The sequence below is a fragment of the Chrysemys picta genome, chromosome 17 (genome assembly GCF_011386835.1).
Source record: "Chrysemys picta bellii isolate R12L10 chromosome 17, ASM1138683v2, whole genome shotgun sequence".
NCBI classification, from domain to species: domain Eukaryota; kingdom Metazoa; phylum Chordata; order Testudines; family Emydidae; genus Chrysemys; species Chrysemys picta.
In genome coordinates, this window is record NC_088807.1 from 6,881,751 (window position 1) to 6,950,632 (window position 68,882).

At 61.6% G+C, this 68,882-nt stretch overlaps 2 protein-coding genes across 2 annotated transcripts; one reads left to right on the plus strand and one right to left on the minus strand.

Annotated features, from left to right (window-relative positions):
- The first annotated feature begins 587 nt into the window (after positions 1-587).
- Positions 588-54,254, plus strand: MARK4 (microtubule affinity regulating kinase 4). Its single transcript, XM_065570689.1, is given in 18 exon segments — positions 588-1,088; positions 28,020-28,217; positions 28,678-28,752; positions 29,923-29,971; positions 31,101-31,166; positions 32,247-32,317; positions 33,469-33,525; positions 33,905-34,141; positions 34,723-34,842; positions 36,669-36,768; positions 37,213-37,322; positions 46,183-46,339; positions 47,659-47,822; positions 47,824-47,874; positions 48,350-48,453; positions 49,314-49,580; positions 51,303-51,347; positions 52,278-54,254. Coding segments are annotated over 18 exon segments (2,256 nt in total). The 5' UTR covers positions 588-1,037; the 3' UTR covers positions 52,612-54,254.
- Positions 54,255-56,604: 2,350 nt separating this feature from the next.
- Positions 56,605-64,581, minus strand: CKM (creatine kinase, M-type). Its single transcript, XM_005295679.4, has 8 exons — positions 64,304-64,581; positions 62,176-62,389; positions 61,214-61,368; positions 60,671-60,803; positions 59,168-59,339; positions 58,487-58,610; positions 57,425-57,614; positions 56,605-56,841 (listed from the first exon to the last, which is right to left on the minus strand). The coding sequence occupies exons 2-8, from the start codon at positions 62,366-62,368 to the stop codon at positions 56,663-56,665; spliced, it is 1,146 nt and encodes a 381-aa protein (XP_005295736.1). The 5' UTR covers positions 62,369-62,389; positions 64,304-64,581; the 3' UTR covers positions 56,605-56,662.
- Between the last annotated feature and the right edge of the window lie 4,301 nt (positions 64,582-68,882).

The following is a 68,882-nucleotide window of genomic DNA, read 5'->3' on the forward strand; positions in this document are numbered from 1 at the left end:
TTCCCTCATCCATCCCTCCACCCCATCCATCCACACCTCACTGCTATACAGCCCCATCTACCCACCCCACCCCATCCATCACCATCCACCCCCCTCCACTCTCCATCCCATCCATGCCCCACCACAACACACTCCCATCCATCTACCCACCACCCCCATCCACACCCTCATCCCTATACCTCCCATCCATCCACCCACCCCCATTCATCCCTCCAGCCCGTCCACCCCCTCACCATCCACTCCTATACACCCCCATCCATCCACCCAGCACCCATCCCTACACACACCCTATACACCCCCACGCATCCCTCCACCCCCCTCTCTCTACAGCCACACTATGGACCCACACCCCGACTGTGCCCCCGTAAGCATCCCAGTGCTTTGAACTGCACCCCACTCCGGGTCCCGCGCTGCCCTACGCCCGGGGGCCCAGTGGGACAGGCCGGGGACACGGAGCCCCGCGGGCGCAGGGGGAGGAAAACCAGGGGGGGGCCTCCAGCCCCCCATCATCCCCGCGGGGCGCGCCGCCTGCGCCTTTAAGAGGCGGGGGGAGGGGTGGCCCCAGCCCAGCCCCGCTCGCTCCCTGACGTCGGTTCCTTCCCTTTCTCTCGCTGTTTTGCAGCCGCCCCGGCCAGGCGGGGACCCCGCTCGCTCGCCCGCCCCGATGGTTCCGCGCTGCCCGGCCAGGGCCGTCCCCGGCAGCCGCAGCCTGGCGTGAGCCCGCGGCTGGTGAGCGCCCGGCGGGCCCGGAGCAGGAGCGGGATGGCCGGAGCCCGCGGCTGGCTCTAGGGGCTCGGGTCCTATTGCACCAGCCGCCCCAGCATCCTCCCAGCGGGCGGCGCCCCGGAGCCGCGGCCGCCCCTGCCCTTTGTGCGCGGGCGAGGGGCGCACGGAGCCGGGCTCCCCGGGGTGGGACCCACCGGCGCCCGCCGCCGCTGCTGCAGCCCATCCCCCCTCCTGGGCCATGAGCGCCCCCTTCTAGCCGCGGAGCCGCGCGGGCCCCCCCGGCCAGCCCCCGCGCCCGGCGCCCGGGGAAGATGTCTTCGCGCACCGCCCTGGCGTCTGGCAACGAGCGGAACTCGGACGCGGTGAGTGCCGGGTCCTTTGTCCCCCGCGCTGCCCCTTCCCCTGGCCGGAGCCAGGCCCCGCGGGTGGGGCGGGCGGCGCACAATGGACGGAGCCGCCGGGCAGCGCCAGGGAGCGATTCGCTTCCCACCGCCTGGCCCGAGCTTGGCTCGCTGGGGAGCCGGGTGGGGCCGGAGCCGGGGCCGCCCCTGCGCTGGGCTGGCCGGGGAGAGGGCAGATCGGGTGTGCGAGGGAGCGGGGCGGGCTGGGAACGTGTCCCCAGCCCCCGGTGCAGAGAGCCGGGGTGGAGCGGGGCCCAGCCCCCGGTGCAGAGAGCCGGGGTGGAGCGGGGCCCCAGCTGCGCCCACCTGCAGCGTGGTGCTTCTGCAAAGGCTTAGCCAGTGGGCCCTTGCAGGCAGGGCGAGTCCAGCATTGGGGCCATTCCCCCAGCCCCGCTGGCTCCCACCCAGCCGGGAGCGAGCAGAGGTGTCGGGTCCCTGAGCCTGCCCCAACTGAGGGGAGTTATGCTGGGCTGGGGGCGCGGGGGAGCTGGCAGCGTCTGCATCCTGGGTGGGCTGCTAAGGTCATCAATGACATTTGCCTCGGTGAGGGGGCACGTGGTGTCTCTGTGGGAAGGGAGGGGGGCTACCACTTGTGGGGGGGGGGCGAGGACTCTGCATTGGCTCAGCTTGGGTTTTAGCCTGCTGCCGCAGGGACACGCCAGGAGGCCTTCGTCGGGTTGGGGGGATGTGGAAGCAGTGAAGGAGGTTGTGGTTTGGGCCTGAACGTCCCCCTGGGGTGTGGAGTTAGAGGAGAAGGGGAATGACCTCCTAGGGCACGGTGAGACCTGCAGACCGTCAACACACACGCGTGCACGCTCACCACCCCTCCCTGACACACACACACAGGCCGAGACGCAGACCGCACAGTGGGAGCTGCAGACCCCCAGCCTCACACGCTCCTCACACCCGCCGACACAACCCCGCACTGGAATCTTCCTAGGAGTCAGGTGGGCCCTGCCCATGGACTCCCATGTCCCCCGCCTTGCACCCTGCCTGGGATGAGGAGAGTCCACGCGCGCCGGTGGTCCTGCTGGCATAGTGACATTGCCCCCGGATCACTTGTGTGTCCTTGCCATGGAATCTCCAGAGCTCTGCCCTGCACTGGATGTACTTTACAGGGAAAAGTAGTTCCTTAGCAACTAAGGTGGCATTTCCTGGCGCCGCAGGGGTGGGGGCCCCCCCTCTCTGCCTGGCTCCCTCTGCGGCCTGATACACCAGTCTCAGACACAGGGTGGCAAATGCGAGGTTTCCCTTGGAATTGCCCGTGTGCTTGGCCTGGGAGGCACCAGGACCTCTGAGCAGGGCTGCTTCGTGGCATGGGAGCCCCAGCGGAAGGCGCCTGGGGTGGCCTCCTCCCGGCTGAGAGGAGCCATGTCCCTCCCCCTGCCAGCCTGGGCCAAGCCATCTGTCTGTGAAGGCTGGTGCTCTGCTCCCACCATGGCCTCTGCTGGATGCTCCCAGCATGCACTTGGCCTGATGTGGGATGCAGATACCCTGGAGCGCGAGTCAATGAGCCTCTCTCCTCTCCTCGCCTGCGTGGCTCCAATGCTCCTGCTGCTGCGTGTGACATTGGGCAGCCCTCTCCGAGCCCGGCCTGGCCTCCTGGGAGCCCCATCTCCTGCCGGCCCCTTCTCCTGGCCCTTGTGCGGTGGGACAGTTCAGTCCTGGCAACAGCCCAGCGGGCATTGAGACCCAGACATGCCGGGGCACCCGCTCCCTCCCCCTGTGACTGCCGGAGATGGGGGTGGACAGCAAAGCCAGCGTGGGCCCCGTGCTGCTGTCAGCCCTCAGGAGGGAACCTTCTCTGGGGAGATGGCCCTGCTAGTCAAAGAGCTGGGTAACTCGCTTGGTCCCGTTGCACCCAGCAAACAGCAGTGAAGTGGCTCTCTTGCATGGGGGAAACGGAGGCACAGAGGGGCAGTGACTCAGGGTCACCCAGTGAGTCAGACAGAGCTGGGGATAGGAGTCCTGATACTCTGTCTCCCCCCCCCGCTGTACCCCACTAGCCCCCACTCTCCTCCTAGAGCCAGGGATCGAACCCAGGAGTCTTGACTCCTCTGAGTCCCAGCCACCAGACTCCACTCCCTTCAGGACTCCTGGGTTCTGTTCCCAGCTCTGTGACCCCCCCAGCTCCACCCCACTAGACCCCACTCCCCTTGCAGAGCTGGGGCTAGAACCCAGGAGTCCTGGCTTCCCCCTCCCCCCCCCCAAAAAAAGAAGCTTTGATTACATCCTTCACTCCTGGGCCATCTTGCATCACCAGCAAACTCTAGCATTGAGTGAGCAGGAGTCCCTAAATCCCTTCCCCCACCAGTGACCCCGCCTGCCTCCCTGCCCCTGGGAGATGGAGCAGCTCGTCCTGCTTTGGGGAAGTAGCTTTTTGAGATTGCAACAACCTCCGTCATTTCCTAACCCCTCCCGCCCCGGTCCACTGTCCAGCCAGGGCACGGGTGGCAGGGCAGTGAGGGGGTTCCCTCCAGGGAATACCCTCACCCTGCCACCTCTGAGTACACAGCCCTGCTGGGAATCCAGCTCCGTGGCCTGAGGACTCCAAACCCGCTGCCTCGGTGACCCAAGGCCCTATGCTCCCCTCCTGGGGCGGAGAGGGGGGCTGGTGCTGCAGGGGCCTCCCCAGGGAGCCAGGCTGCTGCTGCTGGCCAGACATCAACCCAGATCGCTGGGCTCCCTCCACCCCATTGAAGGCTTGGGGGTCAGCACCATGCAGCATCCAGCCCCTCCCTGGGGGCTAAGCAAGCCCCACCTCAGACTTTTGGAGTGCCCTGTCCTGAAGAGTTCTCAGAAGAGGGATTTCCCAGCCCCCGGTGCAGGCCTTGCCCCCATTGGCACCTGGGTCTCTCCCCCCCGCCCCCATCTCCTTTTGGTCCCATCCTCCCAGTCGTAGAAATGTCAGGCTGGAAGGGACCTCGAGAAGTCATCAACTCCAGCCCCTGCAATGAGGCTGGACCAAGTAACCCCAGACCACCCTGCCAGGGCTTTGTCCCTCCCATGGTGGGGATTTCCACCACCTCCCAACACAACCTAGCCCAGAGCTTAACTCCCCGTCCACAGTAGGAAGGTTTGGCCTAATCTCGAACCTAGAGCCCCCTTGCTGCAGCGTAAACCTGTTACTTGTCCTACCTTCAGTGGAGGCCTCCCCAGGGCCGAGCAGAGCGGGACAATTACTTCTTGTGCCTTACCTACGTCACTCCTGGTAATGCACCCACAATGAGATTGGCCTTTTTGCAACTGCATCCCATTGTTGACTCATAGTCAGTTTGTGATCCTCTAGAACCCGGATCCTGTCCAACAGCTCTGCCACCCAGCCAGCCCCCACTTTGTCCCTGGGCGTTTGATTTTTCCGTCCTAAGGGAAGTATTTTGCAGTTGTTTTTAATAAACGTCAGAATTCAGACCAATTCTCCAATTGGTCAAGGTTGCTTTGAGTTCTGATCCTGGCCTTCCAAGTGCTTCCTGCCCTCCCAGCTGGGGGGGGCCTCTGCAGAGTTTATAGCCGTTTGCTCCGCATTATCCAAGTCATCCCTGAAAATATTGACTGACCCTGTGGGACCCACTAGAGACACCCTCGCAGCTGGGCAGTGAGCCTGCTATCTGTGCTTGGTCTTTCAGCCAGTTGTGCACCCACCAGACAGTAATTTCATCTAGACCACTGTGCCCAGGACAGGGTTCTCAACCTGTGGTCCACGGAGCGCCTAAGATCAGCACTTCCATTTGAAATCTTTTAGTGGTGTGCAAATGCAAAGAGGTTAAAACCCATATGAGACTGGGTCAAACGCTTCACTCAAATGTCACTTCTACGGTCCCCGTCTACTAGGCCAGCAAGCCTGTCAGAGAAGGCAATTAGAGTGGCCTTGAGGTCTCCCTTCCAAGCTGTGAGCCTATTGCAGCCTGCTTAGCTTGAGCACAGGAGTGACGCTTTGCTTGAGGTGCCAGGCTCACGTGACTGTGGTAGGAATGGGCATGGTGATGGAATGGCCTGCGGTGATGCAGGAGGTGCCTAGCTGGAGGGCGGCCCAGCAAGGCCATGGCATCTCTAGCACCCTTGCAGGGGGTGATCTGGGCCCCAAAGGCCTTCCCAAGCTGTCTCTGTCCAGGTCAAAGGGAGAGGAAGCTGCTGTGGGACGCCATGGGCTTGGTGCCGAGGGCATGGGGCACCTCACTCCCCTTGCTGACATCTTGCCACCATGGGGGGCAGTGGGGTGGGCAAGGCGCAAACCCATTTCATCCCTGCCTGGGAGCCATGCCATCTCTGGGACGTGCTGCCACTCCACACTCGGCCCCTACATCGTTGACATGATGCCTGGCACAGCCCCATGGCCTCGGCTGCCCTTGTGGTGGGACGCAGGTCACTGCACAGCAATTCCAGTGCATTATGTATGGACTCAGGCCACCTGGGGTGCTGGGATCCCCCGCCTGAGAGGGTGTGCTTGGCATCCCAGAATGCACTGCTGCCTGCCTCCCATGCGTCACTGCCCCCCTGTGCCCCCGCTAAGGGTTGGGGACTGGGCTTGCTCCCATCGCCCTCCTGCTGGGCTCCAGGTCCCACAAGTGGGTGCAGCCGGTGCACCCTAGGGACTGGCTGGATGATGCTGCCGGCCAGGACTGTTTCCGCAGCTCACGCCACCAGTGAAATGGAGTGGGGCGTCTGTCTAGTTCCCAGTGTGGTTTTCTGACCATGTCACTAATGGGTTTGGTACTGCTGGGCATCTCTGCCTTAACTGGCCTGGCAGACTGAAGGCCTCCGGAGAGCTGTGTGGCTGGGGGGAGCCAGAGCAGGGATAGCAGGGAGCTATGGGAAGGGGTTAAGGGGTACTGGCAGTGCTGGGGGTGGGGTGCATTCCAAGGCTGGGATAGCAGGGGGCTGCAAGTCAGGATTGAGGGGCACTGGCAAAGCTGTGTGTGTGTGTGGGGGTGGATTCCTGGCCTGAGATAGCAGGGGGCTGCGGGTCAGAGTTGAGGGGCATAAGGGGAGCTGTGGGGCTCAGGGGTCCAGGTCTGGGGTCCCAGGGGCTACAGGAGGTTGTTCAGGCCAGCCAGGAGGTTCCTGAGTGGCTGCTGTGGGTTGTGGGGCTGGGATGCTGTCAGGTCAGAGCAGGGCCCGAGGCCAAACTCTTCAGGAAGTAGCCAGTGAGTGAGGGGCTGTTTGTGGGGTGGGCATGAGGGGCCTGAGGCCCTGCCTTCAGAAGGGCTGTGGGGCTCCCAGAAACAGAGCCACCGAAGTCCGTTAACACTTCTACAAATCTTGGCCTGAGGCTCTGTGGCTGGACCCTGTCCCGTGAGCACCCCCTGCTGGAGGCCTGGGATGGGACCAGCGGAGGTAGTCGGAGTGCGGGGGCCACGTTGCTGCGACCGAGGGGAAGTGCTGCCTGTGAGAACAGCACAGCCTGTGGGGCACAGCACAGTGTGCCCTCTGAGCCCCACCTGCCCTGGCTCCCTGGGGCGGTGGGAGCAGACTATGCCCTGCTGTGGGCCCTGCCCCCGCTCGTCTGCTGCCCAGACTCTGGGCTCCTCCCGCCATTGGCATGGCGCTGCTCTTTCCTGTTTAAAGGGCTGGCACCCCATTGCAATGTCTGGGCCTGGCACCCCCCCCTCCCAGCTGTGCACTGCCCCCCGCCCCCAGTTGCTTTTGGACCATGTCAGCCAGCAGGCCCCAACTAGCAGGCCTGGAGCCCCGGGCAGGGGAGGGCGTTGTGTTTACATGTGTTCGCTGCTCGCTCCCGCCTGGTTAAATACCATCTGGGCCGTGCTAGTCAGGGCACCGCTGCCCCAGCCCTGGCAGCTGGGAAAGCCCCGCGTGTGGCTGGGAAACACGTGCTGCCGTTGAAAGCCAGGTGACCCCCCCAGCCCCAGGGCAGTGGCGTTTCAGAAGGGGTGCCCAAAGGGAATGGGCTGAATGGGACTGCGGGGACCGGCGTAGCTACACCTGAGTCTGGGGGCCCACGCAATGCTCAGGGCTGGTCCAGCCAGACACGCCTGCCTCTGCCCACCTGGCACAGTGGGCGGGTGGCAGGCCAGGGTGGGGTGATCTGCTGCCGGCGCGTGTTTGTCGGCGCTAGCGCTTTCAGCTCCTGCTGCTTCGGTGCCGCCTGGGATGGGTGCTCCCTGTCCTAGAGCATGGGTGGAGGGGATGGGTTAGATTGGCATCAGCTTGGCTCGCGGCTCGGCTCGCTGGGCCCCGGCCAGGTGCTCTGCACGTGGGCCGTGTTGGCATCGGAGTTGCCGGATCCAAGGCCAAGGGTCCTGCAGCCTCCCGTCTCCTTATCCCATCCCGAGCCAGCCGGTGTGTTGGGAATGAGCCTCGAAAGCACAGCCTAGCTGGGGCCTGGCTCGCCGGCACTCAGTGACCCCCTTGCCTGGGCCCAAAGTCGGCACCCCCTCCCCCCCATGGCTTCTGCGGCAGGGCAGGGCACGTTACAGCTGCGCTGCACGTGGGGCCGTCCTCGGGGCGAGTCGAGCTCGGTGCTCAAAGCCGGCACTCGACCCACCGGTTCCGCACAGCGCGCACAGCGTGACCTCCCTGCACATTGGGTGAACTCGGAGAAGTGCCGCTAAATCCGTTAATTAGCTTGTGAGTTTAAATTAATTTTGAAAGGGGCCTTTTCGGAAGCGTCTCCCCTGGGATCCGGTAGAGCGTGCAGACATGGAGCAACAGCTCAGGCGCCGGAGAGCTCGTGGGAGCCTGGGCTGGGGGGAAGTGGGGTCTTTTATGGTCATTTCCCCTGATGCTGTTCACCCTGGGGGGGGGGTTCTCCTTCCGCAGGGCTTGGTGTGTGTGTGTGGGGGGTTTCCTCTGGGGAGAGCTGCCCTCTCTCATGGTCCTCGCTTGTCCCCAGCCGTGTGGCTGGTTTGGGGAGGGCTGCTCTCACCTGCTGGTCTGAGGGGAGTGAGAAAGGGGGAGCGGAGGTGGCACCAGCAATCAGTGGAGTTTACATGGGATGCCAGGCTCCTGTCGGGCATCCCTGAAGAGAAGCAGTTGAGGGCTCACCCCAGCCCCTAACCCGAGGGGGGTTAGGTCTGACCTGAACCCCGAATGTCCTCGATGCCTTGGCTAGGGACAGCTGCAGCATCCTGTGATGCAGGCGACCCCCAGGACTGGTCCGGCTCTAGGCCCGAACGCCCGCCGAGCAGGGCTCTGTCTGGGGCTGATGGGGAGGGGAGGCCTTCCTCAGAGGCGCCGTGGGCATTGGAGGCCGAAATCCAGGCTAGCAGGCCCCAGCTCTGGCTGGCAAGATGGCGGGGTGCTTGCCGAGCTAGCCAGGAGGCTGGCGTAGAGCGAGGCAGCCGGTGTGGGCAGAGGGGGTTGGGTTACCCTCCCTGGGCAGGGCAGTGGTGCTGCCTTCTTGGGGAGGAGCCGGGGCGCTGCATCCTCAGGGGAGCCGAGCAGCTGATCTCTGAGCTGCTGCAGAGTCATTTGGGGAGGCTTGGCCCCCCGGCTTTGTCATGGGGGGTTTCCATGGCACCAATGCTGGGATGGGGACCCTGAGATACTGCCTCTGCTTTGGGGATTTGGCCTCCGCGGTGCTGGGATGGGGGGTTGCTGGCTCTGGGATGGGGGGGGTGTGCCAAGATTGGAGGGGTTCCTGCAGCGCTGACTCTGGGATGGGGGTGGGGGGGTTCCTGCAGCGCTGGCTCTGTGATGGGGGGTGCCGGGATGGGGGGGCCCTGCGGCTCCGGGATGGGGCATACCAGCTCTCAGTATCACCACCCCCGCATGCGAGAGCCGAGCCGGGCGGCCGTGTCTTTCCCTTGCTGCGCCAGGCTGGTAGCAGCAGGGGCTGGAGGGTGGCAGTGTATGCAAACTCCCCTCCCTAGCTGCCTGTTGGCCCTGGGGTCCAGCTCCATGCTAGCCTCGGGGCGTGGGGCTGCGGGGGGGGGGAGGCAGTGCTGGCGGTGAAGCCAGAGTTCCTGGGGATGGAGGGCAGGCCAGAGCCCCGCCCCGCTGCTCTGCCCCCCCTCCGGTGGCAGGTAGCCGGCTGCATGCCGCGTGGCAGCCCCGGGCTTTGCTGGGCCGACGCTCGCTCTTGTCTCAGCGTGTCCAGGCCCAGCCAGCTGCTAAGTGCAAAGCACCCAGGCTGCTGCCAATGCCGTCAGCTCTCTTGGGGGTGGGGGGGACACGCTGGCTGCTCCTGGCCCTGGCTGTAGGCTTCATCTGGGTTCCTGGCAAACTTGGGCCCGGTGAGGCCCAGCTCCCAGGGCTGGTTGGGGCGTCAGCCCAGAGGCCAGCCCACTCCATGGCAGCGAGGCAGCAGACAGCAGTAACTCGTTCTGCAGCCATGTCGCCGGCCACCGCAGTGACTCACAACAAGCCCTGGCTGGCCCTGGGGCTGGCTCAGCACAGCTCTGTCGGGCGGGGCACTGGGCACAGCCATGCTCTTTGCACATGGTCCCAGGTCGGGCAGACACCCTGACACCACTCTCCTGGCTGAATCACAGGCTGGGACTGGAGGTGGCTGGCCCCTGCTCGCTTGGGGTTGGCTGGTTGGCATCAGTGCCCCCTGCTAACATGGGCTATCCTGGCTCCACGGGCCTGGCCTCAGACCCACACCCGCATGAGCTGCGCTTCAGGGCTGGGGCTAGGTCTTAACTCAGTAGCTCCTCCTGCTTCTAGGCGGGAATGGTCTCTCCTGGAGATGGATGGACGGACAGAGCGTGATCTCTCTGCCCAGCCTCTGAACTGCTCCATAGACCCATAGACTTTAATGCCAGAAGGGATTATCATGCTCTTCTTGGAGTGCTGGTCCCTATCTGTATTCCCGGGAGGGTTATACGCAAGCGCCATGTACCTGGAGCCAGAGAATTTGGAAGTAGTAGCATCCTTTGATCTGCGCATGCTGCCTTGCTCCGCCTCATGGTTTCATCCGAGGTGATAAAGCGTGGGGCGGACCCACTGCGCCCTCAGTTCCATCTCACCGCTGTGTGGTCCAGGTCGGAGCCTCTCGTCTCGGCTCTCACTTAACTAAAAAGTCTTTTTCTTTTTCTTTTTTCGTGCATAGTTAATTTGTTGTTTTGACTGTAGTTTTAGTATCGATAGTCGTTTTAGGATTTTAAGGACTTTGGAATGCCATTTATACCAGGCCTGGGTACGGGGTTATGCAGAAGGCACAGGGATTCAAGGTCTGCACCTCCTGCCTGGCTCATTCTCGGTCAGTGACGAGACAGCGCTGCCCTTACTGCTTGTCAGAAGCCCACATTGCTTGCAGGTGCCATGTCCGCCTCTCCTTCCCAACCCGTCCCCGGGCAGTTCGGACTCTCTGCCTCAAGAACCACCTTATGGAGGTTGCCATGAGACTGCAGTCGGGCCCAGGCCTGGGATTTCCCCCCATCCAGTTCATCAGCCTGAGAAACCAGGAGTGCACCTCCTGCCACAGAGACCCAGTCCGGTTTGGCCGGTACCAGTGCTATGGACCCCTGCTGGGGCCTAGTCGTGAGGCTGGGAAGCATGCGTGTAAGCATGGCAGGGAATGTTCCTCCAGGCCCAAGAGAGAACGCGCCTTCCACGAGTTCCAGCCACGGAGAAGCGGCTTGTTCCAAGGCTCACGAGCCCGACAAGAAGTCACAGAGAGTGTCGGATCCGCCAGTTCTATCCACCGAGCCACATACGCCTTCCAGGTCGGCACCCCGCGAGTCAAGGGAACCTTTGGTTCCAAGGCAATGCTCCGTTCTGGCTCTGGTTCCGACTGGGCCACGTACTGCTGATGCCGGGGAGGCTAGAGTCGGAGCCCGGGCCTCGTGAACTCTTTGCTTTGGAGGAGGCGAGATCTCCACATCTTCCATTTCAGCCGGTGCCTGGGGAGGTACGCTCTCCTACCCTGGACGTACCTCCTTCTGGTTGTGTTTCCCCTATGGCTCATACAGTTCCGCCGGTACCGCCATCCGACTTCTCAGCGTTGGAGGATTCGGATAGAGGGCAGGGATCATCCCTCCCCTACCGTAGATACGAATATTCGACGGCTCCACCAACTCAGTGGCAATACCCTCTGTTTCCCCAGCAAAGGAGCTGCTGGTACCCAGTTCCTTGGGGCCCTCCGCACCATCCGACGGATCCGTCTCCTTGGCCATACTGGGGGTCCTGTCCTCAGTATCCACCTCTGGAACCTTCCCGTTCAGCAAGGGAAGAGTCCCTTGTCTCTCCTCTCCAGCCAGGGGCGCTGGAACAATTTTTACAGTGCGGGTGCTGAGAGCCATTGAACCAAACTGTAACCCCTGTATATGATGATAACCCTCCGCACCCCTTGTTCCAGCACCTATGGCTCCAGATATTATTGAGTAAGCGTTCGGAACTGGTGTTGGAGGATGAACCACTCAGCCCAGCTCCAACAGTACTGCTGGAACAGGGGTGGTTCCCTTCGTCATCTCCAGACGCCGCTGTGTCTTCGGTTTCCTCCTCGCTCCCGGCTGACATCCAGTTCCAGGACCTGTTACGCAGAGTGTCTGAGGCCCTCCCCATTCCACCGGAGGAGGTACAGGACAAACAGCACCAGCTTTTGACACCTTGCATGCCTTGGTACCAACCAGAGTGGCTCTACTGATCCATGATGCCATTCTTACAACTTTCCCACGCAACCGCTCCTGACTCAGGTCCTCCACAAGATCGGGTGGGAAAGGGCCACAGTTATTCTAATCACCCCATTTTGGCCTCGCCAGTTCTGGTTTCCCCTGCTCCGTGTGTCAGCGTGTCCCCTGCTTCCACTGCCAATGTTCCCGGAGCTGTTCATGCAACATAGAGGCAGGATCAGGCATCCCAATCCACGGATGTGCCCCCAAAAGCTTGGTTTTCAGGTGGGCATCTTCGCTAGAATGGGACTGTTTGTCGGCAGGGCAAGACATCCTCTCTAGTAGCAGGAAAGAGTCCACGAGGCTCCTATTGGGCCAAGTGGAAGCGTTTCCCCTCCAGGGCCCGGCAGAGGGGTCTTGCCCCTGAGGACATGGACGTTCCCCTTCTTCTGGACTGCCCTCTGTCCCCGAAGGCGTCAGGACTCGCGCTCAACTCCATCAAGGTGCATGTAGCTGCTATCCATGCCATGCCTTCCATCCCCTGTGGAGGGGCACTCTGTCTTTATGTGCCCCTTGACTAGCAGGTCTTGGAAATGCTTCCTTCGGACCTGTCCAACCAATCGTCCCCCCACTGGGATCTCATCCTCGTCCTCTCACTCTCAGTGAAATCACCCTTTGAACCTCTGGCCTCCTGCTCCCTGTCTATCCTTTCCATGAAAGCCGCCTTCCTGGTAGTTATTATTTCCATGAGACGAGTAGCCAAACTGGGGGCCATGACAGCGGATCCCACGTTCCACAAGGACAGGGTTTCTCTGCGTCTGCACCCCAAGTTTCTGCCAAAGGTTGTATCCTGTTTTCATGTCAACCAACCCATACACGTACCTGCCTTCTTTCCGAAGACTCGCACCTTGGCAGAGGAGCGACGCCTTCACTCCCTCAACCGTTCAGCAAGTCCCCGAGACTGTTTATGGCGATAGCTGACTGGATTAAGGAGCAAGCGATCTCCACACAGAGGATCTTTAAGTGGGTTTCGGTGCACATTACGCTCTGCTATCAGTTGTCAGGACTGTCTCCGCCCTGTACCAGCCCATTCCACAAGAGCCCAAGCATCCGCTACGGTCACGTTTCATGACGTGCCGCTTACAGACGTGTGGGGCGGCCCTGTGGAGCTCGGTACGAACCTTCTCAGTACGCCTTGATAGCGGATGCCTCGTTCGGTGCGGCTGTTCTCCGTTCCACAGTTCTGTCCTCTTCCTCGCACCCTCCTCCTGACTGGGTGACGCTTGTTGATCACCCTCAGGGGAACGCACTAGAGACCATCACTTGAAGAAGGAGGAGGTTACTTACCTGTAACTGGAGGTTGTGACGGAGCAGGGAGCAGGGCAGATTTGACCTGGGAATGTTGCAGGGGGGTTGCAGTGGGGATGTGGGACTTCCCTTGAAGGGAGCTACCTGAGCTGTAACCTGAGCCAGGAACGGGGGTGGGGAGAATTAACACCTTCTGCCCGGGAGACTGAACAAAGGAGAGGAGCAGCGGGAGGGGCTGGGAGGTTAGTTTCGGTTGGGGCTGGGTGGTGCAACGCAGGGAACCCCAAGCTGGGGTCTAAGCTCCCTGAACCTCCCAGAGGGACCTAATTGAGGGGGGTCTGGTCGTACCTACACGCTCTGCTTGAGACTGTGTTCCTGTCCTTGAATAAACCTTCTGCTTTACTGGCTGGCTGAGAGTCGCAGTGAATCTCGGGAAGAGGGGTGCAGGGCCCTAACTCCCCCACAATCCGCAACAACTGGTGGCAGCGGCGGGATCTACTGCACCCCGTGGACGGCGCTTCCTGCAGTAAGTGACTGGGGAGCAGTAAAACGAAGGGGGATTGACGGGGACCAGGCCTGCTGAAGAGTGGGAGAGAGACGGTTATTACCCCTGGGAGTGTGTGACCAGCGAGAAGGACTTTTGCAGTAACAGGGTCCCCCGGGGGGATCGCAGCGAGTGGTCCCAGGGGCGGAGGAGTCTGCAGCTCGACCCTGGCAGAGAGGCGGTGACCTCGAGAAGGGCTGGCACACTAGGGGTCCCCCTGGGAACTGTGGGGAGCTGTGAGCACACAGGCCGGTGAGTGGCCAGCAGGAAGATGTATGCCAAGCGGCTTAAGAGCGACCTGGTGGAGCTGTGCAAGCAGAGGCAGCTGCGCATTGGGAGGCTCACCAAAGAACAGCTCATTGCCCAGCTGGAGGCGGAAGATCGCGCGAATGAACTGATCCCTGTGTCTCAGGGAAGCAGCCTGGCAAATGCAGCGCAGGCACCAGTGTCTGTCCCAGCTGGGAGTGGTCAGCCGGCTGCTGAGGGCTTCCCGAGACCCCTCCTTCCTATGCCTAGGGGAAGGGTGGGGAGGAGCCCAGCAAATACCGAAGGCGCCGTGACCCCCCCGGCCAGCAGGGGGTCCCCCCGGCGAAGCTCGCCGGCCAGCAGAGGAGCCTCCCGGCGACGTTCGGCATCCGGGGAGCGGAATTGGCTGGAATGGGAGAAAGAGCTAAAACTGAGGGAGCTGGAGGATCGTGAACAACAGAGACAGCATGAAGAGAGACAGCGTCAGCGTGAACGGGAGGAGAATGAGAGACAGAGACAGGAGAATGAGAGACAGCGTCAGCATGACCTGGAACTGGCGAGACTGAGGGGCAGCGAACCCCCGGCTGCGGTGAGTGAGGGGGGACCCAGGACTGCACGGAGCTTTGATAAGTGCATCATGGCCCCATACAAGGAGGGGGAGGACATGGATGACTTCCTGGAGGCCTTTGAGACGGCCTGCGAGCTGCACCGGGTGGATCCCGCGGACAGACTCCGGGTCCTTACCCCCTTACTGGACCCCAAATCCGTGGCATTGTACCGCCAACTGGGAGAGGCAGAGAAAGGGGACTACGAACTATTCAAAAGGGCCCTGCTACGAGAGTTTGGGCTGACTCCTGAGATGTACCGGGAAAGGTTCCGGGGTCAAGATAAAACCCCTGAGATCTCATATTTGCAACTAGCCGTCCGCATGGAAAGATACGCCAGCAAGTGGGCTGGTGGGGCCCAGACGAAGGAGGACCTGATTAAACTGCTGGTACTGGAGCAACTGTATGAGCGGTGCCCATCCGACCTGAGGCTGTGGTTGGTGGACAGAAAGCCAGAGAACCCGAGACACGCCGGGCAGCTGGCTGATGAGTTTGTAAAGAGCCGGTCAGGGGGTGGCAGGGAGGAGCCCCAAAGGAACAGGCCCGCCGCGATGCAGAGAGAGAGTCACCCTGGGACCTCCCAAAGGGGGAATATGGGGAATCCCCTCCCACGGGGAAGGCCCAGCATCAGGGACAACCGACCGGCTCGAGGGGACCCACGGGACCTGAGCTGCTATTACTGCGGCCGAAGAGGCCACGTTCGGGCCCAGTGCCCCAAGCTCAAGGACAGACTGAGCAGACCGAACCCGCACCGGGTTAACTTGGTAGAGGCCCAGACGGACGAGGGGCAGGCTTCCCACGCAAGAGGGGCTGGCAGCTTATCAACTGCTCAAGAGAGAGAAGGGCCCCCGGCCAGCTTCTCTGGGGGGCCAGATGCTCCGGATTCAAAGTTCTCCGTTTACAGGGTTGGCGCGGGGCTGTCCCTGCGGAGCGAGTGCCTTGTTCCCCTGGAGGTGGATGGGAAGAAAGTTTATGGATACTGGGACACGGGCGCAGAGGTGACACTGGCCCGGCCCGAGGTGGTGGCCCCAGATCGGGTGGTGCCCAACACCTTCCTGACCCTGACCGGGGTGGGCGGGACCCCATTCAAGGTTCCCGTAGCGAGGGTACACCTGAAATGGGGGGCCAAGGAGGGCCCCAAGGACGTGGGAGTGCACCACCATTTGCCCACTGAGGTGTTGATGGGGGGGGACCTAGAGGACTGGCCAAGCAGCCCCCAGACCGCCTTAGTCGTGACCCGTAGCCAGAGCCGGCGAGGGGCACTACGCCCTGACCTTGGGAAGGATGTCCCACCGGAGGCACCGAACCCTTCCCGGGTGGGGAGGGAACACCCAAGGACAGGCCGCGGGGTGGCTGGGGCTTCCGACCCAGCCGACGAGAGGGAGCAGGTCCCCATCCCTTCCTCAGCCGCCGAGTTCCAGGCCGAGTTGCAGAAGGACCCCTCCCTGCGGAAGCTAAGGGGCCTGGCTGACCTCAGTGTGGGACAGACCATGAGGAGAGGATGCAAGGAGAGGTTCCTGTGGGAGAAGGGGTTCCTCTACCGAGAGTGGGCTCCCCCGGGGGAAGTGGAGTCGTGGGGGATCAGGAGGCAGCTGGTGGTTCCCCAGAAGTTTCGCCACAAGCTACTGTACCTGGCCCATGACATCCCTCTCGCAGGGCACCAGGGGATCCGGCGCACCAGGCAGAGGCTGCTACAGAACTTTTACTGGCCCGGGGTCTTCACCAACGTCCGGCAGTACTGCCGATCCTGTGACCCCTGCCAGAGGGTGGGGAAGGCCCGGGACAAGGGGAAGGCAGCATTGAGACCTTTGCCCATCATAGAGGAGCCTTTCCAGAAGGTGGCCATGGACATAGTGGGACCTCTCAGCAAGACGACCCGGTCTGGGAAGAAATACATCCTGGTGGTGGTAGATTTCGCCACCCGCTACCCCGAGGCAGTGCCCTTATCGTCCATTGAAGCAGACACTGTGGCGGATGCGCTGCTGACCATTTTCAGCCGAGTGGGGTTCCCCAAGGAAGTCTTGACGGACCAAGGGTCCAACTTCATGTCGGCCCTACTCCGGTGCTTGTGGGAGAGATGTGGGGTCCGGCACAACTGGGCCTCAGCATATCACCCCCAATCCAACGGGCTGGTGGAGAGGTTCAATGGGACGCTAAAAATGATGCTGAAAACATTTATGAATCAGCACCCGCAGGACTGGGACAAGTACTTACCTCACCTGCTGTTTGCGTACAGGGAGGTACCCCAGGAGTCTACCGGGTTTTCGCCTTTCGAACTGCTATATGGAAGGCGGGTAAGGGGGCCCCTCGACCTGATGAGAGACGAATGGGAGGGGAAGGCCACTCCTGACGGAGAGTCGGTGGTGGAGTATGTCCTGACCTTCCGGGAACGACTTGCCGAGCTCATGGGCCTGGCCAGGGAGAATCTGGCCAGAGCCCAGAGGAAGCAGAAGGTCTGGTATGACCGCACAGCACGGGCCCGCGCCTTCGCCACTGGGGATCAGGTGATGGTCCTCATCCCCGTGAGGAAAAACAAACTCCAGGCCGCCTGGGAAGGGCCCTTCAAGGTTGTCAAGCAACTAAACGAGGTAAACTATGTGGTGGAGCTGTCGAACCGGGCACACCACCACCGGGTGTACCATGTGAATATGATGAAGCCATATTATGACAGGGGGAATATGGTGTTGGCCGTGTGTGGACAGTGGGAGGGGCAGGGAGATGACCCTTTAGTAGATCTATTCCCTGGGACAAGAGTTGGCTTCCCCCTGGAAGCAATTCCCCTCTCTGATCGGCTAACCCCTGCCCAGCGAGCTGAGATCGGAGGGGTGCTGCATCTGTACCAGCAGCTGTTTTCCAACCAGCCTGGACGCACTAATCTGACTGTCCACCGGGTGCAGACAGGATCGCACCCACCTATAAAATGCTCCCCCTTCCGAGCCACAGGGAAAACTGCTCAGGACCTGGAAAGAGAGGTCAATGACATGCTGGCTTTGGGGGTGATCCAGCCGTCTTCCAGCCCTTGGGCCTCGCCGGTGGTGCTGGTCCCCAAAAAGGACGGGTCGATCCGGTTCTGTGTGGACTATCGGAAGCTCAATGCCATCACTGTAGCCGATGCCTACCCCATGCCCAGGCCGGACGAGCTCCTAGACAAGCTGGGAGGTGCTCGGTACCTTACCACCATGGATCTTACAAAGGGCTATTGGCAAGTGCCGCTGGATGCAGATGCCAGGCTGAAATCGGCCTTTGTCACCCCTCTGGGGCTCTATGAGTTCCTGACCCTGCCCTTCGGCCTCAAGGGAGCGCCGGCCACCTTCCAGCGCCTGGTGGATCAGCTACTGAGGGGGATGGAGAGTTTTGCCGTGACGTATATCGATGACATCTGTGTCTTTAGCCAGACCTGGGAGGACCACATATCCCAGGTTAGACAAGTGCTGGACCGACTCCAGAAGGCTGGGCTGACCGTAAAACCGGAGAAGTGCAAGGTGGGGATGGCTGAGGTATCCTACCTAGGCCACCGGGTGGGAAGCGGCTGCCTAAAGCCGGAACCAGCCAAAGTGGAGGTGATCAGAGACTGGCCCGCTCCTCAAACCAAAAAGCAGGTCCAAGCCTTTATTGGGATGGCAGGGTACTATCGGAGGTTCGTGCCCCACTTTAGCGCCATAGCCGCCCCCATCACTGAGCTGTGCAAGAAGGGGAAGCCAGACAAAGTGGTCTGGACCGAGGAGTGCCAGGAGGCTCTCCGGGCGCTGAAGGAGGCTCTGGTCAGTGGCCCAGTTCTGGCAAACCCAGACTTTGACAAGCCCTTTATGGTGTTCACCGACGCCTCAGACACAGGACTGGGGGCGGTGTTAATGCAGGAGGATGAAAAGGGGGAGAGACACCCCATCGTGTACCTGAGCAAGAAGTTACTACCCCGGGAGCAGAACTACGCGGCCATCGAGAAGGAATGCCTGGCCATGGTGTGGGCCCTCAAGAAACTAGAGCCATATCTCTTTGGGCGTCACTTCACCGTGCACACCGACCACTCTCCCCTGACCTGGCTGCACCAGATGAAAGGAGCCAACGCCAAGCTCCTGAGATGGAGCCTGCTCCTGCAGGATTATGACATGGACGTGGTCCATGTGAAGGGACGTGACAACCTGATAGCGGACGCGTTGTCCCGGAGAGGGAGCCCTGAACTTCCCCAGGTCACTGGTCAGAGTGACCCCGCTCAGTTCAGTCTCGAAGGGGGGAGAGATGTGACGGAGCAGGGAGCAGGGCAGATTTGACCTGGGAATGTTGCAGGGGGGTTGCAGTGGGGATGTGGGACTTCCCTTGAAGGGAGCTACCTGAGCTGTAACCTGAGCCAGGAACGGGGGTGGGGAGAATTAACACCTTCTGCCCGGGAGACTGAACAAAGGAGAGGAGCAGCGGGAGGGGCTGGGAGGTTAGTTTCGGTTGGGGCTGGGTGGTGCAACGCAGGGAACCCCAAGCTGGGGTCTAAGCTCCCTGAACCTCCCAGAGGGACCTAATTGAGGGGGGTCTGGTCGTACCTACACGCTCTGCTTGAGACTGTGTTCCTGTCCTTGAATAAACCTTCTGCTTTACTGGCTGGCTGAGAGTCGCAGTGAATCTCGGGAAGAGGGGTGCAGGGCCCTAACTCCCCCACAATCCGCAACAGAGGTTCTTTAAGGTATGCGGTCCCTATCTGAATTCCAGTCCCACCCTCCTTCCCCTCTGCTGCGGATCTGTGCCACTTGCAGTGGAGAGAAGGAACTAACTGTCTGTGGTTAAACACTGGAATAAATTGCCTAGGGAGGTTGTGGAATCTCCATCTTTGGAGATATTTAAGAGTAGGTTAGATAAATGTCTGTCAGGGATGGTCTAGACAGTATTTGGTCCTGCCATGAGGGCAGAGGACTGGACTCGATGACCTCCCGAGGTCCTTCCAGTCCTAGAATCTATGAATCTATGAAAACTGAGGGTGGAGTCAGTCCACCCTCAGACTAAACCATGAGGCTGAGCAAGGGCGCATGTGCGGACTGACGGACACGACTACTCCCAAAATCTCCGGCCAGGACACATGGTGCATGCGTATAACCTTCACTGGAATACAGATAGGGACCACACATCTCGAAGAACCTCCAGTTACAGGTATGTAACCTCCTCTTCATCTATCTGACCTCCTGCACATCACAGGCCACAAAACCTCCCCAACCCACCCTGTAATAGACCCAGAATCTCTGGCTGAGTTACCGAAGTCCTCAAATCTTGATTTAAAGACTTCAAGTTACAGAGAAGCCACCATTTACATTAGTTTAAACTTGCATATGACCCATGCCCTATGCTGCAGAGGAAGATGGAAAAACCCCCAGGGTCTCTGCCAGTCTGACCTGGGGGGAAATTCCTTCCCGACCCCAAATACAGCGATCAATGGACCCTGACATGTTGGCAAGACCCATGAGCCAGACACCTGGGAAAGAATTCTCTGTAGTAACTCAGAGCCCTCCCCAGCACGTGCCCCATCTCCGACCGTTGGGGATATTTGCTACCAGCAGTCACCAATGGGCCACATGGCATTGTAGGCAGTCTCATCATACCATCCCCTCCATAATCTTACCAAGCTCAGTCTTGAAGCCAGGTAGGATTTTTGCCCCGCACTGCTCCCCTAGGAAGGCTGCTCGGGAACTTCACCCCTCTGATGGTTAGAAACCTTGGTCTAATTTCAAGCCTAAACTTGTTGATGGCCAGTTTGTATCCATTTGTTCTAGTGTCCACATTGGCCCTTAACTTAAATAACTTTTCTCCCGCCCTGTATTTATTGCTCAGATGTGTTTATAGAGAGGAATCCTATCTCCCCTCAGCCTTTGTTTGGTCAGGCTAAACAAGCAAAGCTCCTTCAGCCTTCTCTCATAAGGTAGGTTTTCCATCCCTCGGATCATCCTAGTAGCCCTTCTCTGCATCTGTTCACGTATGAATTCATCTTTCTTGGACATGGGAGACCAGAACTGCACAGAGTATTCCAGATAAGGTCTCACCAGTGCCTTGTATAATGGTACTAACGCTTCCCTGTCTCTACTGGAAATACCTCGCCTGATGCCTCCTAGGATTGCGTTAGCCTTTTTCACAGCCACATCATACATAATCCTCCTGTGATTATCCAATACACCGAGGTCTTTCTCCTCCTCTGTCACTTCCAACTGATAAGTCCCCAGCTTATAGCAAAAATTCTTGTTGTTAGTCCCTAAGTACATGACCTTGCACTCTGCACTATTAAATGTTATCCCATTTCTATTACTCCAGTTCTCAATGTCATCAAGATCTTCTTGTGTGATATTCCGCTCTTCCGCTGTACTGGCAATACCTCCCCTCGGCCCCGAGCCCATGGCCCCGGGCACTGCCTCGGTTCCTGCCCCCGCGTCATAGAATCCTAGGACTGGCAGAGACCTTGAGAGGTCATCTAGTCCAGTCCCCTGCACTTGTGGCAGGACTAAGTATTCTCTAGACTGAGCCCTGACAGGCGTTTGTCCAACCTGCTCCTAAAAACCTCCAGTGACAGAGATTCCACAACCTCCCTAGGTAATTTATTCCAGTGCTTAACCACCCTGACAGGAAGCTTTCCTAAAGTCCGAACTAAACCACCCGTGCTGCAATTTAAGACCATTGCTTGTCCTGTCCTCAGACATTAAAGAGAACAATTTTTCTCCCTCCTCCTTGTAACCGTCTTTTATGTGCTTGAAAACTGTTATCATGTCCCCTCTTAGCCTCCTCTTCTCCAGACGGAAAGAATTGGGTTTGTTCGATCTTCCCTCATAGGTCATATTCTCTAGACCTTTCATCATTTTTGTTTCTCTGCCCTGTCCTGCCAGGGCAGGTGGGAAGGAGGCGAGGGCCAATGTTGTGTCATTTAGTGGCCTGAAGCAGGGCTTTGGAGCGGAGCTGGAGCACGGAGCAGCTCCGGAGCAGTGGAGCTGCAGGTTTTTGCCTGGAGCCGGAGCACAGCTCCAAAGCCCTAGGGCCCTGAAGGGTGCTGCTGCAGGATAAGTGCCAGCCGTAGCACTGTGAGGCCATGCTAGTGAGGTTCCAGATGCCAGGCTGAGGCTGGAAGGGAGAAGTCTGAGGCAGAGCTGGGGCCATGATGCCCCCTGTGCCAGTAGGTTTGGGCCTGTGGAGTTCAGACTGGGAGCCCCTGGGAAGCAGGATCCTATCACTGTCCAGGCCTGTGTGTCAGGGGAGGGCCTCCCGGCCTGCCCTGCAGCGGGCCCAGCCATTGTGAGGCTCAGAGCCCATGGATGGTAGCTACGAGGCGCTGGGCCTCTCGCCTTGCCAGGCCTACATGCTCTGTGGCTGGGGCAGGGCCAGGGCTGGTATTGCCCCGGGAGCCTCCTGCGGTGCGAAGGGCCCTGTAGGAGCCAGGCCCTGCGGGCGAACACCTGAGCTCGCTGTGCGCCGCCCTTCCTGCTGACCCCGAACCCAGCCCGCAGGGGGGGACGCTCGCTCAGCTGGGGTAGAACCAGATGCCGGGGCTGCCTGGCTCCCCCGAGTCCAGCAGGGGAGCGGGGCCCGGGGGTCGCATGCCGGGGAGCCCCGGTGTACTGAGCCCGTGGCCGATGTGAGGCTGGGGTGGGGACGGACGGACACACACACACACACACGTTTCCAAGGAGATCGCAGCGATTGGCACAGAGCTGCAGCTGCCAGTCTCTCCCCCCTCGGGAATGCGGCCCTCACCCAGGGAAACGGCTGGTGTGGATTCAGCGTTATCGTTGTGCCGTGCCAAGGGCCGCCCTCCTCCTTGCCTGCTGGCACCTTACCATAGCCCCCACTAATCAGCGCCCTCCTCTGCCCCCCAACATCCCCAGCCAACTGGCTCATCAGCCGACGCCCCTGCTAACCAATGCACTTTCTCTGCCCCCCACTCATCTGGCCCCCCATGCCAAGGGCTGCCCCAGACCGAGAGGCCGGAGACCATCTCTCCTGCGTTGTCAGTGCCCCCCTGCTGGGCCTAGGTTGGGGGGAGAAGGGTGAGGACAGCCTGCGGGGATAGCAGCAGGAGAGACTGACAGTGGGGAACAAAGCCAGGAGCCCAAGAGGAAGGGTGGAAGCAGAGGGGGTAGGGACAGACTGGGGGCACAGGGGCAGAAGGGTTTATAACTACTATAGCCCCCTCCTCACCCCTCCCTCCCCTCCCCTCCCAAGCCTGAAATGGAACCCAGGAGTCCTGAGTCTCACCAGTCCTTTGCTGTCAGCAAATAGTAGTGACACCCACTGGCGAGCGTGAATCTCATCCCCCTCTGGTGGCTGGTCCACATGGAGGATAACAGTCTCCTACCAGTGACCCCATTAGCTCAAAAGGTAGAGTGTCTTGTGGTGGATGTAAAAGTTTCAGCCTGGCCTGTGACCCAGGAGGGGTTCAGTTCAGTTCCATAGGATGGGACTCAAGTTTTCAGTTTGCACTTAGGAGATGCCCCACAGTAGGGAGACCAGATGTCCCGATTTTTGGGTCTTTTTCTTATATAGGCTCCTATTACCCCCAGTCCCGATTTTTCACACTTGCTGTCTGGTCACCCTACCCCACACACATTCAATACAAGAAGATTGCTGTTGCAAAGTCAAACGCTAGGAAACTCTGGATTTCCAGTTAGCCACGTGTGACAGAAATGGGAATTTTCTGTAATATTTGTATGAATGGTGTGCATGGCAGTGACATGGTATTTGACTTGGTATTGCTGCCCAGTTGGTGCCGAAGGGTTAAACTGCTCGTGGGGCAGAGCAGGAGATCTGAGGGGTTGGTGGTTAAGGACTGGCTGAAACCCGTGGAGGATCCGCAGAGACCGAGCATGTGAACTCAGCAAGGCTCTGCTGGAGGGCGACAATGGACTGAGGTCTCAGGTGACTGTGTTAAGAGCTGAGCTCACAGAGCCAGAGATACATTACCACTTACTTTGGTATAACTGATGTCGCTCAGGGATGTGAATAAGCCACCCCCCTGAGTGATGTAAGTTACACCAACCTAAGCTCTCTCCCGTCAGCAGAGAGCCTCTTCACCAGATGCGCCGATGTAGCGCTTCTAGCCTTAAATCTTACCTGGCACTTTAGAGAGCCAAGGTGGATCATAAAATATCAGGGTTGGAAGGGACCTCAGGAGGTCATCTAGTCCAACCCCCTCCTCAAAGCAGGACCAATCCCCAACTAAATCATCCCAGGCAGGGCTTCGGTCAAGCCTGACCTTAAAAACCCTAAGAAGGAGATTCCACCACCTCCCTAGGTAACCCATTCCAGTGCTTTACCACCCTCCTAGTGAAATAGTTTTTCATATGTTTTATTGGACCAACTTCTGGTGGTGAGAGAGACAAGCTTTTGAGCAACACAGAGCTCTTCTTCAGGGCTGGGAAAGGTTCTGAGGATCACAACTCAATAAAAGGTGGACCAGATTGTTTGGCATAAGTAGTTAACACACATTCTATTGTAGCTGTGTGGTTCCCAGGATATTGTGTCTCTTCATGTTCTAAGAGACCATTCAAGGTGAAGTGGCCCGTGTAGCCCTGTAGCCAGAGGATAAAAAAGGCGGGTTAGTGGGTTACAGATTGTTGAAATAAGCCATAAATCCTTGGTCTTTATTAAGACCGTGATTTTTAGTGTCTAGTAAAGTTATGAATTTAAGCTCCCAGGCTCATCTTTTGAAAGGGTTGTGCAGGTTTCCTGTGAGCACAAGGCCTGGGAGGTCAGATACAGAGTGATCATTCTGGGAAAAGTGTTCACCCACGGGTGATGTGCTGTTTGTCTTTTATCATTTTTCTGTGTGAGTTCATTCGCGAGCGCAGGGATTGTCTGGTTTCACCCGCATTATTATTATTGGGGCGTTTAGTGCACTGGATGAGGTTACACCATGTATTGTGCTAGGCATGTCCAGGACCCATGGACCTTGAAAGGTGTGTTGTGTGGAGCAGTGACCATCATAACAGTGGAGCTATGGGTGCAGGTTTTGCATCTGTTGTTGTGACAGCGTCTGGTGCCACTTTGAGTTGGTGTGTCCTGCTCTGTGGGGAGCCTGACTGGACGCCCCACAGTGGACAAAACCACACATTTAATCATTACATTGCTTGCTTCAGGAAAAAAAAGACTCTGCAATCAACAAACATCACATCCACCCCAGCCTCTCCAATGCTGAGAGGACAATATCAGATAGTGATCAGATCAGCAGATAGAGAGAGGCCAACCGACAGCTCTCTGACACCAACTGCTATAAAGTATTCAAAGATGACCCCACACTACAATTCACCCAGGAATTTAAGAATATCATCAAATCCTTCCCCAAACAACTCCAAGGGAAACTCTATAACTTCATCCCCCACAAACCCACCCCAGGGACCTTCTGTGTGTTTCCCAAGATGCACAAATGAGGGAACTCAGGCAGACCTGTCAGCCCTGGCACGCTTACTGAAGGAATATCCGAACTCCTAGAAACCATCCTCAAACCACTCGGTACACAAAGGTCCGGCTTCCCCCAGGGCACAATAGACTTCCTCCAGAAATTCTGCAACAATACAGCCTCCCTCTGAACACCACCCTTGTCACTATGTATGTCACCTTCCTACACACCAATATCCCTCACAGTGATGGCCTAGGTGCTTGCCTCAAATATCTACAAGACAATGGACAACCCTCAGCTGTCCATCCCAAACACATCACCAACTTCATCCCTTTCCTCCTCACCCAGAACAGTTCTCATTCAACAACACTTTGTCAAAAACCAGGGGAACATCCATGGGCACTAGGATGGTTCCCCAATATGCCAACCTCTTGGTGGGGCCCCATGGAGAAGAATTTCTGGACAAATGCACCACAAAAGCCAATGATATACCTGAGATACATCCATGATATTTTCATCCTCTGGACAGACAAACTCCCTCATAGGTTTCCACCACAACTTCAGCAGCCACCACCCCATCCCCTTCAACTAAACTCTCTCGAGAATGCTCCTACACCAGCATCAACTTCCTGAACACCACAATCCGCTTCAGCAATGGAGCCCTACAGCCAACTATACACAGGAAACCCGCGGATCCCCACACCTACCTCCACAGATCCTGTAACCACCCCAAACACCAAGAAATCTGTTAGCTACAGCCAGGCTCTCAGATACCACAGAATATGCTGTGAAGAGAGTCCAGGATACAGACCTTAACACACTCAAAACCACCTTCATCAAACAAGGACACTCCACCAGGGAAGTAGATCACACACCATGGAACAGGCAGAAATAAATCCCGCTCTGACTGCACACCTCTAGTTGTCACCTACCCCACACAGGCACCCATATGGTAACTACAATCCTTACTCGATGGGGCCCCCACTCTGAAAGAAATCTTTCCCGAACCCCCTCTTCTGGCCTTCAAACAACCCCCCAGCCTCTCCAAGATCCTCATCAGAGGCAAGCTCCCCACAGAGCAGGACCCACCAACTCAAAGCAGCACCAGATCCTGCCAGAACAACAGATGCAAAACCTGCAGCCGTATCTCCACCATAACACACCTTTCCAGATCCATGGATCCTACACGTCTATCACAACATGTGCACTAAACGCCCCAACAACTACTGTGCGGGTGAAGCCAGACAGTCACTGCGCTCTCGAATGAACTCACAGAGGAAAATGATAAAAGACAAAAACACCCTTGGCTGTGGGTGAACACTTTTTTCACGGCATGGTGACTCTTTATGTGAACTCTTTCCTCATCCTCAAAGGAAACTTCCTCAACACTTTTGAAAGACAAGCCTGGGACCTTAATTCATAACTTTACTAGACACTAAAAGTCATGGTCTCAATAAGGACACTGAGTTTATGGTTTATTACAATAATCTGTAACCCACTAACCTCCTTTTTGTCCTACGGCTACGTGAGTGTTAACAGGAGGGGCCGATTTGTGGGGTGCTGGGGGATGGTGCCCAGCCTGTGGTGCTGGCCCCCCTGTGGTGCTGGGAAGGAGATGTTGATTTGCAGGGCTGAGGGGTGCTGGAAGGAGGTGCCCAGCCTGTGGGGTGCTGGGAGGTGGTGCCTGGCCTGTGGGACCATGGGGTGCTGAGCGCTGGGCTCCCCGTGGCGGTGGGCTCCCCGTGGCGCTGGGGGGGTACCCGGCCTGTGGGGCCGTGGGGTGCTGAGCAGTGCTGGGAAGGGGGTGCCCAATATGTGGGGCCTTGGGATGCTGGGAAGGAGGTGTCTGGCCTGTGGGGCCGTGGGGTGCTGAGTGCCTGGCCCCCCCGTGGTTCTGGGGGGGGGCACCCCTGATCTGCAGGGTTTGCTGCCGGTGTCCATCTGTGAGCTCCTGGTGCCAAGTTGCTCTGAGCTGTCTGAGCTCATTAATGTGATTGGCTCCTTGGGCCTGGCCCGCTCGGGACAGCAGCTCTGAGAGCACAGGGGCATTCAGGGCACATTGGTGGGGGGGCCGTGAGGGGCTCAGGCTGGGATTTGGGGGCACCTTTACTGCACCAATATAGCGAGCTTGTAGTACTGAGGGACAAGGGCTGTGAGGGTTGGGGGGGACAGCAGCGCTGTGTGGGGAGGGGCTTTGTGTTGTGTGGGGGCAAGTGGCAGGTCTTGAGAGGAGGTGGGGGGGCTGTGGCAGGTATGAGGGGGCGTGGGGGAAGGCAGGAGACGCTCCTGCTCTCTGGACTCTCCTGTTATTGCTCGCTGACGGGAGAATCGATGGAGTCTCCTTGAAGCTGGTGCGGGCTGCAGGACACGGCAAGGGCAGCAACTCTGAGCAGGCTGGGCTCAGTGTCACCCCTGCAGGCAGCCTCCCCTGCAGGGCCTGCTGCACCTCCCACAACCGCCTGCCCAGCACTACCCACCCCTGCTCCTCCAGCTGGGCCTGGCCCCAGTGTTCAACGGGGGGGTTCCGGCTGCTGGGCCGGGCCTGGTGCCCCGGGCGGTGCCCGACCCCAGGGCTCGGTGGGGGAGGGCGGTTCTTGCTGCTGGGCCGGGCCTGGTGCCCCGGGCGGTGCCCGACCCCAGGGCTCGGTGCGGGAGGGCGGTTCCGGCTGCTGGGCCGGGCCTGGTGCCCCGAGCGGTTGCCCGACCCCAGGGCTTGGTGGGGGAGGGTGGTTCTGGCTGCTGGGCCGGGCCTGGTGCCCCGAGCGGTGCCTGACTCCAGGGTTCAGCGGGGGGGCTCTGACCGCCGGACCACCCGCTCAGCAGCTTCCCTGGGGTACTCCTGATCCTGTTCCCAATTGGCCAGTGCCCAGGAAGGGGGGCTGGGGCGGGGGGGCATGGAGGGCATCTTCCTGCCCTCCCTGTTGCCATGTGTGATGCCATCATCCTAAGGCAGGATCCGGTTGGTTCTGGTAGCACAGTGACTCCTCCGCCCCATTGGGCTTTCCTGCTCAGCCGGGCACATGGCACTCGGGGCTGGGGAAATCATGGGGCTGGGCCCTGCCCCCCAGGCCCCTGTGCTGACTTATCCCAGCTGTTGGGTGGCAGCAGCGTGCCTTCAGCCCAAACTCTGCACTAGCCCCGGGAGGGGAGTGAGGTCTGGTGGTTAGAGCGGGGAACTGGGAGCCAGGACTCCTGGGTTCTCGCCCCAGCTCTGGCAGGGGAGTGGGGCCTGGTAGTTATAGCAGGAGGCTGGGAACCAGGACTCTTTCCCCGCAGCGCCCGGTGTCCCCCTGCCCCCAGGTGACGCTGTCTCTCCCCCCCCCGCAGCACTCCACCCTGGCCAGCAGCCGCTCGGAGAAGGGCTCATCGTGGTCCAGCCGGTCGCTGGGTGCGCGCTGCCGGAACTCCATCGCCTCCTGCACCGACGAGCAGCCCCACATCGGCAACTACCGACTCCTCAAAACCATTGGCAAGGGCAACTTCGCCAAGGTCAAGCTGGCCCGGCACATCCTGACAGGCAGAGAGGTGAGGGTGCGGGGGCCATAGGTCAGCACTTTGTGGGGGTGGAGGCTATGGGGTGGCCATGGAGCAGCACTCCAGTGAGGGCGGGGGCCATGGGGCAGCACTCCAGAGGGGTGAGCAGAGGGCCATAGGGCAGCGCTCCAGGGAGGGCAGGCAGGGGATATGGGAGGGGGAGAGCGGGGGACGTGGGGAGCCATGTGGCAGCACTCCAGGGAGGGTGGGGGATGTGGGCGGGCTCTCTGGAGTAGTGTAAACTTGGGGGGGGGGGTGCACAGTAGCTCTGGAGTCCACTGGAGATCTCCAAGGGGGGGCACTGGGAAGAGTGGGGAAGGCTGAGGTGTCAGGTGCTGCTGGAGGATAGCACAAGTGCAGATGGGGCAGGGGAGCGGAGGGGCGTATGGGGCACACAGAGGGAAGTGGGGGGGCGCAGGCACTGAGTGCCCTAACCCCCCCCCACCCCCAGCCAGAATCTGGTTTGTTTGTAGGTTGCAATAAAATCATTGACAAGACGCAGCTGAACCCCACAAGCCTCCAGAAGGTGAGTGTGAGCGGTGGGGGGAGTGGCCCCCACTCCTTGCAGGGGCTGGCAGCCCCATGCCCTGGGGAGGGGGCAATGTCCAGGCTGGGGCCTTGTTGCTGGGGGCTGGGCCTGGAGGGACAGAGGAAGCCAGGTCTGGGACTGGCAGGAGGGGCAGCCGCTCCAGGCCACCCTGGATGGGGGTCGCCCCCCACCTCCCGCTGGCCGCCCGCAGCGCAGCTCCGACGCCAGCGGCTGGGTTCCCAGGCTCCACAAAGAGCCCATTGTGCTCCGGACGTGGGGGGGCGGGGGGGGGGGGCGCTCTGGCCCTGGCCTTCGCGTTCCCCATGCCCGCGACTTCCTCACTGTGCTTCCACCGTGAGCTCGGGTCCCATCCCCAGCGCCACCCCCAGCTACCCTGGGGACACATCCCCCCCCCGCCCAGTGGCCCCCTGGGGCACCTGCCCTGCCTTGCACCTCTCCACCCAGCTAACCTGGGACACCCACCCTGCCAGGCACCTGCCCCCTTTTCCCATCCTCCCCAGGGCACCTGCCCTGTTCCTGTCCCCCCCACCCCAGGACACTCCCAGCCCCAGTTCCCACTGGCTGCCCCAGCCCCTGGCATTGACACAGGCTCCCCTCCCTCAAATCACTGCTCTAATTAGCACCCAGAGGCCAGGCTGGTCGCTGTGGTAACAGACACTCCAGAGGCATCTCCAGGGGCTGCTAATTAGTAGCGTTGAATTCCGAGGTCAAAGGAGCTGCGGGTGGGGAGCAGATTAGAACAAACCCCTGAGCCAGCCCATCCCCTGCCATAGGGTCAGATCAGAGCCAGCGCTCCCCTGAGGGGAAAGAGTGCATGTCCCATTCCCTGTCCCCCTCAGCCACTCGCCAGCTGTGGGTCAGATCAGAACCGGCGCCCTCCAGAGGGGAAAAGGCCCTGTGTCCCATTCCCTGTCCCCCTCAGCCACTCGCCAGCCGTGGGTCAGATCAGAGCCGGCGCCCTCCAGAGGGGAAAAGGCCCTGTGTCCCATTCCCTGTCCCCCTGAACCAGTTGCTTCCCTGTCGTGGGGCCGGATTGGAGCTGGTGCCCCCTAGAAGGAAAGGCCCGGGGGGCTAGAGGTTGTGAGGAGGGAGCTGTGAGGCTGCCTGTTAACATCCCCCCTCCCCGCGTCTCTCTGCCCCCTGCAGCTCTTCCGGGAAGTGCGGATCATGAAGGGACTGAACCACCCCAACATCGGTGAGCTGGGGTCCGGGGGTCTGGCTCTGGGGCTCAGCGGCACGGTGGCGATGGGGCCTGAGCAAATGGCAGTCCCGAATGCCCCTTCCTCCACCCTCAACTGCCCCTGCTAGTTAAGGGGATCCAGACCCTGGCACCTCTGCAGGTCCCTCAACTACAGGGGTCAGAACCCTGCCATGAGGGTGTGGGGGGAGGGTAAGGCCCCTCTCATGAGGGTGTGTGGGGGGGACATCAGGGGAGGGGCAGGCCCATCCCATGAGGGGGGCAGGCCTGTCCAGTAATGGGTCTGGGGGAAGGGAGGGGCAGGCCCATCCTATGAGAACGTTTGATGCAGGCGTTGGGTGGGAGTCAGGCTGTCCTGTGGGGACATTGGGGGGGGGGGGGGTCAGGCCCTGCCTGTGAGGGTGTTTGGGAGGGGAGATCAGGCCCATCCTGGGAGGGTGTTTGGGGGACTGTGACCCATATATTTCAGAGGAGGGTCTAGCACACTCCGTGTGAGTGCAGAGGTTCTGGTCTGTGGCAGTGCGGCCGTGGGCGCGTCTGCCATCTCCCGGCCGGCGTGTGGGGCTGTCTGCAGGCTCCAGGGCGTCTGGGAGCGAAGCGGGCGCTGGACAGGGCAGAGCTGTGGAGGGAGCAGACAGGGGCAGCAGCAAGGGGTAGAGTGAAGGCTGGCGACAGTGCAAACCTTCCCCGAGTATTTCCAGACGTTGGGACTGGGTCACCCCACCCCCCTTTGCCCCAGCTGCCCAAGGGCGGGAGCTCTGGAGTGCAGGGAATCGCTTCAGGGCCCGGGCAGCACCTGGCAACAGAGCTGAGGGGTTTGCCTGGGAATTTCCTTCTTTTTGCCATGACAGATCAGAGCTGTCTCTGCAGTGTCATGGCCCCCAGCCCTCTGGAAGGGGTCCATGCTATGCTGCGAAGGGCGTTTTCAGAGACACCACTCCCCAGCCCACCCTGTCCACACTGCCAGGAGCTAGGGGCACTGGGACTTGCACAGGGAGCGAAGATGCTTCCAGCCTCACCACGGGAGAGACCCGGACCAGGGCCCCAGCGGCAGGCACCACCTGGGCTGTGGGGCTCACTGGGTGAGGTCGGGAGCTGAGCCATGACCCGTGTCTCTGTGTTACAGTGAAGTTGTTTGAGGTGATAGAGACGGAGAAAACACTCTACCTGGTGATGGAGTATGCCAGCGCTGGTGAGAATGCCCCCCTGCCGCACCGGCACCCCCCTGCCCCTGCACTGCCATCTGCTCCCCCAGGCCTGTGCCCCCTGCAACCCTTGGGTGTGTCTGTGCCGCACCTGGAGCTCTGGACCCCTCTGCGTTCCCACACCCCTTCCCTGCATGGCCCCCAGATCCCTCTGCCCCGCTCACTGCCAATGTTCTACAGGCCCCCCAGCCTGCCCTGGGGTGCAGTCTGGCCCTGTGACCCACTGAGCCTGTGGGTAGCTACGGGAGCCAGCCTGGCCCAGCACCCCAAAGGCCTCCCCAGCAATCACAGCCTGGGGAGATAGGCAGGTGGCCTGCCTGGCATGTCCCCACCCTACCCCTCCCAACCACAGGTCCTGCCTGGCATATCCCCTCCCCATCCCCGACCAGGGCCCCTGCCCAGTGTGACCCCCCCCCCCCCCACACACACACAGTTCCTTTTGACCAGGGGCCTGTCTGGCATGACATGCCCCCACTCCCTCCTGACCAGGGTCTCTGCCTGGTGTGAGTCCCCCCACATCCCTGCCTGACCAGGGATTCTGCCTGGCGTGATGGGCCCCCTTCCCCCCACAGCCCCTCCTGATCACAGGCCCTGCTTGGCTCCCCCCATGCTGCTAAAATTATCCTCGCTCGGTTTAAAATAAACCAAGCCACCAGGCCCCTGCAGGTGCCACCCACCTGGCAGCTGCCTCCCTGGCACAGGCTGGCACTGGGAGCCAGGCGGGGGGCGTACACATTCCCACCCGTTCCAGTGGCTCCTCGGGCGACTCCCATCTGTGCCTGCGGGCTGGTGCCACCTGGGCTCAGGCTCATCCCGCAGTGGACGCTGCAGGGGGCGGCTGGGCGAGCCAGAGGCCGCTCTTGGGGAATGTGTGGGGTCTCCATGCCCCCCATGTCCTGCTGTAATGGACCCCCCGGCAGGAAAGCTGCATTCATGAGACTGCGGCTGTCCAGCAGGGGCACATCTGTCCAAAGCCCCTTCACCCCAGCCTTCCTCCTGGCATCGGGTTCCCTGGCACTACCCCCTGCCACTACCGACTGCTCCTGACAGCACCCCCTCCCCCCCAGGCGAAGTCTTCGACTACCTCGTGTCACACGGACGGATGAAGGAGAAGGAAGCCCGGGCAAAATTCAGACAGGTCAGGACAGAATCGGGAAAGGGGAATGGACCAGAGCCCTGACCACCATCAGCAGGGGGTGCTGTGGGGAGCAGGGTGGGAGTTCTGCACCCCAGCCCCTGCCCTGTTGGGCACGTCACTGTAGCTCAGGGCGGGGTCTCTGGTCAGCTCTAGTCTGAGGGATGGGGGTCTGTGTGCTCTGTGCGTGTGTGTGTGGGGGCTGTGTGTTTTGTGGGGAGGGGCTGCTGGCTCTGCACGTGGGGGCTGCGTGCTCTCTGGGGGGGCTGTGCTGATGGCTCGGGGGGGCTGCGTGCTCTGTGTGGGGGGGGGCTGCGTGTTCTCTGGGGGGGCTGTGCTGATGGCTCGGGGAGCTGCGTGCTCTGTGTGGGGGGGGCTGCGTGCTCTGTGGGGGGGGCTGTGCTGATGGCTCAGGGGGGCTGCATGCTCTGTGTGGGGGGGGGGCTGTGTTGATGGCTCGGGGGCTGTGTGCTCTGTGTGTGGGGGGGGCTGTGTGCTCTGTGTTTGGGGGGGGCTGTGATGATGGCTCTGGGGGGCTGCATGCTCTGCATGTGAGGGGGGGCTGTGCTTCTGACTCGGGGGGGGGCTGCATGTTCTGTGCCTGTGGGGGGGGACCGCGTGCTCTGTGGGTGAGGTGGTGGCAGCACTGCGTTGCTGGCCGTGGTCTATGGGGTGAAGGCTGAGTGGTGTGTGTGGAGTGGGGGGTGGGCAATGGAGGGTGGAAGGGCTGTGCTGCTGACCGTCTTGTGCAGGGAATCTCAAACTGGGGGTCATGAGTTATTACATGGGGGGTCATGAGCTGTCAGCCTCAATCCCCAAACCCCACTTCACCTCCAGCATTTATAATAGTGTTAAATATAAAAAAGTGTTTTTACTTTGTAGGGGGGGGGGGGTTGCACTCAGAGCCTTGCTGTGTGAAAGGGGTGAGATGTGTGTGTGGTGGTGCGGGGGGGGCGGGGTTAAGGGCTCCCTGCTGGGAGCTGGCCTGGAAACCCAGGTGGGCGCTTCCTTCCCAGCCATCGATCCCTGGCAGCAGGGCACTCACCTTACAGGGGCCGTTCCCCTCCTGGGGGGGAGCGGGGGTGGGGGGAGCGATGGGGGGCAGAGGATGGCGTCAGTCGCTTCGCTGCCCTCACTGCCAGCTCTGCCCCCAGATCGTCTCGGCCGTGCACTATTGTCACCAGAAGAACATCGTGCACCGAGACCTGAAGGTGAGTCACCCCATCCGGGTTCTGCCCCTCCCCCTGCCCAGGGCACTGCCCGAGCATCCCCCCGGCCCCCGATGTACTTCCCCTCCCCCAGCCCTGGGCACTGCCCGAGCATCCCCCCGGCCCCCCGTGTACTTCCCCTCCCCCCAGACAAACACCAGACCTGAAGGTGAGAGCCCCAGCACCCCTCCCCCTTGTTCCCTCCCTCCCAGGCACTGCCCCTATCCTCCCACCCCCTCCCCCCGGCTGTGGGGGTGGGGGCCTGACCCTGACGTACCCCAACTCCCGCTCAGCTGTGGGTGGGGCTGGACCCTGACGTACCCCAGCCCCCGGGCTGTGGGGGCGTGGCCGGACCCTGCTGTGCCCCCCGTCCCCCCCCCAGGCGGAGAACCTGCTGCTGGACGCCGACGCCAACATCAAGATCGCCGACTTCGGGTTCAGCAATGAGTTCACGCTGGGCTCCAAGCTGGACACGTTCTGCGGGAGCCCCCCATACGCCGCCCCCGAGCTCTTCCAGGGCAAGAAATACGACGGGCCCGAGGTCGACATCTGGAGCCTGGGCGTCATCCTCTACACCCTGGTCAGCGGCTCGCTGCCCTTTGATGGGCAGAACCTCAAGGTGGGTGGGTGGGGGGATGGGGGGCATGGGGCACACAGGGATGGAGGGGTCCTGGGGGGACATGGGAATGGAGGTATCTGGGGTCCTGGGGGAGATATGTGGATGGGAGGTGTCTGGGGGTCCTGGGGGAGACATGGGGATGGGGGTGTCTGGGGGTCCTGGGGGAGACATGGGGATGAGGGGGTGTCTGGGGGGGACATGGGAATGGGGGGGTGTCTCAGGGGGGTGGGGGTCCTGGGAGTGTCGGGGGGCATGGTGGCAGGGCCAGCACTTAGCCCAGCAGAAAGGCAATCTCTAGGTCGGGCGGTGTTTTCTGCAGGGCCTTGTACCCCGCATCACAGAAGGGGCTCTGGGCCCCTGTAGCCAGAGCCTGCCCTTTCCCAATTGCCTGGGCACAGAGCTGGGACCTGCGAGCAGAGCCCGGTCCCTGACTCACAGCGGAGTTGACCCTCCATTGTATGGAGAGGGGGAGTGGGGCCAGCTCCTAGCCAAGTCCCTGGGGATGGCTCGGCAGGTCCCGGGCAGGCAGGGAGGCTGGCTGGGGGAACCCTGCCTGACTTGCCCCTCCCTCGTCCCCCCAGGAGCTGCGGGAGCGCGTGCTGCGAGGCAAGTACCGCGTCCCCTTCTACATGTCCACAGACTGCGAGACCATCCTGCGCCGCTTCTTGGTGCTCAACCCTGCCAAGCGCTGCACCCTGGAGGTGAGAGCCCCGGGGAGAACTGGGACCTCGTGGCATTCCCCTGTCATGGACCCACAAGGGCCGGTCTGTGCTCAGTCCCTTGGGTGGGCCGGACCCCAAGGATCCCCAGTTTTGCAGGGCCAGGCCCATGGCCTCCAGGACTGCGAGATTGGGCCTTGGGCTCCCGCGACCCCGGCTCCCTGAAGCAAGTCCGTCCCGGCCACTGGCTTTCTGGACCCTCCCATCAATCTGGGTCGGTTACGGCCAGTCCTGAACAACCGATTGGCAGCCCCCAGACAGTGCGGTGACCCAGCCCCGCCTCTGCCCCCGGAGTAACTGTTTAACCCTTTACACCCTGTGCAGAGCAGTGCAAAGCCCAGAGGGAAACTGAGGCACACAGGGGCATCATAAAAGTATTACCAACATTCCCACTTCCTCACCCTGCCGCTCCTGTGCTCCGTGGCCCCATTTACCCGCCCCCCGACTCTGTCCGTGGAGCTGGGACTCCATCCTTGCCCTCTGCCCTGTGCCCCCCGAGTGGCAGCAATCCCCACGGGGGCGAGCTCTCATTAAGCTGATGCTGCCTGCGCGGGGCCCTGCCTGACGCTGTCTCCCCAATGACTGTAATTAGTGTAATTGACTCAGGGGATAATTACAGGGTGTCTGGGACCCAGGCAGGCTCCGTGCAGCCCCCACAGAGCTCAGCTCCCTGGGCGGGGTGGGGTCTGCGGAGCCTGCAGGGAGGGGAGGTGCAGCTCCCACAGGCCCATGGGGGCTCCTTGGGGGCCAGAATTTGGGCTCCCGGGCTCCCTGCCCCACAGCAGTGGGGATGGGGCCCAGGTGCACTGGAAGGAGTGCGCTGAGCCCTTTGTCTCTATTCCTGGTCTGCAGCTCTGTCAGGGGTGGGGGGCTGCCCAGTGGGAGCACCTGGTGGGAAGACACAGCCTGTTCCTCAGTGGGGAGATGCAGGCTGTGTCCTGAGGGGTGCTGGGCGGGGAGACTCGGCTCCTGTCCCAGTGGGGGGTGGGGGTATGATGGGTGCCTGGCAGGGAAAGACAGGCCTTGTCCTGGGGCAGGGGCAGAGTGATGGGTGCGGGGCAGGGAGACTTGGCCCCTTCCCATGGGGGGGTGATGGGTGCATGGCGGGGGGAAGGCACAGCCCCTGTCCCGGTGTGTGGGGGGGTGATGGGTAAGTGGCAAGGGACAGATGTGTCCCCTGTTCCGGTTGTGGAGGGGGAGGAGTGCGTGGTGGGGAGACATGGCCCCTGTCCTGGTGCGGGGCTGTGTGTGTGTGTGATGGGTGCATGGTGGGAGGCAGACATGGTCCTGTCCCGGTGTGGGGGCGGGGTGGGTGCGTGGCAGGGGGGAGACACGGCCCTTGTCCGGGTTGTGTGTGTGGGGGTGATAGGTGCGTGGTGGGAGGCAGACGTGGTCCTGTCCTGGTGTGTGGGGGGGAATGGGTGCGTGGCAGGGGGGAGATACGGCCCTTGTCCGGGTTGTGTGTGTGGGGGTGATAGGTGCGTGGTGGGAGGCAGACGTGGTCCTGTCCTGGTGTGGGGGGGGGAATGGGTGCGTGGCAGGGGGGAGATACGGCCCTTGTCCGGGTTGTGTGTGTGGGGGTGATGGGTGCGTGGTGGGAGGCAGACGTGGTCCTGTCCTGGTGTGTGTGGGGGATGGGTGCGTGGCATGGGGGAGACACGGCCCTTGTCCGGGTTGTGTGTGGGGGGGGGGGTGTTGGGTGCGTGGCCGGAGGCAGACGCGTCCCTTATCCCCATGGGAGGGGGAGGGGTGCTTGGTCTCAAGATCAGGGAGGCCCGAACCCCTCTGATCTGTCCTGTCTCTCTCAGCAAATCATGAAGGACAAATGGATCAACATCGGCTACGAGGGCGACGAGCTGAAGCCCTACAAGGAGCCTGAGGAGGATTTTGGGGACACCAAGCGCATCGGTGAGGGCCCAGGGCCCTGCTGTGCTGAGTGGGCACCATTGCTTGGACCCCGATAGCCAAGGGGGGGACGCCCGTCAGGGGATCATTTGCCCGCAGTCCCTCTGGGGTTCAGGGAGGGGCTCTGCTTGGCGCCGGCTTGGGGAGGGCTCACTGAAGTGGCCCAAGCTGACTGGCTGTGGGACAGAGTGAGGCCACAGCCTCGACCCTTGTCCGACTCCCCCCAGGGCAGCTGCACAGGGTCCCAGGGCCGGGACGTGGCCCCTTCATTCCAGCCCCCACAGGGCTCAGTAGTACCTGGGCAAATGGGTGCTGCCCATGGGCCCAGCATCTAGCCCAGGGGACACGGGGCTTGTGCCATCCGGCGGGGGCTGGGCACCGCATGGCACCTGCCCCGGGGGAGGGGGGGTGTTTGTGCCAGAAGTGAATCCATCCCCTCTCTCCCAGAGGTGATGGTGGGAATGGGATACACCCGCGAGGAGATCAAGGAAGCCCTGAACAGCCAAAAATACAACGAGGTCACGGCCACCTACCTCCTGCTGGGCAGGAAGAACGAGGTGAGTGCGGGCCCAGGGGAGCCTGGGGTCTGATCTGGGGGTGGGGAGGATCCGTGGGGAACCTGTGACGCTTTTGCCCCCCGGGATGCAACCTGGAACTGGGGTATCGCTGAACCCTCTGTCTCACCAGCCTGGGCTCCCTTTTAAGTGATTATAAGTAACAGCATACAGATCAAAGTACGTTACCATAAGAAATCAAACAAAACCGCAATCCAAGTTCTCTGAACTGGCTAGGATTAGATAGTTAGATAGTACAAACTGTCCGCCCAGCTTCCCTGCACAGGCAGGCTTCCTTCTTTCCTGCCTGGGACCCCCCTTCCCCTGTTCAGTCTTTGTTCCTAAGGAGTTTTGTTGTAGCGGGAGTGAGGCACCGCGTGTTGAAGTCACTTCCCCCTTTTACAGTTTATTCCATGTGGAAGGAACTTCTTTGTTTCAAGCCAAGCTCCCAACCCAGTTTGTGGAAAAATACAGGCACTAAAATGGAGTCCAGTGTCACCTTATCTAGTCACATGCTTCGATGAGTCATGGCAGCCATTACTCATTCGCTGACTGAAGCGTCCACAGGTGAGGATAAGCTTTTCCCATGGCCCGTTGTCTTTGTTGATGGGCCATTCCACTTGGACAGGCCAATCCCAACGTGCTGGCTAGACTGGATGTAAAGCTCTGTGGGTGTTATCCCACAAAGGAGCAAACACATTTGAAAGACAGGTGCATAGTTATTTATAACTCCAAATACAAACACGATGCATACAAATAGGATAATCATATCCAGCAAACCATAACTTTTCCATTGACACCTCGCATGATATATTTTGTACAAGATGCATCGTAATTATATTCTAACCATACCATAATCATAGCACTATGGGGTGCGGAGTGTCACAGAGCCGTGCACGTAAGAGTGGCCAGACCAATGGTCCACCTAGCCCAGTAGCCGGTGCCAGGTGCTTCAGAGAAAATGAACAGAACAGGGTAATTGAGTGATTCATCCAGTCCCACCTTCTGATAGTCAGGGATTTAGGAACACCCAGAGCATGGGGTTGCGTCCCTGGTCAGCTTGGCTAATAGCCATCCATGGGTCTATCCTCCATGATTTTATCTTGTTATTTTTGAACCCAGTTATGCTTTTGGCCTTCACAACATCCCCTGGCAGAGAGTTCCACAGGTTGACTAGGCATTGACTTCCTTATGTTTGTTTTTAACCTGCTGCTTATTAATTTCATTAGGTGACCCCTGGTTCTTGTGTTATGTGAAGGGGTAAATAACACTTCCCTATTCGCTTTCTCCACACCAGTCACAATTATAGACCTCTGTCACAACTCCATAGTTCAAATATGAACAGTCCCTGTCTTTCTAATCCAGGGGTAGGCAATCTATGGCACGCATGCCGAAGGCGGCATGCGAGGTGATTTTCAGTGGCACTCACACTGCCCAGGTCCTGGCCACCAGTCTGGGGAGCTCTGCATTTTAATTTAATTTTAAATAAAGCTTCTTAAACATTTTAAAAACCTTTTTTACTTTACATACAACAATAGTTTAGTTATATATATTATAGACTTATAGAAAGAGACCTTCTAAAAACGTTAACATGTATGACTGGCACGCGAAACCTTAATGAGAGTGAATAAATGAAGACTCGGCACACCACTTCTGAAAGGTTGCCGACCCCTGTTCTAATCTCTCCCCATGCAGAAGCTGTTCCATTCCCCCTCGTCATTATTGTTGCCTTTCTCTGTACCTTTTCCAACTCTAATATATCTTTTTTTGAGATGGGGTGACCAGAGCTGCACACATTAGTCAAGGTGTGGGCGTACCATTGATTTATATAGTGCCATTGTGATAGTTTCTGTCTTATTATCTATCCCTTTTCCTAATGGTTCCTAACATTCTGTTAGCGTTTTTGACTGCACGTCGAGTGGATGTTTTCAGAGAACTCTCCAAGATCTCTTTCTTGAGTGCGAACAGCTAATCTCAATGCCATTATTTTGTATGAATAGTTGGGATTATGTTTTCCAATGTGCATTACTTTGCATTTATCAAAATTTGAATTTCATCTGCTATTTTGTTGTCCCAGTTTAGTGAGGTGCCTTTGTAACTCTTCGCAGTCAGCTTTGGACTTAACTATCTTGAGTAATTTTGTATCATCTGCAAACTTTGCCACCTCACTGTTCGCCCCTTTTTCCAGATCATACGTTGAACAGCACTGGTCCCTGTACGGATCCCTAGGGGACCCCGCTATTTACCTCTTTCCACTGTGAGAACTGACCATTTATTCCTACCCTTTGTTTCCTGTCTTTTAACCAGTTACTGATCCATGAGAGGACCTTTCCTGTCATCCCAGGACTGCTCACTTTGCTTAAGAGCCTTTAGTGAGGGAAGCTTTCTGAAAATCCAGGAACACTATATCCACGGGATCACCCTTGTCCTCAGGCTTGTTGACTCCCTCAAAGAATTCTAATAGATTGGTGAAGCATGATTTCCCTTTTACAAAACCCATATTGACTCTTCCCCAGCATATCACGTTTATTTATGTGTACTTTACTATAGTTTCAACCAGTTTACCCGGTACTGAAGTTAGGCTCACTGGCCTGTAATAGCCAGGATCACCTCTGGAGCCTTTTTAAAAATTGGCATCACATTAGTTATCCTCCAGTCATCTGGGACAGAGGGCTGATGTAAGCAATAGGTTACATACCACAGTTCTTCGAGTGATGGTCCCTATTCTCTTCCGCTGAGGGTTATGCACACATGCCATGCATCCAGAGCCGGTAGTAGTGTCCCTTGGTCCACACATGCGCACTTGCTACACCTCATGTTTTGTCTGAGACGATAAAGGGCAGGGTGGGCTGACCATGCCCTCAGTTCCTTCTTATCGCCGCATGGTCCAAATCAGAGTTTCTGCTGTTCTCTTGTCTCTTGTGATGCCCTTTCTAAAACGCAGGGGGGAAAAGATGGTTTTCTACCCGTATGTGGTTAGTATTTTTGTTGGTTTTACAGTAATTGAGTTTTTAGGATTGTTAGGGACTTCGGGATGCCATTCTACCGGTCTCCCTGCTCTCCCCCCTCACCCTCCCCAGCAACCAGGCCTGGGTACTGGGTTATGCTGAAGACATCGGGGTTCAGGATCTGTACTCCTGCCATCACTCATCTTGGTCACTGATGAGCTAAGTGCTGCCTTTACTGCTTGGGAGAAGCCCGTGTTGCTTCCAGGTGCCGTATCTGCCTCTCCTTCCCAAGCCATACCCGGGCAGGCCGGGCTCTCCGCCTCGAGAACCACCTCATGGAAGTCGCCATGAGACCGCAGTCAGACCCCGGCCGGGGACTGCCCCCACAGTACATCAGCCTGAGAAACCCAGGAGTGCACCTCCTGCCTTGGAGACCCAGTCCGGTTCCACTCGTACCAGTGCTATGGACCCATGCCTAGTTGTGAGGCTGAGACGCATGTGCATAACATGGCAGTGAGTCTTCCTCCAGGCCCCAAAAGGACATATTTTCACATAACCATCAGCTTTGTTTTTTCAAAGCCGCAGTGTGGGGTTTTGTGCTGACGAAAGGGGGGGGGGGGGCGGCGGGCAATGCCCCATGCCAGCACATCACGCACTGCCCTGCCAGCCTGGCTCAGCCGACCTGCCCATAGGAGAACCAGGGCTTAGCCCCCAAGGCTGGGGCACCCTGCACGGGGCACAGCGCTGCTTCAGGTCTGGGAGATCTGGGTAGGGGACCCCAGTGCCACCAGGCAGCGTCCCCCTCGTAGGGGTGTCTGACAGTGCAGCGCCCCAATGCACAGGGCAAGCAGAGCCCAGCTCACCCCTATCCCAGAGGCTGTGGTGCGTGGTGCAGACAATGAACGTCACAGGACGCAGACGGAGCGCAGGGTCCACCCCTCCTGTAACGTTGCTATGACAATCCGGTTTCCACCGGCTCAGTGGCAGTACCCTCCCTTTCCCCCGCAATAGAGCCGTTAGTGCCTTGCTCATGACGAGCACGTGACAAAGGGACTTGGATCCCTCGGGAATCGAGAATGCACATCAGCATGCTGGAGCTTTGGGCAGTGCGGAGGGCGTGCCGCGCATTTCTCCATCCATTCACTCCCGTTATGTTCTCATCCCCACCACCATTAATTACATCAACAAGCAAGGGGCACGCAGTCACCAGCGCTCTGCGCGGAAGCGGTTTGTCTGTGGCCTTGGTGCATCGCCCACGAGATCCTGTTGTCGGCAGCCTCTCTCCCCGGGACTCAGACCGTGATTTCAGACTCTCTAAGCAGGCAATTCACGGGCGCTCCACGACACCGTGGTTGCCCACATTTCTACTTGCGGGGAGACTCCAACCACCTCCACAGGGGATGGAAGGCATGGAGTCCTCTTCGCCTCCCATGCCAACAGCAAGGCACCCAGTACCTCCCAAGGCAATGCCCTAGTCATCCACTGGTCAGACCAGATCAATTATACCTTTTCTTCCCTACTGCTCCTGCCACATGTTCTACACAAGATCGGACAGGAGAGGACCACAGTCATTCCGCTCGCTCTGTTCTGGCCTCACCAGTTCTGGTTTCTCTCCTTCTCCACATGTCAGTGTGTCCCCCGCTTCCACTGCCAATGTTCCCAGAGCTGCTCGCACAACATAGAGGCAGGATCAGGCATCCCGTTCCACAGATGTTCCCCCTAAAAGCTTGGGTTTCGGGTGAGCATCTTCGCTAGAATGGGACTGATTGTTGGCAGGGCAAGACATCCTCTCTAGTAGCAGGAAAGAGGCCACAAGGCTCCTATCGGGCCAAGTGGAAGCATTTCCCCTCAAGGGCCCGGCAGAAGAGGTCTTTCCCCTGAGAACATGGACATTCCCCTTCTTCTGGACTGCCCTCTGTCCCTGAAGGCGTCAGGACTCGCACTCAACTCCATCAAGGTGCATGTAGCCGCTATCCATGCCTTCCATCCCCTGTGGAGGGGCACTCTGTCTTTATGCGCCCCTTGACTAGCAGGTCTTGGAAGCGCCTCCTATGGACTTACCTGCCCATTCAACTCGTCGCTCCCAATGGGACCTCAACCTTGTCCTCACGACATTGATAATCACCCTTTGAACCTCTGGACTCCTGCTCTCTGTCTCTCCTTTCCATGAAGGCCGCCTTCCTGGTAGTTATTACTTCCGTGAGACTGGGGGCCATGACAGTGGATCCCACGTTCCATAAGGACAGGGTTTCTCTGCGTCTGCACCCCATGTTTCTGCCAAAGGTTGTATCCTATTTTCATGTCAACCAACCCATACGCGTACCTGCCTTCTTTCCGAAACCTCGCACCTCAGCAGAGGAGCAACACCTTCACTCCTCGACCGTTTGGCAAGTCCCCTAGACTGTTTATGGTGATAGCTGACTGGATTAAGGGGCAGGCGATCTCCACACAGAGGATCTCTAAGTGGGTTTCGGCGCACATTACGCTCTGCTATTGGTTGTCAGGACTGTCTCTGCCCCTTGAGATGCAAGCCTATTCCACAAGAGCACAAGCATCGGCTACGGCCACGTTTCACGACGTGCCGCTTACAGACATGTGGGGTGGCCCCGTGGAGCTCGGTACGAACCTTCTCTTTCCTTCAAGATGTGTGGTCCCTATTTGAATTCCAGTCCCACGCTCCTTCCCCTCTGCTGCGGATCTGTGCGACTTGCAGTGGAGAGAAGGAACTGAGGGCGCAGTCAGTCCACCCTGCCCTTTATCGCCTCAGACCAAACCATGAGGCGGAGCAAGGGCACATGCGCGGACCGACAGATGCTACTACTTCCAAATCTCTGGCTCGGACACATGGCGCATGCGTCTAATCCTCAGTGGAATACAGATAGGGACCCCACATCTCAAAGAACCTCCAGTTACTGGTAAGTAACCTTGTGGCAGTTCTGCGATTTCATATTTGAGTTCCTTCAGAACTCTTGGGTGATACCATCTGGCCCTGGTGACTTATTACTGTTTAGTTGATCAATTTGTCCCCAACCCTCCTCTATCGACATCTCAATCTGGGACAGTTCCTCAGATCTGTCCACCTAAAAAGAATGGCTCAGGGGGTGGGAATCTCCCCTCACATCCTCTGCAGTGAAGACTGATGCAAAGAATTCATTTAGCTTCTGCACAACGGCCTTGTCTTCCCCAAGCACTCCTTTAGTCCCTCCATTGTCCACGCGACCCCCACGGATTGTTTGCCAGGTTTCCTGCTTCTGATGTGTTTGACGTTTATTTTTTGGCTGTTTGTGTTTTTTGCTAGATGCTCTTCAAATTCGTTTTTTGGCCTTCCCAGTTACACTTTTACACTTGCCTCGCCAGAGTTTAGGCTCCTTTCTGTTTCCCCTCAGTAGGATTTTTAAAGATGTCTTTCTTGTCTCTAACCATTCTACTATTATTCTGCTGGGTTAACCATGGGGGCATGTTTTGGTCCACTTCCCGATTGGGGGCGTGGGGCAGAGTATACATACTAGTTTGAGCCTCTGTGATGGTATTTTGAAGGCAGGGTTGAAATGTGCCAGCGATTCCGAAACTGGGAAGGGCGCAGCAACCACACGGGGACAGCTGCCAGCTCCACGCCCTGCAGCCAGATCTTGGCTGCAGGGCCAGAGGGGTGGCTGGGGGCTGGCGTGGGAGGGGTGTCACGGAGTCACAGGGGCTGGTCTGTTCACCAGTCTGTGATCAGTCTCTGGGGAGTGACCCCCTGTCATGCACCGTCCCCTTCCACTGCTGCATGATGCTCCCAGGAGTGTCACAGAGCCTCTGGCAGAGCAAGATAACTGGCTCTGTGGATGAGGGGGAAAGCAGTGGATGTGTTAGTCCTTGACTTTAGCACAAGCTTTTGATACGGTCCTCTCCCACAGTATTCTTTGCCGCCAAGTTAAAGAAGTATGGGGCTGGATGAACTGGGACTGTAAGGTGGATAGAAAAGCTGGCTAGATCGTCGAGGTCTCAACGGGGTAGTGATCAATGGCTCCATGTCTAATTGGCAGCCGGTTTCAAGCGTGAGTGCCCCAAGGGTCAGTCCTGGGGCCGGTTTTGTTTAATATCTTTATTAATGATCTGGAGGATGGTGTGGACTGCACTCTCAGCAAGTTTGCAGATGACACTAAACTGGCGAGGAGTGCGTAGATACACTAGAGGGTAGGGATCGGATACAGAGGGACCTAGACAAATTAGAGGATTGGGCCAAAAAAAACCTGATGAAGGGTTCAACAAGGGACAAGTGCAGATTCCTGCACTTAGGACGGAAGAATCCCATGCACTGCTACAGACTAGGACTCCGAATGGCTAGGTAGCAGTTCTGCAGAAAAAGGACCTAAGGGGTCACAGTGGACGAGAAGCTGGATATGAGTCAACAGTGTGCTCTTTGTTGCCAAGAAGGCTAAAGGCATTTTTGGCTGTATAAGTAGGGGCATTGCCAGCAGATCGAGGAATACTGTGTCCAGTTTTGGGCCCCACACTACAAGAAGGATGTGGAAAAATTGGAAAGAGTCCAGTGGAGGGCAACAAAAATGATTAGGGGTCTGGAGCACATGACTTACGAGGAGAGGCTGAGGGAACTGGGATTGTTTAGTCTCCAGAAGAGAAGAATGAGGGGGGATTTGATAGCAGCCTTCAACTACCTGAAGGGGGGTTCCAAAGAGGATGGAGCTCGGCTGTTCTCAGTGGTGGCAGATGACGGAACAAGGAGCAATGGTCTCAAGTTGCAGTGCGGGAGGTCCAGGTTGGATATTAGGAAACACTATTTCACTAGGAGGGTGGTGAAGCACTGGAATGCGTTACCTAGGGAGGTGGTGGAGTCTCCTTCCTTGGAGGTTTTTAAGGCCCGGCTTGACAAAGCCCTGGCTGGGATGATTTAGTTGGGAATTGGTCCTGCTTTGAGCAGGGGGTTGGACTAGATGACCTCTTGAGGTCCCATCCAACCTTGATATTCTATGATTCTATGATTCTAAGGCAGCCATGTGTTAGCGCCTGGCTCCCGCCTCTGACCGGCCTGGATCAGGGCAGAGGCCGAGGCTAGGCCAGAGACCAGCCTGGCCGAGACTGAGGAGCCAGCCAAGCAGGGACGGCTCCCTCCCCCATCCCACTTAGCACTCCAGGTCTGGGCTCCTGAGCTCCTCCAGAAGGCAGCCGGTATCCCAGCCCCTGAGCCCTTGTTCCCAGGCCTGCCAGCTGGGTGTCTTGCTGCACTTTGGGGATGGTTCATCCTTTGGCGGGATCTCTGTGTTGCTGGACCCACCGTTGAGCCAGTTCTTCAATGGCTGAATTCGTTCCCCCAGGCAGCCAGCTATCCCCTCCACACATGCACACTGTTAACCCTTTTGCAGCCACTGGGCAGCCGTGCAACATACAGAGGGAAACTGAGGCATGCCTCAACTTCATAGAACCATTACAGAAAACTTCCACTTCGTTACCGAGGGCAACTCGGGGGAGTCCATGGCGGGGTCTGGGCTTGGGGAGCAGCGCCCAGGAGTGGGCCCAGGAGACCAGGGGTGACTGACCAGGCAGCAAACAGGACACGGCCCCCAGGTTTCTCTCCTGGAGGGGGCTGTGGCTCAGGCTCCCTTCTCCAAACTGGGCCGGCCCCAGCCCTGGTGCAAAGGCGAGAGGGGAGCAGCCCCCGCTCCTGTTAGGCAGGGGCTCCCCTGGCTGACATGGACCGCTGGCTGGCCTGGGCAGCACGCTCCGTGCTGGGTGTGCGCTGGCTTGGCAGCACGGCATGGCGGGTTGGCCACAGGCGCAAAGGAGCTGGCTCTAGGGGGCGCCCTGGGATCACCTTCCACCTCTGGCCAGCGCCACCCACCTGGACTCCAGCCAGCGCCTAGGTGCAGGGCAGGGTTGCCCAGGCGGGGGTAACTGGTGTCCTCTCTCGGCAGGTGGAGGGGAGTGAGTCACGCACAGGCAGCAGCCTCTCCCTGGCCCGGGTGCGGGCACCCAGCGAGGTTTCCAACGGCACCAGCAAGTCGTCCTCCCATGGCAAGAGCCAGCGCAGCTCTTCCACCTACCACCGGCAGCGGCGGCACAGTGACTTCTGTGAGTGCCAGGCTGCCCCACTCAGCCCCTGCGCACAGCAGCGGGCCCCTGTATCCTTAGGGCTGCTGGGCACCTGCTGCGCAGAACCCCATGGGGCACCAGGGTGAAAGGGTAGCTGGGCGCCAGGTGCTGCCCGGGGGTTCTGGGGAATGGGTACAGAGGGCTGTGGGGAGTTCAGGGGAGAGCTCGGGGCTGTGGGGAGTTCAGGGGGATGGGAGTGGGGAGTTTGGGGGAGTGGTCAGGGCAGTGGGGGCTGGAGGGAGTTCAGGGGGATGGGAGTGGGGAGTTTGGGGGGGGTCAGGGCAGTGGGGGGCTGGAGGGAGTTCAGGGGGAGGGGTCAGAGCAGTGGGGGGGCTGGAGGGAGTTTTGGGGGAGGGGAATGGGGAGTTCGGGGTGGGGTCAGGGCAGTGGGGGCTGGAGGGAGTTCAGGGGGATGGGAGTGGGGAGTTTGGGGGGGGTCAGGGCAGTGGGGGGCTGGAGGGAGTTCAGGGGAGGGGTCAGGGCAGTGGGGGGCTGGAGGGAGTTCAGGGGGAGGGGTCAGGGCAGTGGGGGGCTGGAGGGAGTTTTGGGGGAGGGGAATGGGGAGTTCAGGGGAGGGGTCAGGGCAATGAGGAGCTGTGGGGAGTTCAAGGGAGGGGTCAGGGCAGTGAGGAGTTGTGAGGAGGTCAGGGAAGGGGTTAGGGCAGTGGGTGGGGGAGTTCAGGGGAGGGGTTAGGGCAGTGTGGGGGCTGTGGGGAGATGGGAATGGGGGGGCCAGGGGGGGTCAGGGCAGTGAGGAGCTGTGGGAAGTTCAGGGGAGGGGTTAGGGCAGTGGGTGGGGGAGTTCAGGGGAGGGGTCAGGGCAGTGAGGAGCTGTGGGAAGTTCAGGGGAGGGGTTAGGGCAGTGGGGGGGGGAGTTCAGGGGAGGGGTCAGGGCAGTGTGGGGGCTGTGGGGAGATGGGAATGGGGAGTTCAGGGAAGGGGTCAGGGCAGTGAGGAGCTGTGGGAAGTTCAGGGAAGGGGTTAGGGCAGTGGGTGGGGGAGTTCAGGGGAGGGGTTAGGGCAGTGGGTGGGGGAGTTCAGGGGAGGGGTTAGGGCAGTGTGGGGGCTGTGGGGAGATGGGAATGGGGGGCCAGGGCAGTGAGGAGCTGTGGGAAGTTCAGGGGAGGGGTTAGGGCAGTGGGGGGGGGAGTTCAGGGGGACTGTGACTGAGTAAAACCCTACGGGAGAGCAAGGTGGAGCCCCCAATGCCAGTCAGCCCCGCCTGCTGCCTCCTCTACCCAGTCTGGGCAGCAGCCAAGGCTCCTAGGCAGGATGTCAGAGCTATCCCCTGCCCGCAGGTGGCCCCTCGCCGGTCCCCATGCACCCCAAGAGGAGCCCCACGAGCACCGGGGAGGCAGAGCTGAAGGAGGAGCGGATGCCCTCGCGTAAGGCCAGCTGCAGCGTGGTGAGCAGCGGGCGCGGGATCCCCCCCTCCAGCCCCATGGTGAGCAGCGCCAACAACCCCCAACAAATCAGAGATCCCCGACCGGCGCAAGGACAGCACCATCAACACGGTGAGGGGGTGTGCAGGGGCAGGGGGAAGGCCCCAGGTTGGACAGTGGGGGTGGGAAAAGGGACAGGCAGAGGGGCTGGCAGGAGGGGTAGGCCAGCTGGGCCGGGTGACAGGGTGGTTTGTGCCCCAGGGGATGGGCAGTGGGACGATTTGCCATGGGGAGTGGCAGGTGCCCCCAGGGGATGGGCAGCGGGGCAATTTGCCATGGGGAGTGGTGGGTGCCGCCGGGGGATGGTAGCAGGGCAGGGTGCTGTGGGGAGCGGCGTGTGCCCCCGGGGGACGGTCAGGGTACCTCAGGGAGTGGTGTGTGCCATGGGGTATGGGTGGTAGGGGTGTGTGCCGGGGGAGTGGCATGTGGCCCAGGGGAAGGGCCTGTCTCCCAGCCAGCTGGTGCTCCCGTGTCCCTGCCCCTGTGGGTAGCGGGCACCGGGTAGGCCCCGCAGATCTGGGACTCAGCCCCACGCGGTCCCTTGCAGAACAACATCCCGTCGAGCGTAATGACGCGGAGGAACACGTACGTGTGCACGGAGCGGCCCGGCACCGACCGCCACTCGCTGCTGCACAACGGCAAGGAGAACAGGTAGCCGGGCTGGGACAGGGGCTTGTCGGGAAGGGGCCCAGGGGTCTGGGCGGGGAGGGGACGGATGACAGGCTGGATGAGCCCAGGGGGGGATACCAGGTTCTGAGATGGGGCTGCCACAGCTCCAGGCTCCCGGCGCAGGGCCACAGGTGGTCGCTCTCCCCTCCCCCAAGGCAGGCTGGCCTGGAGGGGAAGGGCTGCTGTGCTGGGGCAGGCACTCCCCCCCCTCCCCCCCTTCCTTCCCGTGGACCCTGGCCGCCCTGGCCACTTTCCACTTGCCCTGTTCCGGAGCCCCGCGGGCAGCGCCATGACAGATCCCGGGTTAACCTCACAGGACCCCCTTCCCCCAGCAACCCCCCGCCCCCAGTGCCCCGCGGGCAGTGCCATGACACATCCCGGGATACCCTCGCAGGGCCCCCTTCCCCGACCTACCCTGTGGGAATTATGGGGCAGGGGGTACATAAGGGGTGCAGACGAGAGGGTCCCTGGGGTTTATGGGGCAGGAGGTGCATGAGGGTGGTTGGGAGGAGAGGGTGCATGGGGGTTGTGGGGCAGGAAGGGTGGTTGGGAGGAGAGGATATGTGGCAGTTATGGTGCAGGGGATAGATAAGGGGTGGGGAGGAGAGGCGTGTGTGGGGGTTATGGGGCAGGGGATAGATGGGTTGTGGGTCAGGAGGTGCATGGGGCGGGGAAGAGAGGGGGCAGGGGGTATATAGAGGGTGGGGCGGGGAGGATGCATGGAGGTTATGGGGTGGGGAGGAGAGGGTGCATGGGGGTTATGGGGCAAGAGGTGCATGGGGGGTGGTTGGGAGAACTACAGTATGTGAGGCTCACAATGGGGCTCTCTCCCCTCCCCCCAGCTCCATCACCAACCGGGTGCCCCCCGCGTCGCCCTCCACCCACAGCATCGCCACGTCCTCCTCGTCCTCAGACCGCACCCGCCTCTCGCGTGGCACCACCATCCGCAGCACCTTCCACGGGGGTCAGGTGCGGGATCGGCGCGGGACCGTGCAGAACGGGCCGCCCACCTCCCCCACGCTGTCCCACGAGGCCACGCCGCTGCCTCAGAGCCGCAGCCGCGCCACCTCCAACCTCTTCAGCAAACTCACCTCCAAGCTGACGCGGAGGTGAGTGCCCCCGGCCCAGCACTCGGCGTGGGGCAAGGGGCGGGGTGCTGGCTGTGGAGGGGGACACTCCCATCTCCTCTAGTCCACGCCTTTCCCAGCAGGGGGGCTCTGGGGAGCGGGGTGGGGGTGGTGGCTGTGGGGAGCTCCCAGCAAATCCAGTGCCAGCCTCTCCCAGCAGGGGGCGCTGTGGTAGAGCTCCCAGCAAATTCAGTGCCGGCCTCTCCTGGCAGGAGGCGCTATGGGGGGCAGGCTGGGGGTGGTGGCTGTGGGGGGCTCCCAGCAAATCCAGTGCCAGCCTCTTCCAGCGGGGGGCGCTGGGGGGGGGGCGAGGCGGGGGCGGTGGCTGTGGTGGCGCTCCCAGCAAATCCAGTGCCAGCCTCTCCCAGCAGGGGGCGCTGTGGGGGGGCGAGGTGGGGGCAGTGGCTGTGGTGGCGCTCCCAGCAAATCCAGTGCCAGCCTCTCCCAGCAGGGGGCGCTGTGGGGACCCCCAGGTTGGGCCCCAGGGTCTGGGTGCCAAGTTTCCTTGCGTGAGCCGTGTGCCTGGCATGGGCACCTCCTGCCTCTGGTCTCTAGCTCTCTGCTCCCCCTTCACTCCGGCCTTCTCTGTTTCAGGGTCACTCTTGACCCGTCTAAGCGGCAGAACTCTAACAGGTGCGTCTCTGGCGCCTCTGTGCCTCAAGGAGCCAAAATCAGTAAGTGCCGCTGCTTCCGCTCCCCCTTCGCTCTGTCCCCCCCCTCACTCTGTCCCCCCACCCTCGCTCTGTCCCCCCCTCGCGTGCTCTCTCTTCGTACCTTTTCTTTCTCATTCCAGGTCTTGTAGCGGACTTCCCCAGCCTGAAAGCCGGGGGATCTCCCAGTGCCCGGGAACTGTATTCGGGGCGTGGGGTGGGATTGGGCTGGACAGCAGGGAGCTGTATGTGCGCTGCAATCCACAGGGCCGGGCCGCGGCTCCTGTGCCCAAGGGCAGTGTGGACCCCTACCCATGCCACCATACAGACATTTAGGGCTCACATTGTGGGGGTCTGAGAATACTTGGGGTCCTCTCCAAAAGCCCCTTGTCCCCACCTGCTCCTGCGGGGTGACCCATGCACCTGGGCACAGAGGTTCCCCCAGGGCAGGGCCTTGCTGCACCCGCAGCCCCAGAATTGAGCCCCCTGGTGGTGCCCATGCCCGGCTGCATGGGGTGAGATGCCCACGCTGGGTCCTTCTGGGCCCTAGTGCTGCGAGCAAGTGGGGGGGAATGGGGGTCTCCTTCCGCAGCTCTCAGAGGGGTTTGTGATGCAGCATCCTGCTCCGGCCCCCCCCCCCCAAAGTGGCAGAGATGCTGCCCCTCCCTGTCTGGTTGCTCCCATCTTGCCCCATCTGCTGGGGGCGGAGCCCGGCTGGGCCCATGGCTTAGCTACCAGCATGCGGATTCATTCGGAGGGCTGAGGGACCCGGGGGGCAGCGTGCCCCATCCGGAGCAGCCTCGGATGCCCTCTGTCATTCCCCCTCTGCCCCACTCTGCCGCCCTATGGAGGAATCAACAGCCTGCCAGGCCAGAGACATCTTCAGTCTTAAAGGAAACCACGTGGCCCCCTGGGGCTGGGGCTGGGGGCATACGCCTGCGGGGAGGGCCGGGAGCAGCCCTGTCTATCCGTGCCCAGCACCCACCGCTGCTCCCTCCGAGTGCAGCACAGCGCCTCGGCTCTGCCACTAACTGCAGCTCTGTCCCCGCCACAGGGTCGCAGACGAACCTGAGAGAATCGGGGGACCTGCGCTCACAAGGTACGTGCTGCTCTGCCCTATCCCGCCCCGACCTGCCTGCTGGGGCAGCCCTGCCCTGCCCCGCCCTGCCCGCTAGGGCAGCCTTGTCCCGCCCCGACCTGCCTGCTGGGATAGCCCTGTCCCGCCCCGCCCCGTCCCTTCCCAGCCCTCTGGGGCAGCCCTATCCCGCCCCGACCTGCCTGCTGGGATAGCCCAGCCCAGCCCAGCCCAGCCCTGTCCTCCCTGCCCCGCCCTGCCCTGCCCCGCCCCTTCCCTGCCCGCTGGGGCAGCCCTATCCCACCATGCCCCGACCTGCCTGCTGGGATAGCCCTGTCCTGCCCTGTCCTATCCCGCTGGGGCAGCTCTGTCCTGCCCCGCCCTGCCCTGCCCCTTCCCAGCCCGCTAGGGCAGCCTTGTCCCGCCCCGACCTGCCTGCTGGGATAGCCCAGCCCAGCCCTGTCCTCCCTGCCCCGCCCTGCCCCGCCCCTTCCCAGCCTGCTGGGTAGCCCTATCCCGCCCTGCCCCGACCTGCCTGCTGGGATAGCTCTGTCCCACTCCAACCTGCCTGCTGGGATAGCCCTGTCCCACCCTATCCCGCCCCACCCCGCCCCAGCTGCTGGGGCAGCCCTGTCCTGCCCTGTCCTATCCCGCTGGGGCAGCCCTGTCCCACTCCGACCTGCCCCCTGGGGCAGCCCTATCCCGCCCTGCCCTGCCCCATCCCAGCCCACTGGGATAGCCCTGTCCCACCCTGTCCCTTCCCATCCCGCTGGGGCTGCCCAGAACCTGGCCTCCACACACAATTGCCCCCTTGCTCTGGCGCTCTGGCAGCACATGTCTCCACCCCTAGCGGTGTCTCGGCCGCGACCCAGCCCCCCAGCGAGGGACCCAGCACGGCCCCCTGCAGCCCCCTTCCCGCCCGGCTGATGCCCCCTCTGCTCCTTCCGCCCACAGTTGCAATTTACCTTGGAATCAAAAGGAAGCAGAACCCCGGCTGCTCCGATGTACCTGGAATGTGAAGGTGACCAGCACCCACCCCCCCGAGGCCATGATGGCTGCCCTGCGCCAGGCCACGGACTCGGCCAGCTGCCGCTGCCGCCAGCTGGAGCCCTTCCTCCTGTCCTGCACGCACGCCAAGAGCGCCAGCGAGCACTTCTGCCACTTCGAGGCGGAGGTGTGCCGGCTGCAGCGCCTTGGCCTCACCGGCGTGCTCTTCCGGCGCCTGTCCGGCACCTCGCTGGCCTTCCGCACCGTGGTGACGAGCATTGCCAGCCAGCTGCAGCTCTAGATCCCTGCCCGTCCTCACTGGGGGTGGGGGGTCCCCCCAGGCTCCCTGGCCTGGAGCCAGTGCAGCCCTGGGACGGATCTGGCCAGCAGCTCGGCCTGTAGGGGAAATGCCCCTGACCTCTCTGGCCTGTGAACCCGGCCTCTCCTCTGCTGGGCCTAGGCCTGGGGCCTGCCCTGCTGCTCATAGGGGCTCACAGGGAGAGCACGGGCCCCAGGCCCTGTTCCCCTCTGGGGCGAGGGGCTGGGCCTGGCTCTGCTGGGCTGGGGCCAGTGGGGCATGCCCAGCCTAGCGCAGGAGGGGACTCCCCAGGCCAATTGTGGGGTGTCACTGAGCCACTGGCCCCAGTGTAGGGGAGGCATTCCCAACCTTGGCAGATGGTGGGGTGATAACAGTGGCAGGGCCCTCTGGGAGAGGCAGGGTGGGACGCTCTGGGGCGTGGGGGGCTCAGGATACAGGGGGGCACTCCAGGATTGACAGGCCACTGTGGGGTGAGGGCAGGGCAGGGGGCTCTGGGTTGGGGGCGATGCAGTGGGGCCAGAGTGAGAAGCTAGGCGCTCGGGACAGCAGTGTAGCCAACGGGCCCACAGTTTCATCCACCTCCAGCTCTGGGCCAGAGGGGAGCCCCATCTCCCTGGGTGGCCGAGAGGTCACAAGTCTCCCCAGCACAGGGACAAGGGGGAACCCCCTCTAGGCACAGCAGTGCGGAGCAGGTGCCACGGCGAGTGCTGGGTCCTCGGGGGTGGTCCCAGCCTAGGCCATGGCAGTGACTCGGGCCCCGGATGCTCCTTGGGTGGGGGTAGGACAGTGTTGATTGAGCTCGTGGGCAGGGGTGATGGAGCTGGGAGCCATGGGGCAAGTGCCCCGGTGCCCATGGCTACCCCAGTGCTTGCCCCTGTTGCCCAGCAGCCCCCCCAGGGCAGCACGAGGGACTGTGCCCCCTCCCTGGGGGCAGCTCTGACCCCAGCCCTCCCTCCCTCCCCCTTGCTTGGCTGCCTCAGCTCAGGGCCAGTGGGTGAGAGGGGCCCTGCAGGCAGCCCCTGGGGAGGCTAGACCTCCAGGGGGCCTCAGTGCTGCTCGGGGTTCAGCCCCCTTGGCCCCATGGGGGGAGCAGGGCCCCAGGTGGGTCATGGCCTCACCGGAGCTGGTACAACCTGGGGCCTGGCACGGCTGCACCTCCCTTGGATGGGCACGAGCTGCCCACGCGTGCCCAGGGCTGGGGGGAGGGGGTCAGCCTGGCCTCATGCCCTGCTGCGGTGGAGGGGCTGGAGGCTGGGTGGAATAAAGGAGGTTGTAAGCAAGGCAGCAGGGGTCCTGGCCATGGGGCTGGAGGGTGCGTCTAAGTGGCAGGCATTCTGGCAATGGGGGGTGTCCTGGCTGGGTGGGGGGGGTCCCCGCTAGGGCCTGTTGACACCCCTGCCCCATTTTTTAAAGAGCAGAGCAACGCAACGGGCAGCTCCCGGGAAAGCCCTGGTGGGTCTCCCCCTACCCCGGGCCGGGCCCTCCCCTCTTGTACAGCCCCTGTAAATAGCCCCGGAGTCCCCTAGGGTTGTGTAGAGTACCAAGCCAGAGCCTTGGGACATTTTTAAGTTATTCCAGCCCTGTGCGCCAGTCTGTATTGACCCCCAATAAACATAGGAAGCCTCTGCCCCGTCTGGCTCCTGCTTCGCCGCCACGTGGGCACAGGTCTCGCCCGTCTGTCCTGGCACTGCCCCAGCGCAGGCCTTCCTCCGTCTCCACCCTTGGGCTGCCACCCTGGGAGCACAGGGTGCTTTGCAAACAAACCTGCGGCGGGGGAGGCTGCCCTGGGGTCGAACCCAGGCGTCCTGAGACCTGCTCCACCCCTCCAAGAGAGTGGGCCGTGCCCACAGCTGTGTGCATGGGGCAGAGTGCAGAGGATTTCGCTGCCGGGACAGAGGGGTTTGTATCTAATGTGTAGGTGATTTCAAGGCCCCGCCCGCCACAGGCACTGTCCACACTGGGATGTTATGGTGATGCCCTCAGCCCAGCAAGTCCCATGGGCTGTGGGAGTGGGACTTCCTGTCCTGTCTCCGTTCCACTAGCAAGGGGCAGGGCGGTGAGTGCAGGTGCCAGGGCTGCTGGGAAACCTGGGTAGCTCTCCCAGCGAGCCGTGGTGTGAGGCACAGGTTGGCACCAGCAGTAGTGCCTTCTGAGGAGGGGGGTTCTGTGCTGTGGGTGGGCGTTCCACTGACCCCTGCATGAGGACGGTGGGTGTCTCGCCCTTGCCACACGTTATGACCCTGCTTTGTTCAAGGGTAATTGGCAGCTGGTGCCAGGCACTTAGGTGCCAGTCCCAGGCTGGGCTCTGCAGTGCCAGTTCTGGCCAGGCTGGGCAGCTGCTCCAGCACCAGGAGTTTGACCTTGTTTTACATTGTGTGTCCAGTCTCTCCCTCTCCCCCTACTCCGCCCCCCATTGCTTCCATGCGATGCGTCCCTTGGGGATGATGCCACCTGCTGGGCTGGCAGGAGAGCGGGGTCCAAGACAGTAACAAGAGGGGAGCCCCCTCCAGCAACCAGGGAGCAGAGACTGCATCTCTGCATGGGCATGCCTGAGGTGGGCAGCTTGGAGGGCAGGGAGGTGGAGGGCACCGCTGGAGTCTCATGATATGGGGGGCTGGAGGGCACGGGGAGCCAGAAGGCGCAGGTGAGATCTGATCTGATGAGAAGGGTGGTAGGGCCAGGGAACAGGGGGGCACAGCTGGGGGCTCACATGGGGGTGGGATGGCTGGAGGGCACAGGCACTGCTGCCATCCACATCCAGCGCTGCCCCATTTCTCTCTGGAGGCTCAGGCCCATATTCACCAACTGTACCAGCCCCCCAGGGAGCAGCTCAGTGCATTTCACTCAAAGCCCCACTTCCCGGCATGGGGGGATGATGGGCAGCTGACAGCGACAAGCTGGCACCCTGCTCCTGGGGCCTCGCTACCTCTCAGGAGGTTTAAGCTGAGCTCCAGGGGAGGGGCTTGCTGGGCAAACAGGTGGGTTCTGAGACTCTAATGCCATGTGCCAGCCCCTAGAAGAGGGCAGGCTGGGCTGCAGGCACCGAGCAGGGCTGGAGGCTGCCACCCACTGTGGCTTTATAGGGGCCGTAGGATGAGTCCTCCACCTGCTGCCAGGGCCATGGGGAGAGGGGCCCGACTGGGAAGGGGCCCCAGCTCCTTGGAGCAATAGGGCCAGGGCTGGACTGTCCCTGACTGAGCCCCACCCCCAGCACAGACTGGGCTATGGCCTTTTGCACATGGCTCCTTGGGCAGGCAGATCATGGGGCCCGTGTCCTGCCCCCTGCACACAGCCAGGGGAAGCCACCGCACCAGGCTCCCAAGGAGCCCTGCAGGCAGGCTGGGGCTGTTATGCCCAGCGTGGAGGTGGGCATTTTGCTGCATGCCCCACAGGGCAGCATCCCCCCGAGCAAACCTCCCCCTGCCCCCCTGCAAACAGGCAGGGGGGGCACCAGGAGCTCTGGGGCCGGCCTGGCCTCTCCTGCCCAGACCACAGCCCCTGTCACACTCAAGCTCGGGTGAGGCTCAGCTGTGGGGCTTGGGAAACAGTTGGCAGCTGCCCCCCAGGTGCACCTGGAGATGGGGGGGCTGAGATGCCCATGGGGGGCAAACAGTTTGAGGCCAGCACACAGCAGGGGGGCTCCAGCCCTGGGTGCTCAGTGCCCCCCCAGCTGAGCAGAGCAGCTGGCAGATGTGTGGCCTGCCTCTGTCAGGCGTGGGACCCCCTCCAAGCTCATGGCCCTCCATAGCCAGGGACTTGGCCCAGCACTCACGCACCTGGGAGTTGGGGAAGCGGTTCCTGCCCAATCTTCCCCAGAGCACAAGAGCTGGGGGGCTGGGAGAGGGGTATGACAGCCCCTGCCCCGGAGCCCCCTGGCTGGCACTGGGATGTGCTGCCCCCCAGACCACCTGGAATTATGGGCTGTTCTCCCCACCTGCGCTCCCGCCCGGACCCCCATGGACACAGACCAGGCTGCCAGGTGGCCACTGTTACTTTATTAGGTCACACGTGCCCGCTGGCGGGGGGCAGGCGCCTACTTCTGGGCTGGGACCATGTCGTCAATGGCCTGGCCCTTTTCCAGCTTCTTCTCCATCTCCACCATGAGCTTGACGCCGTCCACCACCATCTGCACCTGCTCCACCTCGGAGAAGCCCAGGCGGTCAGCGTTGGAGATGTCGAAGACGGCACCTACGGCCTCGGTGTCCACGCCACCTGGGGGGCACAGCGCCATGCAGCTGAGCCCAGACCCCACTGCAGCGGAGCGGCCCCACCAGCCTCCTGGCCCCACCGCGCTAGCCTGGCCTCTGCCCACAGCTGCCAGGCCCCTAGAGACCCCATACAGCACCCATGGCCCAGCGCATTTCCTGCCCCCCCCCACCTCACAGCTGCCTAGTTGCCCCCCACTCCTGGCGTCCAGGCTGCGCGCTCCAGGTCTCATCCAGAGCCTCTCAGATGCCCCTCAGCGCAGCACACCGGCTTGAGGGCACCCCAGGGGCTGAGGGTAGCAGGACATGGCTCTGCCTGGGGGATGGGCAGGGCCCCACCGGAGTCACACAGCCCCTGCTGGGCTCAGCCCTGCCCTCTCCCCACACCTGTGTCCCCCAGCCCAACTCTGTGACCCCACCCCCAACCCTATGCTCCCCACGTGCCACACACACACACACACACACACACACACACCCCTATACTCCCTAGAACCCAAGCCCCCGGTAAACCCACACCTACTTGTGTCTCCAACCCTGCCCCCCCATACCTCAGCCCCACCCTACACCCACTTGTGGCCCCCGCCCCTCACCTGTGCCGCGCTTCTGCAGCCGCAGCCTCTTGAGGGTCTCCTCAAACTTGGGGTGCTTGCTGAGATGGGGGAGCTTGACATGGACCCCACCCCGCAGGCCGGTGCCCAGGTTGGAGGGGCAGGTCAGCACGTAGCCCAGGTGCTCGTTCCACATGAAGGGGTGGCCGGCCTTCTTAAAGATCTCCTCGATCTGCCGGGTAGGGAGAGAGCCTGTCAGCCCAGCGCCCCCCAGCCAGGGTCAGGCCAGCCCCCCCCCCTCCCCACACACACACCCCAACTCCCAGCCAGGGTCAGGCCAGCCCCCCTGCCCTCCCAGCCAGCGTCAGGCCAGCCCCCCTGCCCTCCCCCACCCAGGGTCAGGCCAGCCCCACACACACACACCCCAACTCCCAGCCAGGGTCAGGCCAGCCCCCCCTGCCCTCCCCCACCCCCCCCAGCCAGGGTCAGGCCAGCCCCACACACACACACCCCAACTCCCCACCAGGGCCAGGACAGCCACAGGCCTTCCAACAACCCTCCACCCAACACACCCCAGTGAGGACTAGCCTCCCCCCCCCCGCAATGACCCCCAGCCAGGACCAGACAGACCCTCTGCTAGCCACCCCCTTCCAGCCAGGGCCTACCCCCTAATAACAATCCCAGCAGGGCCAGGGATGCCCCCACCAGCTGGCACTTAAGCTGGACAGGGAAGGGTAAAAATGCTCCAAACTCAAGGTCCCAGGGCACTGAGCATCTCTCCCAGGAAACTCTCCTCCGGCAGGGCCATGCCTGCAGGGGGCCGTGCAGCAGCCACTCACCTGGAGTGTGCCCGTACACCAGCTGGCCAGCCCTCACCCCCACTCCCAGCACCAGGGTGGACAGTGGGGCCTGGGTGCCAGGACTCCTGGGTTCTATCCCAGCTCTGGGAGAGGAGAGGGGTCTAGTGGTTAGAGCAGCGTCTGGCAGCCAAGACTGCTGGGCTGTCTCTCTGGTCTGGTGACGTGGGGTCTCGTGGCTTGGAGCAGGGGGCTGGGAGCCAGGACTGCTGGGCTGTCTCCCAGGTTGGGGGCGCAGGGCGCTCACCTTCTGCAGCCCGACACAGAAGCGCCGGAACACCTCCTTCATGTTGCCGCCCTTCTCCATGGAGATGACGCGCAGATGGTCCTCCTCGTTCACCCACACCAGGAAGCTCTTGTTGTCATTGTGCCTGCAACCCGGAGCAGGGTGTGATGGCACCGGCACAGCCTGAGCCCCTGGCAGACTCCTCTCCAGCCCCCCAGCCCTGCCCCATTCGCCCCCTCCACCCAGTCAGCCCTCGCCCCCCACAGGCCAGGCAGCGCCAGCGCCCCCTTGTCACAGCTGCTGCGGAGCTGGGGAAAGGGCCCTGGCCTCTGGGCCAGAATCTGCCAGTCCGTCTTGTACCTGCAGGGCCGCTCTGAGCTGGGCAGCCCTGTGCCAGGGACGGACGGGCTACAGGGCATCCTTCCCCGACTCTCAGACCCCCCCAATGCTCTGCCCTAGGGCCCAGGGGAGCAGGGATAAGGGAAGGAGCATGCAGCGCCACCTGGAGGTGAAACTACACAACAGTTTAGCATCTCATTACAGAGCTGTGCATAAAACCCAGGAGTCCTGGCTGCCAGCCCCCTGCTCTAGCCACTAGACACCACTCCCCTCCCAGAGCCAGGGATAGAACCCAGGAGTCCTGGCACTGAATCCCCCTGCCCAGACTCCCCCTCCAGTGGCGCTGGGGGCCCCGGTGCTCACCATATGCCCCTGGCATCGGGCCAATCGCGGGCCATGCCTGAGGCCAGCAGCAGGGGCGAGATGGGCTTGTCGAACAGGAAGTGGTCGTCTATCAGCTGCTGCTGCTCCTTGTCGCTCATGTCCTTCAGGGGGTAGTACTTGCCCTTGAACTCCCCGGTCAGGCTGTTCAGGGCTGGGGAGAGAGCAGGGGTCAGCCCCGGTCCTGGCTCCGTTCCCCAGCCCCATGGCTCCTCTGCTCCAGAGCCCAACCCCCTCAGCACCCCACTGCCCTGCTCCCAACCCCCCACTTCTCCACATGCACCACCCAACTCCCTCGCTCCCCTGCACCCACCAGCCAACCCCTCCTACTCTCCTGCACCCCTGCCCTGCACCCAACCCCCCCACTCCCCTGCTCCCAACCCCCCACTTCTCCACATGCACCACCCAACTCCCTCGCTCCCCTGCACCCACCAGCCAACCCCTCCTACTCCCCTGCACCCCTGCCCTGCACCCAACCCCCCCACTCCCCTGCTCCCAACCCCCCACTTCTCCACATGCACCACCCAACTCCCTCGCTCCCCTGCACCCACCAGCCAACCCCTCCTACTCCCCTGCACCCCTGCCCTGCACCCAACCCCCCCACTCCCCTGCTCCCAACCCCCCACTTCTCCACATGCACCACCCAACTCCCTCGCTCCCCTGCACCCACCAGCCAACCCCTCCTACTCCCCTGCACTTCTGCCCTGCACCCAACTCCCTCATTCCCCTGCACCCAGCACCCCACTGCCCTGCACCTACCAACCAACCCCTCCTACTCCCCTGCACCCAGTGCCCAAATCCTCCTTGCCCTGCATTCAGCCTCCCAGTGCCCAAACCCCTCAGCGTCCCACTACCCCACTCTCAGCGCCCCAACCCCTCCTACTCCCCTGCACCCAACTCCACCACTCCCCTGCACCCAGTGGCCCAGCACCCTCAAGGCCCTGCTCCCCTGCACCCAGCGCCCTCAATACCACACCGCCCCTGCTCCCCAGTGCCCAGCTGCCTTGATGCCCCACTACCCTGCTCCCCTGCAGTCAGTGCCCAGCCCTTCCCTTCCCCCAGCGCCAAACCCCCTGAGCACCCCACTGCCCTGCTCCCTGCACCCAACCCCCACACCCCATTCATGGCCCCCTATAGCCCCATCTCAGCTGCCCAGTGCCACCCGCCCCAACCCCCCCTCCAACCAGCAGGATCCCTTCCCCCACATGCCCCATAAACAGTCAGCAGGCACCCCCCTCACAGCCGGTGAGAACAGCTCACGCCATCAACGGCCTGGCCCAGGGGACACCTTCCCCCCCATGAGACATGTTCAGTTCACGCCCTGTGGGGACCCCCCCCCAACCCACTGAGCACCCAGCCCTTCCCCAAGCCCCCCCACCAGCACATCCGAGTGCTGGCCTGCAGGTGCCCTGCCCCCAGCCTGTCCCATTGTCCCCCGCCCCATCCCTGCTCCTTCTCGGATGGGGCCTGGCCCCAGCCCCCTACCAGTGACAGAGAGCTTCTCGATGGCGCGGCGCTCCCCGCGGCTGCAGTGGGGGGGCAGCGTGTACCCCTTGATGCTGCGCCCAGTGCGCACCCGGCTGCTCAGCACGTAGTTGGGGTCCAGGTCGTCTCCGCCCTGCGTGAGCCAGAGGGAACCAGACCCTGTAATGCCCCGGGATGGCCCCCCAGAGCACCTGGTCCCCGCAGGCTGGGCCCTGCCCGAGCCGCTGGCCCCCAGCTGAGTCAGGTCCCTCCCCCAACACGACCCCTGCTCCCCAAATCCCAGTCCCGCCCCCCCCCCCAATCCCCCGTCCCAGGCCCCCAAACCCCCACTCCATCCCCATCACAGCCCCTCCGACCCCTGCTCCAGCCCCTGTCCTAACCCCACCAGCCCCCACTCCAGTCCCCCCACCCCCACTCCATCCCCCATCACAGCCCGTCCGACCCCTGCTCCATCCCCCGTTCCAACCCCCACTCCAGTCCCTCCACCCCCATTCCATCGCCCATCCCAGGCCCCCCCCCCCAATCCCCAATCCCCGCTCACACCTTCAGGTTCTCGTGGTTCAGGTCGGTCTTATGCTTGTCCGTGGGCTTGTAGCCGCCATGACGGTCCTGGATGATGGGGTCAAACAGGTCCTTGAAGACAGTGTAGGACTCCTCGTCCCCGGCCACGCAGCCCACCGTCATGATGAAGGGGTGCCCTGCAGGCAGCGCGGGGGGGGTTAGACTGGGCAGGTTGGGAGGGGCCATGGGGCACAGGGCCTGCCGTAGGGTGCAGCCATAGGGCACAGCTGGATGGCATCCCACCCTGCTGCTCCTTGGTAGGTGAGTTGGGTCCATTCCCCAGCGAGGGGGTGGCCAGGCCAGGAACCAGGCCCCTGGGCAGTCGGGGGGGCAGCAGGAAGGGCTCAGCCCCTCTGCACTAGGCTCAGGGGGTCACTCCCCCCCACCCCCCTGCCCAGGCAGCCTGTCCCTTTGCGGTGGCTGTGTGGGAGGCCGAGGGACACTGGGGGGTGGGTAGTCTCCAGCAGATTGCCACAGTGCTGGGAGCCAGGCTGGGCAGCTGCAGTGATGGGGGGGGGCTCACAGGATCCTGGATGCACTGGGGGGGGGAATGAGCTCACAGGAGGTGGCTCCCCCCCAGTGCGCCCCCCCCCCCCCGGCCGGGGCCAAGGGCTAAAGGCCAGGTGTCTGCAAGGCCCTCGCCCTGCTCCGTGGCAGGTACCTCCCAGGCCCCATCCTGACTCACCCCCGGCAGGGCCGTGCTCAGTACCACGGTGGATGGCATGGGTGCTGCCCCCCCCCGGGTGGCGGGGCTGGGGAGTCAGGGCTCAGGCTGCATGGAGGCTAGGGACAGCCGCTGCCATGCCCAGCTAGACTGGGTCCAAAGAAGCGAGAGAGCTGAGGGGGGTGTGGAGTGAGGGGCAGGAGGTTCTCGGGGGCGGGGGTCAGAGCCCTGCCACAGATAACACGTCTGGCCCTGGGAGTGGGGCTCAGCCGGCGCCCACCTGGGTTGTCCACCCCGGTCTGGATGATGTCATCCAGGGTGAAGCCGCTGGGGGTCTCCTTGTCTCGCAGCTTCTTGTAGATGTCCAGGGTGAGGGCCTTGGCCATGTGGTTGTTGTGTTTGGCGAGGTCGGGGAACTCCTCCTCCGCGGAGAAGTTCAGCTTGTACTTGTTGTGGGTGTTCCCGAACGGCATGATGGCGGGCGGGGGCGAGTCCTGCGGGGACAGGGGCTTGCTGAGTCCTGGGGGCAGCCGCCGGCTGGAGCCAAGGGCTGCTAGCCAAAGCCCCCCTCTGCCATGCCCAGAGGGCTGATCCCGCCAGCCTCCCATGCCCATCTCCCCACCCACAGAGCAGCCCTGGGGGGGCATAGCCACCCCCCAGACAGAGGGGTACATCCCATTGCTCCCTCCAGGGCCCAGGCATCCTGTGTTAGTTGCACCAGCCTGAGGTCTCCTGGGGGGTGGAGGCACCTAAGTCAGGGTGACCCCATGTGACGAAGTGGGAAAGTTCTTAACATTTTGTCTGAATACTGTGTGCACCTCGGTTTCCCCTGTGTTACTCAGGGATCTAGATCAGGGGTCGGCAACCTTTCAGAAGTGGTGTGTCGAGTCTTCATTTAGTCACTCTAATTTAAGGTTTCACGTGCCAGTAATACATTTGAACGTTTTTAGAAGGTCTCTTTCTAGAAGTCTATAATATATAACTAAACTATTGTCGTATGTAAAGTAAATAAGGTTTTTAAAATGTTTAAGAAGCTTCATTTAAAATTAAATTAAAATGCAGAGCCCCCCGGACCGGTGGCCAGGACCTGGGCAGTGTGAGTGCCACTGAAAATCAGCTCGCGTGCCGCCTTCGGCGCGCGTGCCATAGGTTGCCTACCCCTGATCTAGATGGTGGGACAAGGGTATGTGATAGTTGCAGAGACCCCCAGCGGGCAGGTGCGACGGCCGGCTGGCGGCCTGGGCGCAGACAACGGCCGACACTCTGTAGCCTGGCAACTGATGGCCGGGGCCCATTCTCTGCCAGAGCCAGCCGGAGGAGTTGGAGAACAAAGCGAGAGGTGGAGGCCAGGGGACCTGCTTGCGCGGGAAAGAGACGGAGGACAGAGGAGGGCAGCTGGGGCCAGCAAGGGGCGCTCCCCCCAGGCAAGGGCTCGGGTTCCTGGAACGGGAGAGTCAGTGTCAGTCTCAGGCAGAGCCCAGCACCCCACTGTCAGGGCAGGGGGCACCCCTGGCTGGGCCAGGGTGAGCATCATGGTGGCAGAGCACGGCAGCAGTCATCGTGCCCAGGGGCTGGCAGGTGGATGCCCATGGGGCAGCAGGGACAGGCAGGCAGAGGTCAGAGGCGATGCACCGGTGGGGAGGAGGGGCAGCAGAGGGGGAGGGGACGTATCTAGTTGCTGCCAATGGAAAGTTGGGTTCTTTTTCAGCTGCTGCTCCGGGTTGGTTATTTTTAGCCCCTGCCCTTGTCCCGAGAGGGCCCCGGGCACCTGCCGGGAGCAGCCGCAGCTGCCAGCGGAGCCCACATTCCAGGGGGAGCATTTGCATGGATCAGCGCTCCTGGAGCCAGGACCCGGCGGGCTCCGATATGGGGCCCCGAGGCACCAGGCCACAGGGCTCTGGGAGCAGAGGGACCCAGCAGGGTCCGGTGTGGGGCCCCGGCCCACAGGGCTCTGGGAGCAGAGAGACCCTGCACACAGCCCCTCCACCATCCCCCAGGGACCCAGAGACACTGCCAAGGTCAAACAGGTCACCAGCAACCAAGAGCCATCCCTGGGCATGCCCCAAGCACCAACCACTGGCCCTGCAGCCCCTCCACCTCCATGGGGGCACCTTGGCCACCAACCACCCTGCTGGGCCCCCCCATCTCCCCTCAGGAGGCTTCCCCTTCCCTCCAGGAAGCCAATGGGGGCATTGACATTTGACTCCCCATGCACACTGCACCCACAGGGCCCCCTTTCCCTGTGGCCCCCTGCCTGGGAACACCCAGCACCCACCCACCCACCTGCCCAGCTCCTGGGCACTCTCTGCTTGCCCTGCCCAAGGACGGCACAGACACCTGTCCCTCCCCGCCCATGCCCCATCCTGGGCTCCATCAGCTGCTGCTCACAGGCCCGCACCAGGGGTTACCTGATCAGCAGAACAACGGGGACTCCTCTACTCCAGCGCAACAGGTGACCCAGGACAACAGCGGGGGAGCTGCCCATATATACCTTGTGGCCAGCTCCCATTGGCTGGCTCCGAGCAGCCAGCCGACCCCGATTGGACACTGCTGCCGCCAGCCCAGCACAAAATTTGGGGATGTCTCCAGCTGGCCTGGCTGGGTGCCCGAGGGCTGCGGGATCTCGGCCCGGCTGTATCCCAGTGACGAACAAAACAGACAAAGAGCACAGGGAGAAATCCCAGCTGGTGCATTGTGACCGGCCCGGTCCGTCCCACCCGCCCCCCGGGCCATGACCGGCCGGGTCCATCCCACCACCCCTAAGGCGACAACCAGCTGGGTCCGTCCCACCGCCCCTGGGCCGTGACCAGCTGGGTCCGTCCCACCACCCCCTGGGCCGTGACCGGCTGGGTCTGTCCCATCCACCCCGAGGGCCACGACTGGCCAGGTCCATCCCACCCCCTCAAGGCCACGACTGGCTGGGTGCATCCCACCCCCACCAAGGCCACGACCGGCCGGGTCCGTCCCACCTACCCCTAGGCCAGACCGTCCAGGTCTGTCCCACCCTCACCCTGGGCCATGACCAGCTGGGTCTGTCCCACCACCCTCCGGGGCCACAATCAGCCGAGTCCCTCCCACCCCCCACTGGGCCACAACTAGCCAGGTCCATCCCATCCACCCCCAGGCCATGACCGGCCAGGTCCATCCCATCCACCCCCCCATGCCACGACCGGCTGGGTCCCTCCCACCACCCCCTGTGGAAATGTCCTAGAAGGAAGCTCTCCACCGGCAGCCCTGGCCGGAGATCCCTGCATGGGGAGGGGCAGGGTGGCAGGCTGGAAAAATAACCTCCCTGGAGCAGACCCTGCACTGACACACCAGCCCCAGGCACCAGCCCCTGAAGCCCTCCAGCCCCCCGTGACAAAGTGAGAATTTTCGGTGCAATATTTATGAAGCCCACACATGCCTCAGTTTCCCCATGTACATTGCAATGCTACGGGGGAGGGGGGTTAAAGAGTTATGTCTGCTCTTGGGGTGAAACAGGGATATGGGGGCACCTTGCTGTCTAGGGTGCAATAAATGGGTCGTTAACGCCAACATCCATATAATTGGGGGGAGGGGCAACCCCACCCACTCAACCCCCCCATACAGGAACAGGGGCTGAGTGTTTCCTGCATCTGTCCCCTCCAGACAGACTGCTCCCTAGTGCCAGCGTCCTCACTGCCAGTCCCTGCTGTGGGCCTTGGGGGCGTGAACACTCCAGGCATGGGGGGCAGGGAGGAGCCCCTAGAAGGAGGGGAGGAGAGGCCCACAGATCCCCTGGTGTGAGGGATGTTAGAGGACCCTGGGATGGCAGAACGGGGGGCATGAGGGGTACTCCCTCCCAGAGCCTCTGGTATGGGAGGCAGACAGAATCCCTGGCAGGGGCTCAGAGGGGGGTGGGGGCCCCCAGGGAGGATGGAGGGATGCAGGGAGTCCCTGGTGGGTGCCATGCACTTGGCCGCACCAGCTAGGAAACATGTGACCCTCTAGCAATGAATAAAAATGAAGCCAACTAAGCCCCGCCCCCTTGGAGCCCCCTGCCCGTCCCCCCTCTCCCCCTCCCCCACAGCCAGTTGGAGCTGTGCAGACAGTGGCCATCCCATTGACACACCACCCCTGGCCCCAGTGACCCCCAGGCCGGGCAGGGGAAGGAGGGACCACTGAGAAGAGGGGCCAGCGGATCCGGCACTGGGGCCCTGCCAGTGTTGGAAAGGGTTGGGTTAGGGAGTGAGAGCCGCCCCTCGCCCTAACCTGAGCCCCAAGTGGCTGGTGCCACCTGCCCCCCACCCCGCCTCCCGCCCGGGCAGGCCCAGTGGGCAGGTGCCCTGGACAGATGCTGTCAAATTCCTCCCCCCAGGCCACACTGTGACAGGGTCCCTATGAGAGCGGGACGTGTCCTCCCAGACTCTGAGCTCCCACCCCACCCTGCAAGGGGTCGGGGCACCCCTTGGCTGCAGGAAACCCCACCCAGGCACCAGTGCCAGCACCCTCAGCGAGACTCCAGGTGCTGCTGAGTCCCGGGGGGGCGCGCAGGGGAGGGTTTGGGGGACATAGCTGGGCAGAGTTGCCAGCAGCGGGGATTGGGGGGGGGGTCATGGCCAGACATGGCTGCCTGCAGGGAGGGTCATGGGGGGCGCCCGTGCGGGGAGATCTGGAGGGGGTGTCCCATGGGTCCGGGCACCCACTGTGCTCCATGCGCCTCCTCCACACAAGGGCAGAGAGCCTGGGGAGGCCTGGGGGGCACTGTTTCTGAGCGAGCCAGCTCTGGGGATCCCCAGCCCAGCCCCACCAGTCAGAGGCCCTTAGAGATGAAGTGAAGGGCACCCAAGGACAAGTGACCCCAGTCTGGGGGGTCGGGGTGGGGTGGGGATAGAAGGTGCTGTTGCCTTGCCCCATCCCCCACCAGCAGATCCCATGTGGTCCTCTGGCTATGGCAATGGGGACCAGTGGTCGGGGCCTTCATTCCTTAAGACGGCTCTGCTGGGTGATCCCCCTGGACCCCTTCCACAACCACAGCCACTGCCCCCCTGCTGCGACACACTGGCCTGGGCTCAGTTCCTGTCTGCCCAGCCCCCCAGCCAGTGCTACCACTGGAGTGTCCCCCAAACCCCCTAGCCTGCCTGCCCCACAGCCCTCTCAGCCTGCCTACCCCCCAGCCCCTCAGCCAGCCTGTCCCCACCATCCCATCTAGCCAGCCTGTCCCCCAAGCCCACCTTCCCCCCAGCCAGCCTGACCCCCCACCTCCCCAGCCTGCCTGTCCCCCCAAGCTCACCTGCCCCCCAAGCAGTCTGTTCCCCCCATACCACCTGTCTCCCCAGCCCCTCAGCCTGTCTGTCCCCCCCCTTCCTGCCTAGCCAGCCTGTCCCCCCATCCCGCCTAGCCAGCTGTCCCCACCAGCCCTTCAGCCATCCTTTCCCTCCAGCCCATCTAGCCAGCCCAGCCCCCCAGCTCTTCAGCCCCACCTGTCCCCCTCATCCAGCCTGGCCCCCCAGCCCGCCTGCCTGCCCCCCAACCTCCCAGCCCACCTTTCCCCACTGCCAGCCTGCCACCTCAGCCAGCCTGCCCCCTCCCCCAGTCAGCCTGTCCCCCTGAGCCTCCCCAGCCAGCCAGCCAGCCCCTCCCCAGGCCATCCAGCTCCCAGCCAGCTTGGAGCCCGGGGCTAGGCCAGCTGAACTGGGCCTGTCAGCACATGGCCCCCGCCCCCCGCAGGCCAAGCGGCCCAGCTCTTTATATAGGCAGCAATGCCAACCCTCCGCTTGCTCTGCAGCTGGCCTGGACCCAGAGCAGCTTGGCAGCCTCCCGCCAGCCCCGGGCTCCAGGCCTGAGCCCAAAACAGCCCGGCTCGGGTTTCCCGGCCCCCGACTCCTTCCTAACCTGGAGAGGGGCCGTGAGCGCCCGCAGCAGCTGCCTCTGCAGTGATTTATGGGAATGCGACCCGCAGCTGGGCCGCGGCGCGGGGCTCCCAGTCCCTGCCTGGGCCAGGGTTCACCTGTTCCCTTCCACCTGACCTGCGGTGTGGGGCCCTTGCTGGGGACCTCCAGGGCCGAAATGGGGAACGGAGACCCCCCAGCTAGTGCCCAGGGCCCTGCCCGCCTCCCTGCTGACAAACAGAGCCCTAGCCGGGGGGACTGGCTGCAGCTCTGGGGGGACATGGGGGGAGTTTGCCCCAGCCCTCCCTTCCTACTGCCTCTCCTAGAAGGGCAGGGCCTGGGCCCAAGCTCCTATCCACATATCCTGGCTGAGCCACCCTGGGCCCTCAGGCCACGTTCATGTTCTCCAGCCCGGGGCTGCAGTTGAGGGGGTGCTGGGGGGATACCGGGGGGGGGAGGGGAGGGGGCACTACTCTCCTTGGGGAGGCCTCAGTTAAACTACAAGGCATTCAATAGAGCCAAGCGATCACCGATCTGTGGAACGTGCTGCCGCAGGATGTTGTGACGGAGTGGGAATTTTTTGTATTATTTTGATGAGGCTGGTGTGTGCCTCAGTTTCCCCCTTTTCCTTGTATGGCTACCCTGTTGAGGGGGAAAGGGATGAAGTTTGCTCTCTGGGCCCCCTAAGAGACACAGGTGGGGGGTGTCACCTCCCTGTGTGGGGGGAATGAAGAGTCCTTAAGGACCCGGATCAACAAGGGGCCAGAGAGACGCTAGCTCCAGTGAGCCCTGGATGGACACGCCCAACAGGGAGCTGAGCAGAGCCCCCAGTTTGAGAACAAAGGATGGGAGCAGGGCAGGGGGTGAGGGTAGGAGCCGTCTCTGGAAGGAGTGGGGGGGCTCTCACCTGGGAACTGACCAAGGAGGTCACATGGGGAGAGACACAGAGCCCGGCCATCGGGTTCACTCCAGCTTGGCCGGGCCTGGACTGACCAGGCCGGATGATGCTTCAACCTCTGTGTCTCGGCGCTAACCTGGGGCCATCCCGTGTGGGCTCCAGGGACCAATAAACTCAACTGGTCTGGTCTGCCCACGCTGCCAAGCGTCCCTGCACGTGCTGCTGGGGCGTCAGTCC

What these genes read in the sequence shown, in the direction of transcription:
- CKM (XM_005295679.4), bottom strand. Translation starts at nt 62,368, where the DNA reads ATGCCGTTCGGGAACACCCACAACAAGTACAAGCTGAACTTCTCCGCG. An exon ending in GACCGGGGTGGACAACCCAG is followed by an intron (nt 61,369 to 62,175) that starts GTGGGCGCCGGC and finishes CGCTGCCTGCAG; the next exon opens with GGCACCCCTTCATCATGACG. An exon ending in GCTGCAGAAGCGCGGCACAG is followed by an intron (nt 56,842 to 57,424) that starts GTGAGGGGCGGG and finishes TGTGCCCCCCAG; the next exon opens with GTGGCGTGGACACCGAGGCC.